General features: G+C 37.2%; 2 protein-coding genes and 1 pseudogene across 2 annotated transcripts; all 3 read left to right on the top strand.

The window, feature by feature from the left end:
* The first annotated feature begins 25,207 nt into the window (after window positions 1-25,207).
* On the top strand, window positions 25,208-28,789 carry LOC120123354 (aldehyde dehydrogenase family 2 member C4-like). The gene is made up of 9 exons (XM_039142270.1): window positions 25,208-25,335; window positions 25,457-25,599; window positions 27,013-27,396; window positions 27,473-27,562; window positions 27,663-27,836; window positions 27,935-28,072; window positions 28,173-28,310; window positions 28,385-28,446; window positions 28,512-28,789. The coding sequence occupies exons 1-9, from the start codon at window positions 25,233-25,235 to the stop codon at window positions 28,783-28,785; spliced, it is 1,506 nt and encodes a 501-aa protein (XP_038998201.1). The 5' UTR covers window positions 25,208-25,232; the 3' UTR covers window positions 28,786-28,789.
* Window positions 28,790-37,263: 8,474 nt separating this feature from the next.
* Window positions 37,264-47,542, top strand: LOC120123362 (annotated as a pseudogene).
* Window positions 47,543-64,209: 16,667 nt separating this feature from the next.
* Window positions 64,210-66,434, top strand: LOC120123240 (leucine-rich repeat extensin-like protein 4). The gene has a single exon (XM_039142160.1). It carries the CDS (start codon window positions 64,324-64,326, stop codon window positions 66,385-66,387), a length of 2,064 nt encoding a protein of 687 aa, XP_038998091.1. The 5' UTR covers window positions 64,210-64,323; the 3' UTR covers window positions 66,388-66,434.
* The last annotated feature ends 5,655 nt before the right edge of the window (window positions 66,435-72,089 follow it).

Genomic DNA, 72,089 nt, shown 5'->3' with positions numbered 1-72,089 from the left:
AAAAATACATGTATATCCCATTAGATGCATAGATAAAAATATATGCATCCGCATTAGATTTAAAGAATCCATAATGCAAGATAAAACCAGAAAGCTCAAGGTTCCAGGCTCGTGGTGTCTGCTTGAGACCATAGAGGGTCTCAAGCCTTACGTAGTCGACATACATGCGACGGATGCAGAGGATCTTTGTAACCTGGTGGTTGATCTAAATAAACCTCTTCATGTAACTTGCCATTAAGAAACATGTTATTAGCATCAAGCTGCTTAATAGGCCACACATGATGCAATGCAAGCGTCAAAATAATACGCACTGTCACCGGTTTCATAACCAGACTGAAGGTTTCAAAATAATCTCTGTCTGCCTCTTGAGAGTAGCCTTTGGCCACAAGACAGTCCTTGTATCTGTCGGTAGAGCCATCAGGGCGACGTTTCACACGAAACACCCATTTGTAGCCAACGTTAGATTGCGCAGAACGTGGAACCAGATCCCAAGTATGATTACGAAGAAAGGCTGAATACTCATTATCCATAGCAGTACGTCACAACTGGTCCTTTAATGTCTGAGTAATGGCCATGGGGTTGCTGTTGATGTCAGTTTTGCAGTTGAGTGAGGGACAAAGCATGGATTTGTCGCCTGCACCAGCTCCGACCAGCGATAGCACTGCAATTGATCAAGGGGTTGCTCATGTTCTTCTTCTTCTTGCTCTGGCACTTACCTATCTCATCCATTGATCATCTTATTTTATAAGTTTATTATTATTCATATATTTTGAGATTTGAATGATTCTATTTTTTTTTTATACTTTTTACACTTATATTCTGTTAGGGAAATTGCAGCATTTCCTCCGTCTCTGTATTGTAAATCTTCTATGCGCTATCAATAATTTCAGTTTAGATGACATTAATTTTAGGTTTCCTCTTCTTTTTTTAAATAAATTTATCAAAAACACATTCAAATATATATTTAAATATAATACTTTTTTAATTAATCACTCGTATTCGATTTATTGACTGATTAATTCAGATCGGATATTACAGAAGTGTGGACTACCTTCCCAACCTAATTTGCTTCATTCGTAAATGTCAGGGTTCAAACCTCTGATCTTGCTGAAGGTATCTAATGTTTTATCTCAGTAAACCAACTTGTTGTTAATTAAATATAACATTTTTTAATAAAATTCTTTAATCTTACTAAAAAATAAAACTGTCTAAAATTATAATAAAAATTAATAATTATCATAATAAATTAAATATGTAATTTAAATATTTTTCTATAGCATTGAAATGAAATAATAAATTTTAAATTTTAAATAACAAAAGGACCATATATGAAAAGAAATTGAAAAAAAATCAATCAAAAAATTAAAAAATAAATACGAACAAATTTATTAATATTGGTAAACAAACTACAAAGATTAAGTTATTGAAAGATTACTTAAAACCAAAAATTAAAATCAAACGTCGTGAGAAACTATTCACAAACGTAAAAATTATGTATCCAAATTTAATTTGAGTGTACTTCTATAGAAAAGAATCGATGATCAATATTGAGACCAATATGATAATCGGTTAAATAAAATATTTGATCTAATTTATAGGCGGTACAAATTCTAAAAAGGTTTTATAATGTCGATATAGACTATAGTATCATTATTATTACTTAATTTATTTTTCTTATATAGTTTTTCATTTTAATCAATGTTATTTTCATTCTCTTTTAATTATATTTTATTATTGAACTCCGATGAGTATCCAAATTTAATTTGAGTGTACTTCTATAGAAAAGAATCGATGATCATATGAGACCATAGATAATCGGTTAAATAAAATATTTGATCTAATTTATAGGCGGTACAAATTCTAAAAAGGTTTTATAATGTCGATATAGACTATAGTATCATTATTATTACTTAATTTATTTTTCTTATATAGTTTTTCATTTTAATCAATGTTATTTTCATTCTCTTTTAATTATATGTTTTATTATTGAACTCCGATGACAAAATCAGATACAATTATAATCAACTTTATTAGGATAAATGATTTTATATAATTAACGTAAAAATTACTTTTCTTAAATAAGTTTTTATCAACATTATTTTTAGTATTTTATTCATAATATTCCCTTAAATGTTCCGTTAATTACCGATTTTAAAAAATCATAAATTTTAAATATTTATATTAGACGTGCTCAAGATTTGTTTCTAAAAATAAAATTTAATGTTTTTATTACCAACGAATTCATTGACGATCTTCATCGAAAGAAGAGAAAAACAGTAGTATTAAAAGCTGATTTCAAGAATGCCTGAAGATTTTTGAACTTGATTCTAAGGGAAATAGGTTTTGACAAAAGATGGAGGAATTGGATGAAACTTTGCATTTCGTCAGCTTCCATCTCAATACTGAAAAACAATACTCCTACGAAAAGGTTCTAGATTAGGAGTCGGGTTGTCTACAATCACCGTTATTTTTTAATCTCGAGGGAGACGCGTTTAACAGGCTGATTGGGAAAGCGATTGGAATGGATCTAATCAAGGGTGTGAAGGTGGGTACTAACGATCTTCATATGTCTCACATTCAATTTGCGGATGATCTAATAATGTTCTTGGATAGTAACTTAGTGTCTCTAAAAAATGTTAAAAGGTTCTTAAAGTGTTTGAAGTTGCATCTAGTCTTAGCCTAAACTTTAGCAAGACGAAATTGTATGAGATTAATGTGTTCGATAGTTGTATCTCAACGTGGGTAGAAGCGATCAATTGCGGGTGGAAAAAATTTTCAACCATATATATAGGCCTGCCGCTTGTACAGACGAGAAATTCGTCTGAGCTTTGAAATCCTGTTATGGATAAATTTCTTAATCGTCTTGACAAGTGAAAATGAAAAATTATTATCATTTGGTGGTTGGGTATCTTTGATAAAATTTGTCCTCGCAAACTCCTTGGTATATTATCTCTCATGTTTCAGACGTCAGCGGTTGTGACCTCTAAGTTAAATGGTATCATCGTGAATTTTATATGGGTTCTAGCAGTGGTAAACCTATTCATTGGGTGAAGTGGGAGAGTGTTGAAAATTCAATATTAGCCTAAATAAGTTCATACCTAAATTAATTTGATGTCATTGCTTACATCAATTTAGTTTTGATGCCATTGCTTACATCAATTTAGTTAGGTGAAAATTAAGTATTTTTCTCATGTTTTAATTTCGGTGGTTTAGATTATTTAGTGCTTATTTTAATGAGTGGTTTAGATTGTTTCTTGTAACCTATAAATATCCTACTTGTATTTGAGTTTTATCATCTAACAATCAAAACTTAATTATAAGCATTTGAAAGCTTTCTTAAAAGTTCTTCCCTTTTACAATTTTGTGAGATTATTCTAAAGAGTTTTTCTTCTTCTCAATCAATTAGAGTTTTTACTCTATTTTGATTCTACAATTGGTATCAGAGCCACATTTTTAAGGTCTCTTGAAATTCTGAGTATGCTCTGTGGCTGTAGTTTTTAACTGATCTTCCACATCAGAAAATATTTCTTGAGTTATTGTCGGGGTTATTACAAAACCTTGTGGAGCTTCTTTGGGTTTAGAGTAATTTAGTACTCTGTACGTTTGTTACTCAAGCTTGTTCGGTGTAGTCAAAGCCTTGCCGTTAAGATGGGTGATCTTCAAGTAGTTGGAAGAATCAAGAAGCTCAACAACAAAAACTACAACACGTGGGCAACATGTATGGAGTCATACTTACAAGGTCAAGACCTTTGGGAGGTTGTCGATGGTGGTGAAGTTACACAACCGGCGACAGAAGATGCCAATGGAATCTTGCGAAAGTGGAAAATTAAAGCAGGCAAAGCAATGTTTGCTTTAAAGACCACAATTGAAGAAGAAATGTTGGAGCACATTTGGGATGCTAAAACACCAAAGGAAGCATGTGACACTTTTTTTACACTCTTTTCGAAGAGGAACGATACAAAATTGCAACTTCTCGAGAATAAACTTCTATCAATGGCGCAATGACATGGCGGTTGCCTAATACTTTCACAAGGTGAAGTCGATATGTCGCGAAATTTCAAAATTAGATCTGATAGCTGCTATTGGGGAAGCCAGGATAAAAAGAATAATTGTCCATGGTTTGAGACCCGAATATCGAGGGTTTGTTGCCGCTGTATAGGGATGGCCGACACAACCATCGCTTGTTGAGTTCGAAAATTTGCTTGCAGGTCAAAGAAGCCATGGCCAAGCAAATGGGTGGAGTCTCGCTGAAGGGTGAAGAGGAAGCGCTCTACACCAGCAAAAGCAGAGGCACTTTTCAGCGGTATACTGGCAGTGGATCTAAAAAGGATGGTGACAAGGTGAAAAATTACCAAGGAAATGGAGGCCCTCATTCAGGGGGAGCATCCAAGAATCGCAGTAATAGTAGAAAGTTTGATGGCAAGTGTTATAACTACGGGAAGATGGGTCACATGGCAAAAGACTGTTGGACCAAAGAAAAAGCCTGTTGAAAGTAATATTGCTACTTCTTGTTCGAAGGAGAATAGTGAAGATGGTTGGGATGCTGAAGCGTTATTTGCAACGGAGGAAGAAGAATTAGCTCTCACGGTAACAACACCAGAACGGATTGACTACAAGAATGATTGGATCGTAGATTCTGGCTGCTCAAATCATATGACGGGTGACAAACAGAAGTTGCAAAACCTGTCTGAGTACAATGGAGGTTGTGTGGTGGTGACAGCTGACAACTCAAGGTTACCGATAACTCACATCGGTAAGACAATAGTTACGCCTCGATATAATACTAACCAGGTGAAACTCCAAGATGTTTACCATGTCCCAGGAATGAAGAAAAATTTGATATCTGTGGCTCAACTAACATCATCAGGCCATTATGTCTTATTTGGTCCTCAAGACGTGAAGGTTTATCGTGACGTCAAAATCTCAGAAACACCAACAATAGTGGGACGACTTTTGGAATCAATTTACGTGATATCAGCAGAGTCTGCATATGTAGACAGGACAAGGAAAAATGAGACATCAGATCTATGGCACATGCGGTTAGGTCACGTTAGTTATTCCAAGCTAAGTGTGATGGTAACATGGTAACATTCATTGATGACTTCTCTAGGTATGTGTGGGTTTTCTTTATTAAAGAAAAATCTGATACTTTCTCAAAGTTTAAAGAGTTCAAAAACTCAGCTGAAGGAGAAGTGGGAAAGAAGATATGTTGCTTGCGCACAGACAACGGAGGAGAATATAGATCAAACGAGTACTCTCAATACCTAAGGGAATGCCGAATACGTCATCAGTACACTTGTGCCAACAAGCCACAACAGAATGGTATAGCGGAATGAAAAAACTGGTATCTTGCAGAAATTTGTCGAAGTATGCTACATGCAAAGAATGTACCTGGAAGGTTTTGGGCTGAAGCAATGAGGACTGCAGCCTTTGTGATCAACAGACTTCCTCAACCAAGGTTAGGATTTGTTTCACCCTTTGAGAAACTATGGAACATAAAACCTACAGTTAGCTACTTTCGAGTATTTGGCTGTGTATGTTATGTGTTTGTTCCTGATCATTTACGAGAAAATTTGACAAGAAAGTTGTTAGATGTATCATTGTGGGATATGATAGCCAGAGAAAGGCGTGGAAATGTTGTGATCCAATTAGTGGAAGATGCTACACGTCACGAAATGTGGTATTTGATGAAGCATTTTCTTGGTGGTCCTCAGAGAAGGAGGTGTTGCCAGATTCGAGAAATTTAGAGACAAGCTACAACAAAAGATGGGGGAGCATGCTGTTCAACTCCAAACAGGTTCAGATAAATCAGAAGATCCAAATGGCGATGATGTCGAACAAAGAGTGACTCAGAATCCTTGGCAAACTGGCATGTATCAACAACCAAACGAATAATGTGGGCCTAGTGAAACAGAAGAATCAATTCCACAATCTCAACTCCGAAGGTCAACAAGAATACGAAGGCCAAATCCCAAATATGCCAATGCAGCCATAATTGAAGAAGCAACAGAGCCTGAGACGTTCGAAGAAGCATCGAAGAGTTCTGAGTGGATGACAGCTATGAAAGAAGAGATCGATGCACTTCAGCAAAATCAAACTTGGGATATTGTACCAAAGATAAAAGATGTGAAACCCATATCTTGCAAATGGGTTTACAAGATAAAGCGCCATCTAGATGGGTCAATCGAGAGGTACAAAGCGCGATTGGTAGCTCGTGGTTTCTCTCAACAGTATGGACTAGACTATGATGAAACATTTAGTCCAGTGGCGAAACTTATAACCGTACGAGTCTTACTTGCACTTGCAGCCAACAAAGACTGGAACTTGTGGCAGATGGATGTGAAGAATGCTTTTCTTCATGGAGAACTAGATCGAGAGATCTACATGACCCAACCAATGGGTTTTTAGAGTCAATATCATCTTGAATATGTGTGTAAGCTGCGAAAAGCACTCTACGGATTGAAACAAGCACCTAGGGCGTGGTATGGTAAGATTGCTGAATTTCTAACGAAAAAATGGTTATTCAGTAACACCTGCATATTCTACCTTGTTTGTCAAAGCCAATGAAGGTAAGCTAGCTATCGTGCTAGTGTACGTGGATGACTTAAGCACTTCCTTAGTCTAGAGGTTGATCGCACACACGAAGGAATATTTCTATGTCAACAGAAATATGCTAAAGATTTGTTGAAGAGGTTTGGAATGCTCGAATGCAAGTCAACTTCAACGCCAATGGAACCAAATATCAAAATGTGTGCACATAAAGGAAAAGATTTGGAAGATGCAACAATGTATTGATAATTGGTAGGTAGTCTGATCTACTTAACCTTGACCCGACCTGACATTTCTTATGCAGTTGGTGTGATGAGTCGGTATATGCAAAATCCAAAGAAGCCTCATTTGGAAGCAGTTCGACGAATACTGAGATATGTGAAAAATACAATTGACTATGGTCTTTTGTACAAGAAAGGTGAAGACTGCAAGTTAGTTGGTTATTGTGATGCTGATTATGCAGGAGATCATGACACCAGGAGATCAACAACTGGATATGTGTTTAAGCTTGGCTCCGGAACAATTTCTTGGTGTAGCAAAAGACAACCAACGGTATCATTGTCAATCACTGAAGCTGAGTATCGAGCAGCATCAATGGTAGCTCAAGAGAGTACATGGTTGATACAGTTGATGAATAATCTACATCAACCAGTATATTATGCAATTTCGTTGTATTGTGACAACCAATCGGCAATTCGGCTGGCGGAGAATCCTGTTTTTCATGCAAGAACTAAACATGTGGAAGTACATTACCAGTTTGTTAAGGAAAAAGTTTTGCAAGAAGAGATTGAGATGAGGCAAATCAAGACAGATGAGCAAATTGCTGACTTGTTTACAAAAAGCTTGAGTGTTGGAAAGTTTAAACATTTCCGTCATCAGCATGGAGTGATTCAAAGAATGGAGGCTAACATTGAGGGGGAGTGTTGAAAATTCAATATTAGCCTAAATAAGTTCACACCTAAATTAATTTGATGTCATTGCTTACATCAATTTAGTTTTGATGTCATTGCTTACATCAATTTAGTTAGGTGAAAATTAAGTATTTTTCTCATGTTTTAATTTCAATAGTTTAGATTATTTAGTGCTTATTTTAATGAGTGGTTTAGATTGTTTCTTGTAACATATAAATACCCTACTTGTATTTGAGTTTTATCATCTAACAATCAAAGCTTAATTATAAGCATTTGAAAGCTTTCTTAAGAGTTCTTCCCTTTTGCAATTTTGTGAGATTATTCTAAAGAGTTTTTCTTCTTCTCAATCAATTAGAGTTTTTACTCTATTTTGATTCTACAGAGAGGGTTTGTAAATTAAGGCTTCAAGGTGGTTTGAGATAATTGATCTTCGATTAAGAAACAAATCTCTTCTTAATAAGTGGATATGGAGGTTCGGTTAGGAACCTAATAGTCTGTGGAGAAAAGTTGATGAGAAATATGATTACATTTCTGACTCTTTCCTTCCAAATCGGATGTCTACGAGTAAAACGACGTGAATGTGGAGGAATAGTTTACAGTCCTTGATTATAACAATGACATGTTTAGAAATGATCTTAGAGTCTCTTTAGGGGACCAGAACTCTAATGAATTTTAGAATGATTTTTGGATTAGTTTTTCTTCCTTAAGAGTGGCTTTTCAAAGAATTTATGGTGCAGCGGTTAAAATGTCGGGGATGGTAGTCGAATTCGACTCTAAGATTAATGTCAAGTGGAAATGAAATAGAGAGATCAAGAGAGTCATTTTCTCTTGGAAATTCAGTATTTGAGACTTTTTTATCTGTACATTAAACGAAGCGGTGCAAGGCTGCCTTGATACGGATAGATTGTGTAGGGTGGGTTTATCGAATGGTTTGTATACCCCTAGTAGTTTCTGTTATAATGCTATTTTTGTTAAGGTTGACAGCGATAATTTCTGGAAGTTAGTCTGGGTTAATTCAGCTCCCCAAAAGTCGAGATTTTCATTTGGAGGGCCGTTCTTCAAAGGTTATTGGTTCTTACGAAACTTGAAAATCGGGGGCATATCAAACTTGGGTCCCTGTACTTGTTGGTGAATCATTTATTTTATCATCGTGAGGTGGTGTGGAGAATTTGGCTAAAATAGTTCTCAAATTGGAAAAATATCTGACACGTAACACTTTTTGGTTTCGTATGGTCTATATGACTATGCAGGAATGATGTTATGTTAAAAAAGAGATGTAACGAAGAACAATTGTTTGAATCGACAATTTCGAGGATCGGATGCTGGTGTAATTTATCCTGGCCTGAATCCTGCCCATCGATCAGCGATTTTAGAAGATTTCCAAATGCCTTCATCACAGTTGAACGGTAATCAGTTTCTATCCATGTGTGGTGTTCTAATCGTCTGGTGCAGGGCTGCTGAGTAGTGTTTCTTGCTTGTTATGTCCCTGTGCATTGTGTGTGTTTCATTTGTTTTGCTTATTTGCAGGATATTCGTTCATGTTGGTAGAGATTTCCTTGCTGCAGAATGAGGTTTGTATGTTTGTTTAGGGCAGCTCTGTAGTTATATTGCACCTGGTGGTAAGTGGGAGGGCAGGGTGGGAGGGGGGTGTTGTGCTAGAGAGATTGAAAACTATTCTTGGCTCTGGTGCCCAGATCTCTTGTTTGTGGTCGTGATCGTCATTTCCTAAGTTGTGATCTTGGTCCCTAGCTGATGCAGGGGATCCGAGACAGATGTTGAGCTGTCAGATTGCACGTTGATGGCGCTGAGATACCATGAGTTGGCAGATCAGCGCAAAGGCGGGAATTGATTGTGACATGTTCCTCATTGGGGTCGTTTTGAGTATGTTTCAGTCTTTTGGCCATAACTTTGGCTACAGGTGTCAGAATCGCGCATAAGACCCCAATCCGAAAAGCTCTTTTCGACGCGCACGCTCTCCACACTCCATGTGGCCTTTTTTCAACCTCAAATTCTGCCATTTTCCCCTCCGAATCACTAGATTTAGTTATTTTTTACTATTTATGGTTATATTTCGATTGTTAATTAGGAAGTCAATTTAAATCCGATTTAGGCCGGATTTTTGGGAGATTGCTTATTTTATTTCGAATTTCAATTTAGAGTGATTTTCGGGATTTTGCTATTTTTGGCAAAATTCGAATAAAGACGATTTTTTTGCTATTACAGTCCGGCTTGTGGACTGCTTTTTGGCATTGTTTGATTTTATAATATTTTATTAAACCTTAGAGACTTTTTTTTCTCTAGTTTTTGGGTGAATTTTCTCTTGTGAATCGTCTGTCGGAACTAGCCTACAGGATAATCACTATTCTGTCTGGCGTCAGTTGGTATCAGAGCTTCAACATCTTCTTGGGAAATTTCACCAGTTTCAATGGCTGGAGGTCGTGGTCGTGGTCGTCGTGAGCAGGTTCCGAATGAGGAAGCCCAACGCCGTGATCGCAGCGTTCAGGATGTGATGATTGCGGATTTGCAGAGGCAAGTCGCAGAATTAACCCAGCGCCTGGCGGCGCAGGATTTCGAGGATCGTGAGGCCTCTGATCACGATACCAATTCCACTTTCGAAAACCCATATCACAATCGCGCAGGATTCCGGGGCGCAGGATTCCGGAGCACCGTGGTCGGGAGGAGCGTCATGGAGACCTCGGTTTTCGGGTCGATCTCCCTGAGTTTTCTGGTACATTACAGGCCGAGGGATTCGTGGATTGGATTAATGAAGTGGAGCGTATTTTTGAATATAAGGAAGTCCCCGATCGTGTGAAAGTGAAACTGATCGCCATCAAACTCAAGGGCAGAGCATCTGCGTGGTGGGAACAGTTACGACGTTCACGAGAAAGACAGGGCAAAGCCAAGATCACTGATTGGGAGAAGATGAAAAAGAAGATGAAGGGCCACTTCCTTCCCTTCGGCTACACGCAAACCTTATTTCAGCGACTTCATGCGTTGAGGCAGGGCGCGCGATCAGTCGATGATTACACGGAGGAGTTTTACCAATTGGTGGCCCGGAACGATTTATCTGAGACGGAGGAGCAGATGGTGGCGCGATATTTGGGGGGTTTACGCCAGCCCTTGCAAGATGTCCTCAGCCTTCATTTATTGTGGAGTGTTTCGGAAGCATACCAGCGTGCACTTGCTGTTGAAAAATAACAAAACAGGAGACCAGTGATTAGGAGCGATCACAACAGTCGACCAGTTCGCCCTCAAGAGTCCCGTCCTGCTCAGCAGCCACCGCAGGGTAATTCTAACCCTACTATTAGATGTTTTCGTTGTGGTGAACAAGGGCATAGGGCGACTGATTGCAGGAAGCCTGCTAGTCAAAAGGGCAAAAATTTGTTGATTGAGGAAAACGTGGAAGACGCGACTGAGGAGATTGGCGAACCCGTGTATGACGATGATGAGACTGATGATGTGCTGTATGGAGATGGTCATGAGACTCTGGTCGTTCGCAAGAGTCTACTTACCCCCAAGGGCGATTCAGGGGACGATTGGTTGAGAACCAATATTTTCCACACGACTTGCACAGTTGCAGATAAAGTCTGCAAAATGATCATTGACAGTGGCAGTTGTGAGAATGTAGTGTCCGAGGAGGTTGTCCAGAAATTGCAGTTGAAGACGGACCGTCATCCTAAGCCATACAAGTTGTCATGGCTAAATAAAGACAGTGAGGTAACAGTTGATAGGCGATGCCTCGTGTCTTTTTCAATTGGTAGAAAATATTTTGATAATGCCTGGTGTGATGTTGTGTCTATGGATGCGTGTCATATATTGTTGGGTCGACCTTGGCAGTATGATCGCAGTGTCATTCATGATGGACGGAAGAATACATATTCCCTTAGCATCAAGGGAAAAAAGATTGTGTTGGCACCCCGGCGGGAAGGACTTACTCCTACCCCAGTAACCCATAATACTAATCTGCTTTCTATGTCCAAGTTTTTAGATGAGATTGAGCATGGCGGCGTGGTCTATGCCTTGCTACCTTGCGAGAACAATACAGTAGACGTGGATACAGATTTACCAGTAGAGGTGCAGCGGCTGCTAGCAGAATTCTCTAACTTGATGCCAGAGGATCTTCCTCCTGGACAACCACCTATGAGGGATATTCAGCATCAAATTGACCTTGTTCCTGGGTCAAGTTTGCCAAATCGACCAGCATATCGCCTCAGTCCCAAGGAGGCCGAAGAGTTGCAGCGACAGGTGGAAGAGTTGTTGGAGAGGGGCTATATCCGAGAGAGTATGAGCCCATGTGCAGTCCCTGCTCTGTTAGTGCCAAAGAAAGATGGTTCTTGGCGTATGTGTGTTGACAGCCGAGCGATCAACAGAATTACAGTGAAGTATCGGTTTCCAATTCCCCGTCTAGATGATATGTTGGATCAGCTATCTGGTTCTAAGATCTTCTCAAAAATTGACCTTAAGAGCGGTTACCACCAAAGCAGAATAAGGCCTGGAGATGAGTGGAAGACGGCGTTTAAAACGCCACAAGGGTTGTATGAGTGGATGGTCATGCCTTTTGGGTTATCCAATGCGCCCAGTACATTCATGAGATTTATGCATCAGGTCTTGCGGCCTTTTATGGGGAAATTTGTTGTAGTTTACTTCGATGATATCCTCGTTTATAGTCCGACATGGACTTCACACTTCGATCACCTCCGTGCTGTTTTTGAGATGCTGAAAACGGAGTGCTTGTTTGTCAATCAAAAGAAGTGTTCTTTCTCCACTACTTCTGTGACTTTTCTTGGTTTTGTTGTGTCTACTGATGGTGTTCATGCAGATCAGTCAAAGATAGATGCAGTCTTGGAGTGGCCCAGACCAAGAACCTTACATGACATCCGAAGTTTCCATGGCTTGGCGTCTTTTTACCGTCGATTCATTAGAAATTTCAGTACTCTGATCGCCCCTATCACAGAGTGCCTCAAGGGGCGTGATTTCCAGTGGTCTGAGGAGGCAGAGGCCAGTTTTCAACTGGTCAAGCAGAAGATGACTGAGGCTCCAGTTTTGGCACTTCCAGATTTTGACAAAGTGTTCGAGGTAAATTGTGATGCATCTGGCGTTGGCATTGGTGGTGTTCTGAGTCAGGCAGGTCGTCCGGTTGCTTTTTTCAGTGAGAAGCTATCGGGATCAAAGAAAAATTATTCCACTTATGATCTGGAGTTCTATGCCATAGTTCAGTCCCTGAAGCATTGGCGTCACTACCCAGTACAGAAGGAGTTTATTCTGTTTACCGATCATGAGGCCTTGAAGTACATCAATGGCCAACACAAACTGAGTAGACGTCATGCCAAGTGGGTAGCATACTTGCAAGAATTCACTTTTATGCTGAGGCACCAAGTAGGGAGTTTGAACCGCGTCGCAGATGCCCTGAGCCGTCGTACCTTACTTCTCACCACCATGAGTACTAAAGTTGCAGGATTTGAGACGTTCACAGATATGTATGCAGCTGATCCTTCCTTTGGAAGGATATTTCAGGAGGTAACTGAGGGTCACCATCATGATTTTGTTTTGCATAATGCGTATCTGTTTCGTGGATTACAATTGTGCCTTCCAGATTGTTCATTGAGGCAGCAAATTATAAGTGAACTCCATAATGAGGGACACTTTGGCCGAGATAAGACATTGGCCCTTATCTCTTCTGAATTTTATTGGCCCAAGTTGACTAGTGATGTGGCCCATTATGTGGACCGTTGTTATGTGTGCCAGCGGTCTAAGGGAGTTCTCACCAATGCGGGATTGTACACTCCCTTACCTGTTCCTGAAGCTCCTTAGTTCGATGTCAGCATGGATTTTGTACTAGGCTTACCCCGCACCCAAAGGGCCTCTGATTCTATCTTTGTTGTGGTTGACAGGTTTTCCAAGATGGCTCATTTTGTAGCTTGCAGAAAGACTATGGATGCTGACCGGATTGCCCATCTCTATTTCAAGGAGATTGTGCGTTTACATGGTGTTCCTCGATCCATCACTTCAGATCGTGATACTAAGTTCATCAGTCATTTCTGGAAGAGCCTGTGGGGGAAACTGGGAACGCAGTTGAATTTCAGTAGCGCCTACCACCCCCAGACGGATGGCCAGACTGAGGTGGTGAACCGAAGTTTGGGAAACCTTTTAAGGTGTTTGGCAGGAACGAAGCCGAAGCAGTGGGATTTGGCATTGCCTCAGGCAGAATTTGCCTACAACAGATCAAAAAACAGAACCAGAGGCTTAAGCCCATTTGAGATTGTCTATGGTAAGAACCCATCCAGGGTGTTGGACTTAGCCCCTATTCCACGTATAGGACGTTTCAGTCCTAAAGCAGATGAGATGGCAAAGTATCTTCGGGGTATCCATGAGTAGGTGAAACAGACCATTCATGAGAGCAATACCAAGTACAAGACTCGGGTCGACAATCATCGTCGTCAGGTACTTTTTGATGTTGGTGATTTTGTTTGGGCTGTATTAACTCGTGGTCGTTTTCCTGTTGGTGAGTATAATAAGCTTAAGGATCGGAAGATTGGACCTTGTGAGGTCGTGCATAAGATCAATGATAATGCTTACAGGTTGCGACTTCCTAGTCACTTGAAGACTTCTGATGTCTTTAATGTGAAGCACCTGAGTCATTGTTTTGTGGATCCTGATGACACTACTCTGAACTCGAGGACGAGTTCTTTCCAACCCGGGGTGACTGATGTAGGGGGATCCGAGACAGATGATGCTAAGCTGTCAGATTGCACGTTGATGGCGCTGAGATACCATGAGTTGGCAGATCAGCGCAAAGGCGGGAATTGATTGTGACATGTTCCTCATTGGGGTCGTTTTGAGTATGTTTCAGTCTTTTGGCCATAACTTTGGCTACAGGTGTCAGAATCGCGCATAAGACCCCAATCCGGAAAGCTCTTTTCAACACGCACGCTCTCCACTCCATGTGGCCTTTTTTTTAACCTCAAATTCTGCCGTTTTCCCCTCCGAATCACTAGATTTAGTTATTTTTTACTATTTATGGTAATATTTCGATTGTTAATTAGGAAGTCAATTTAAATCCGATTTAGGCCGGATTTTTGGGAGATTGCTTATTTTATTTCGAATTTCAATTTAGTGTGATTTTCGGGATTTTACTATTTTTGGCAAAATTCGAATAAAGACGATTTTTTTGCTATAACAGTCCGGCTTGTGGACTGCTTTTTGGCATTGTTTGATTTTATAATATTTTATTAAACCCTAGAGACTTTTTTTTCTCTGGTTTTTGGGCGAATTTTCTCTTGTGAATCGTCTGTCGGAACTAGCCTACAGGATAATCACTATTCTGTCTGGCGTCAGTTGGTATCAGAGCTTCAACATCTTCTTGGGAAATTTCACCAGTTTCAATGGCTGGAGGTCGTGGTCGTGGTCGTCGTGAGCAGGTTCCGAATGAGGAAGTCCAACGCCGTGATCGCAGTGTTCAGGATGTGATGATTGCGGATTTGCAGAGCAAGTCGCAGAATTAACCCAGCGCCTGGCGGCGCAGGATTTCGAGGATCGTTAGGCCTCTGAACACGATACCAATTCCACTTTCGAAAACCCATATCACAATCGCGCAGGATTCCGGGTCGGGAGGAGCGTCATGGAGACCTCGGTTTTCGGGTCGATCTCCCTGAGTTTTCTGGTACATTACAGGCCGAGGGATTCGTGGATTGGATTAATGAAGTGGAGCGTATTTTTGAATATAAGGAAGTCCCCGATCGTGTGAAAGTGAAACTGATCGCCATCAAACTCAAGGGCAGAGCATCTGCGTGGTGGGAACAGTTACGATGTTCACGAGAAAGACAGAGCAAAGCCAAGATCACTGATTGGGAGAAGATGAAAAAGAAGATGAAGGGCCACTTCCTTCCCTTCGGCTACACGCAAACCTTATTTCAGCGACTTCATGCGTTGAGGCAGGGCGCGCGATCAGTCGATGATTACACGGAGGAGTTTTACCAATTGGTCGCCCGGAACGATTTATCTGAGACGGAGGAGCAGATGGTGGCGTGATATTTGGGGGGTTTACGCCAGCCCTTGCAAGATGTCCTCAGCCTTCATTCATTATGGAGTGTTTCGGAAGCATACCAGCGTGCACTTGCTGTTGAAAAATAGCAAAACAGGAGACCAGTGATCAGGAGCGATCACAACAGTCGACCAGTTCGCCCTCAAAGTCCCGTCCTGCTCAGCAGCCACCGCAGGTTAATTCTAACCCTACTATTAGATGTTTTCGTTGTGGTAAACAAGGGCATAGGGCGACTGATTGCAGGAAGCCTGCTATACAAAAGGGCAAAAATTTGTTGATTGAGGAAAACGTGGAAGACGCGGCTGAGGAGATTGGCGAACCCGTGTATGACGATGATGAGACTGATGATGTGCTGTATGGAGATGGTCATGAGACTCTGGTCATTCGCAAGAGTCTACTTACCCCCAAGGGCGATTCAGGGGACGATTGGTTGAGAACCAATATTTTCCACACGACTTGCACAGTTGCAGATAAAGTCTGCAAAATGATCATTGACAGTGGCAGTTGTGAGAATGTAGTGTCCGAGGAGGTTTTCCAGAAATTGCAGTTGAAGACGGACCGTCATCCTAAGCCATACAAGTTGTCATGGCTAAATAAAGACAGTGAGGTAACAGTTGATAGGCGATGCCTCGTGTCTTTTTCAATTGGTAGAAAATATTTTGATAATGCCTGGTGTGATGTTGTGTCTATGGATGCGTGTCATATATTGTTGGGTCGACCTTGGCAGTATGATCGCAGTGTCATTCATGATGGACGGAAGAATACATATTCCCTTAGCATCAAGGGAAAAAAGATTGTGTTGGCACCCCGGCGGGAATGACTTACTCCTACCCCAGTAACCCATAATACTAATCTGCTTTCTATGTCCAAGTTTTTAGATGAGATTGAGCATGGCGGCGTGGTCTATGCCTTGCTACCTTGCGAGAACAATGCAGTAGACGTGGATACAGATTTACCAGTAGAGGTGCAGCGGCTGCTAGCAGAATTCTCTAACTTGATGCCAGAGGATCTTCCTCCTGGACTACCACCTATGAGGGATATTCAGCATCAAATTGACCTTGTTCCTGGGTCAAGTTTGCCAAATCGACCAGCATATCGCCTCAGTCCCAAGGAGGCCGAAGAGTTGCAGCGACAGGTGGAAGAGTTGTTGGAGAGGGGCTATATCCGAGAGAGTATGAGCCCATGTGCAGTCCCTACTCTGTTAGTGCCAAAGAAAGATGGTTCTTGGCGTATGTGTGTTGACAGCCGAGCGATCAACAGAATTACAGTGAAGTACCGGTTTCCAATTCCCCGTCTAGATGATATGTTGGATCAGCTATCTGGTTCTAAGATCTTCTCAAAAATTGACCTTAAGAGCGGTTACCACCAAATCAGAATAAGGCCTGGAGATGAGTGGAAGACGGCGTTTAAAACGCCACAAGGGTTGTATGAGTGGATGGTCATGCCTTTTGGGTTATCCAATGCGCCCAGTACATTCATGAGATTTATGCATCAGGTCTTGCGGCCTTTTATGGGGAAATTTGTTGTAGTTTACTTCGATGATATCCTCATTTATAGTCCGACATGGACTTCACACTTTTGATCACCTCCGTGCTGTTTTTGAGATGCTGAAAACGGAGTGCTTGTTTGTCAATCAAAAGAAGTGTTCTTTCTCCACTACTTCTGTGACTTTTCTTGGTTTTGTTGTGTCTACTGATGGTGTTCATGCAGATCAGTCAAAGATAGATGCAGTCTTGGAGTGGCCCAGACCAAGAACCTTACATGACATCCGAAGTTTCCATGGCTTGGCGTCTTTTTACCGTCGATTCATTAGAAATTTCAGTACTCTGATCGCCCCTATCACAGAGTGCCTCAAGGGGCGTGATTTCCAGTGGTCTGAGGAGGCAGAGGCCAGTTTTCAACTGGTTCAAGCAGAAGATGACCGAGGCTCCAGTTTTGGCACTTCCAGATTTTGACAAAGTGTTCGAGGTAAATTGTGATACATCTGGCGTTGGCATTAGTGGTGTTCTGAGTCAGGCAGGTCGTCCGGTTGCTTTTTTCAGTGAGAAGCTATCGGGATCAAAGAAAAATTATTCCACTTATGATCTGGAGTTCTATGCCATAGTTCAGTCCCTGAAGCATTGGCGTCACTACCTAGTACAGAAGGAGTTTATTCTGTTTACCGATCATGAGGCCTTGAAGTACATCAATGGCCAACACAAGCTGAGTAGACGTCATGCCAAGTGGGTAGCATACTTGCAAGAATTCACTTTTACGCTGAGGCACCAAGCAGGGAGTTTGAACCGCGTCGCAGATGCCCTGAGCCGTCGTACCTTACTTCTCACCACCATGAGTACTAAAGTTGCAGGATTTGAGACGTTCACAGATATGTATGCAGCTGATCCTTCCTTTGGAATGATATTTCAGGAGGTAACTGAGGGTCACCGTCATGATTTTGTTTTGCATAATGGGTATCTGTTTCATGGATTACAATTGTGCATTCCAGATTGTTCATTGAGGCAGCAAATTATAAGTGAACTCCATAATGAGGGACACTTTGGCCGAGATAAGACATTAGCCCTTATCTCTTCTGAATTTTATTGGCCCATGTTGACTAGTGATGTGGCCCATTATGTGGACCGTTGTTATGTGTGCCAGCGGTCTAAGGGAGTTCTCACCAATGCGGGATTGTACACTCCCTTACCTGTTTCTGAAGCTCCTTGGTTCGATGTCAGCATGGATTTTGTACTAGGCTTACCCCGCACCCAAAGGGCCTCTAATTCTATCTTTGTTGTGGTTGACAGGTTTTCCAAGATGGCTCATTTTGTAGCTTGCAGAAAGACTATGGATGCTGACCGGATTGCCCATCTCTATTTCAAGGAGATTGTGCGTTTACATGGTGTTCCTCGATCCATCACTTCAGATCGTGATACTAAGTTCATCAGTCATTTCTGGAAGAGCCTGTGGGGGAAACTGGGAACGCAGTTGAATTTCAGTAGCGCCTACCACCCCCAGACGGATGGCCAGACTGAGGTGGTGAACCGAAGTTTGGGAAACCTTTTAAGGTGTTTGGCAGGAACGAAGCCGAAGCAGTGGGATTTGGCATTGCCTCAGGCAGAATTTGCCTACAACAGATCAAAAAACAGAACCACAGGTTTAAGCCCATTTGAGATTGTCTATGGTCAGAACCCATCCAGGGTGTTGGACTTAGCCCCTATTCCACGTATAGGACGTTTCAGTCCTAAAGCAGATGAGATGGCAAAGTATCTTCAGGGTATCCATGAGCAGGTGAAATAGACCATTCATGAGAGCAATACCAAGTACAAGACTCGGGTCTACAATCATCGTCGTCAGGTACTTTTTTATGTTGGTGATTTTGTTTGGGCTGTATTAACTCGTGATCGTTTTCCTGTTGGTGAGTATAATAAGCTTAAGGATCGGAAGATTGGACCTTGTGAGGTCGTGCAGAAGATCAATGATAATGCTTACAGGTTGCGACTTCCTAGTCACTTTAAGACTTCTGATGTCTTTAATGTGAAGCACCCGAGTCATTGTTTTGTGGATCCTGATGACACTACTCTGAACTCGAGGACGAGTTCTTTCCAACCCAGGGTGACTGATGCAGGGGGATCCGAGACAGATGATGCTGAGCTGTCAGATTGCACGTTGATGGCGCTGAGATACCATGAGTTGGCAGATCAGCGCAAAGGCGGGAATTGATTGTGACATGTTCCTCATTGGGGTCGTTTTGAGTATGTTTCAGTCTTTTGGCCATAACTTTGGCTACAGGTGTCAGAATCGCGCATAAGACCCTAATCCGGAAAGCTCTTTTCGACGCGCACGCTCTCCACACTCCATGTGGCCTTTTTTTCAACCTCAAATTCTGCCGTTTTCCCCTCCGAATCACTAGATTTAGTTATTTTTTACTATTTATGGTAATATTTCGATTGTTAATTAGGAAGTCAATTTAAATCCGATTTAGGCCGGATTTTTGGGAGATTGCTTATTTTATTTCGAATTTCAATTTAGAGTGATTTTCGGGATTTTACTATTTTTGGCAAAATTCGAATAAAGACGATTTTTTTGCTATAACAGTCCGGCTTGTGGACTGTTTTTTGGCATTGTTTGATTTTATAATATTTTATTAAACCCTAGAGACTATTTTTTCTCTGGTTTTTGGGCGAATTTTCTCTTGTGAATCGTCTGTCGGAACTAGCCTATAGGATAATCACTATTCTGTCTGGCGTCACTAGCGGATTTAAATTGGTGTTATGCCTGATCTACTTCTGAAAGTATAATGCTATGTTTTGTTTTGACATTCGATTATATTTTCCTTCACTTAAGTCTAGAGAAATTTTTTAACGAGCTCCCTATTATTTCTTATGTTTTGTAAGTTAAAATATAAAATAAAAACAGAAGTTGGACAGACACCACCGCCGGCGACTCTCGTATATGGTGGTCATTCAATCCTAAATTTTATGGGTTGCTTCACTTTGACACCACGAGTCTAAATTTGACATTCATTTTGTCGAAAATTTTTTCGAAGTCTATGAATTGGAGATGAAAGTAAGGAAGCCAAAATATTTTAGTCGAGATTCACAAGTTTTAGGACATTTTTCAGTGAAATACCACCAAATTCAGACTCAAGGGGTCGAGATAAATCGATCCATGAAATTTGTGACCGAACGACCACCATCTATGACAGTCGAAGGTGGCCGGTGGTGGCTTCCTGCCACCTTCTATTATTTTTAATTACTTTATATTTAATAATAATAAAATAATTCGAAAGTTCAATAAATAAACTAAAATAATTAAAAGTACGGTGAGTAAATTATTTGAAAGAATATAGTTCTAAGAAATAGTGTAATTTACCCTTAAAAATTAAAGTTTTAATTGAACTGCATCAATGCCCGGAGGGGGTGTAGCTCCTAATCCCACATTTTTAAAAAAAATATTTATATAATTTAAATATTTATAAGATAAATTATAAATTTATTTATTTATTTTCAAAAAATTTACTCCGTTCACATAGATTGTACATATTGATTTTTTTTTTAAAAAAAATTCAACTTTGATTAGACCTGATAAATTTAATTCGAACCTGATTATCTGAACTGAGATCCGAAATAGGCTTGAACATGATAATCTAAATTTGACCAGAAATTTGAAAAAATTGACATTGATCCGAATTTTAACCAAACCAAAAGTAATCCGAACCGAAAGTAACCCGAACTGAAAATAATCTGAACCGAAAGTATCTTAAATTTAATTTATCAAAACCCGATCCGAACCAAGCATTGACCTAATTTTAACCCGATACTCGAGTTAAAGTGTATGAATATTTTATTTTTATTTTTATTATTATCTATTTTTTAATAACGTGTTAAATAATAAAATAGTAAGATAAATTTACACATGACAAACTTGACTTGAACCCTGATTATCTAAATCAATTTACCCGACCCAATACTCGATATTAACCCAAATATGATGATCAAATTTGATTCGAAAAAAGTATCATACCCGATCCAAAATCTAGGGGACCCAATAAGGACACATATCCAATTTGATCTGAATTGAAAACAACCCGAACCGAAATAACCCGAACCGAAACAATCCGAACTAAATTTAAACCCAAACTGAAAATAAACCTGAACCGAAATTAACATGATCTCAAATTAATCCGAATCGAAAGCAATCTGAACCGAAAATCTATATTTACTTGATTAGACTTATAGCCGAATTAAGCCTAAATGATAAGATTAACAAACAATAAGACATATTTTTACAAGTATATATCAATAATTCTATATATACTTGATTAGACTCATAACAACTTCGATCTAAATTGACTTGATCCAAAGGTTGACCCGACCTGAAATCTAACCGATTTGGTATTAGCCTAACCCTCAATCGATCTGATATTGATCTGAACCGAAAAAACCGATTCATTAGTAAACCCGAAAATTGACCTGACCCGCTACCTGATCCGACCCAATTCTTTTAATTTTCGAAATAAAAAATTGTTTTCGAAATAAAAAAATTGTTTTGATTTTAAAATTGTTGTTTTTGATTTAATTATGTTGTTTTTGAAAACTTCAGATTAATTTTCAAACATCGTTTTCAAACATAGTTTTCAAAATTGCCCATTAGGATTCGGTTTAGAGAACCTTGATATTGCGGACTCTTATTGAGTTTTGGGATTGATTATATTGCATACATATGTTTTTAAAATTGCAGGTATCTATTCTATTTCGATTTATTGAACCATGTCTAATCCTAAACACCCTAAGTCATCATTAAGTCGTTCGAGTCAAAACCGACCTCCTATTCCTTCTCCACCACAAAATCCAAATCCAAACGAACCCGAATTGACCATTCTCAATTCTTGCTTTAACCAACCTGGTCATCGTAGAGAAGAACTCTATCATAGGTTCGTTAATTCATTCTAATCATACAAAATTCGGGAAGAACGTATTCCATCCATTCAAGCAATGATGGATATGAACTTCCGATATCTTCCTATCATTCGTTCTTGGAAGTTTAATAAATTGTTTCAAATTCAGCCCATCGTTTATCACCAATTAGTCTGCATCTTCTACTCTAATACGGTCTGTTTCCAAAATGAGCGTCAAACCGCAACCGTAGGAATTCGATCCTATCTCTTAGGTGAATTCATTTTTATTGACTCTGACACATTCGCTACCCATTTTGGACTAGATAACTAGGGTCTAGATAATGAAAAAGATATTGTGACTACACCCTATATATCTAAGGATAGTGTAAGTACCCTAAGAACTCATCACGAACGATTCCTTCACTTGATGATCTCTTGGTGGTTTAGACCATCCGGAGGTAGGTACTCCTCTCTTAGGGTCATAGATTTATGGTGGATACATTGTATCTAACATAACAAGAAAATAAATTTGTCACATATTATTTTTGGTGAATTAGTAGATACCGTAAATGTAGTCCCATCCAAAAAAATCGAAACTTTAGTTTACGGTTGTTTCCTTAGTAAAATGTTTATCAAACTCGGGCTTAAGGTTTCGCTTGATATTCTCATCCTTCTCCAGAACCAAATCAATCTTACATCCTTAAAGAAATCGAGATGGAAAAAGGAAGGTGATCGATGGGTTTGAACCACTGAGAAAACACCGGGAGCTAGTTCTTCACGCGCTCCACCGGCACCGACAGCGACGATGATCCAGAACTTCAAGAGCTATTTCAAGATAACGACGATCATGTACCCGAAGACGAGCCGGTACAACAAGAGGAACAAATGCCTCCATACTTTCGATCGTTTGTGGAGTCATTTGTTATAAGGTTTGCATCCATATAGTCTCATTTAACCGCTATGGGGGCTCAACAATTGGAATTTCAACAGGAGATGCGCGAATGTTTAGATGCACTCACACTCGAGATGTGAACACATTATCCTCCTCCTCCCGATCCTCCTTTGGATGATTAGACCTTGCCTTGCTTTTGTTTTCTTGGATCGAAGTTATGACTCATTGTTAAAACATTTTGAATGTTTTTGTATTGTTTTATTTTGTTATGAATGTTTTTTGATGTTTAAACTTGATTGCTTATATTTATATATTTGGTTTGGTTGAATTTATATTGGTTTAATAATTTTTGCATCATTTACATTTTAGATAAATATGACCAATTTACCATTACACATTGTTTATGAATATTGGATTATGGAACTAATGGCTAACATTTCTCTTGATTGTGATCTTAGCAGCTTAAGCTATATTTAAATTTAAAATCAATTGGCTAAATTTTTCAAACCTTGTTGAAATTGTTTTTATAGAACCTTTTTGATTTAACAAAAAGGGGGAGTAATTTTCAAAAATGATTTTTAAAATGATTTTCAAAGAAAATCTTAAAATTTCTTAAATGTTTTGTTATATCAAAAAGGGGGAGATTGTTGAAAACATTTTGATGTTTCGATATAACAATTTAAGTATAAATGAATTTTAAGATTTTATAATTATTTTTAAAGTATATTCGATTAAATTATTCGAATTTAAAAAATATTACTCCAAGTTTTTCAAAGATCAATTTCAATCCTTACTAAAGTGTAAAATTGTGTTTTAAACTTAAATTATTTTTGAAACAATTTTACAAAGTATTTCGAACCAAAATCGAGCCAAAAATTAAATTTTCAAAGGGATGTACCGATGCACTATTTGATGCATCGATGCACACCCTATTTTGAATGCATTTTGTGTACCGATGCACAACCATGCATCGATGCACTCTTGAATATATTGAAACATCGAATGCATTTTGTGTACCGATGCACAGACCATGCATCGATGCACTCCTGGCTATTTTGAAACATCGAATATAATTAGTGTACGGATGCACCCCAGGTGTACGGATGCACTAGGTCTTATAACGGTTGAAATATTTGAATTTTATACACAGTGTACAAATGCACCTTGAGTATGCATCGATGCACACACGCTCCCAACTGTTTTATTAAATGATAATTACACAATAACGACTCTATTGACTTCACCAATGATTCCCAACATTCAGAAGTGATCCAAGGTATATTTAAACAAGCTTAGGAGCCATTGATCAACAAAAATTAAGAAGAGAAGCTAGAGAATCAAAGAGAAAACCTTGAACTTATCGTTTGAGCATTTTCAAGCCTATTTTCATTCAATATTCATTTTGCTTTCAAGAACACCATTTGTGCTTAATTGTATTCATTTTTTAGTGTTCTTTCTTTGTTCTAGAATTGTGCAAACATCTTGCTTTGTGAGGTTTTTCTATAAGTTTGCGAAATTTGTAATCTTCTCTTTGGGAGAGAGTGTTCTCAAGAATTTGGGGTATAATTCTTGAGGGAGTTGTAAGGCTACTCTTTGTTCTCAAAAGAAAGAACAAATTAGTGAATTTGTTTGAAAATCCATAGTGTGGATAGCTAAGGTAGTGAACATAGACTTTGGTTGAGAAAGTCGAACCACTCTAAATCGCTGTGCAAATATTTTATATTTTCTGCAAAAGCTTCCACCAAATTTTTATTGCCAATTCACCCCCTCTTGGCTATTTCATCGATCGATTAACTCAACAGGTTTAGTATCTTGTATTTCATGTAAGAGATCTAATTTCAATTCGTGTCATATCAGTATTATCGTTAATGGCTTTGAGGGGGAAAATAAAGTTTAAATACTAAAATGAATTAAAAATGATAGTGTAAGTACTAAACGTATATTTTATCCTTTTAATAATTACTTAATAAGGATAATATAATTAATGATTTGTTTCGATACGTCACTTTAGTGATGTGTTACGGTGTGCGACGTAAACTCATCCTTATACAATGTTTATTTTTTTAAAATTCTGAAAATTTAATATGATATCTTAATCAAAAGATATCATTTTGAAAATGTACATTATTTAAGTTTTTTGAAATATTTATGTAAATAGGCCGAGCAGACAAAATATTCTATGGCCCACGTTATGAATTGTATAAGCATAACACAATAATCACGATTTCCTCAAAACCAGACAAAATACACCATGTACGGTGGCATCCCTGTCTGTATAGTATAATTTATACACTACGAAATAATTATTAAAATATGATATTGCATAATATAATATATTAATATTTTCATAAATATTATATTGAAATATCGTAACAACACAAACAATATAAAGGAAGAGCGAGGTTAGCGCATCGGCATAACATCACATAAAAAGGATTTGTTCCGCTTCTCTGAATCTTAGAAATGGACAACGGAAGTTCGAACGGCGCTGACTCTTTCGCTCAGATTCCACCAATAAAATTCTCCAAGCTCTTTATCAACGGCAAGTTCGTGGATTCCGTTTCAGGTACCTTTTGTTTCCCCCCTTCCTTTCCTTGAAAAAGTAACTGGATCTACTTGCTTTGTTTTAGGCATTTCTCGTTTTTATTGGGATTAAACATCATCTTTGAATGATTTGGTTGCAACAGGGAAAACGTTCGAGGTAGTTGATCCAAGAAGCGGGGAGGCGATAGCAAGAGTTTCAGAAGGAGATAAAGAGGACGTTGATTTGGCTGTGAAGGCGGCTCGTCAAGCTTTCGACCATGGCCCTTGGCCTCGTATGTCCGGCGCTGTAAGTTTTACTAAATTACTTTCTCTTCTTCTAAATCCTTTGGCCACGCGTTTCAAATCATTCGATTCAAAATCAAATCATTTTCTCATCCAACAAGTTAGCTTTAAAATAATTTATCTGTCGATATGCGAAAATCCCTTTACGATTTCACTAGCCTCAGTAGTTAATGGTTATTAGTCATGAGCCCATGAGGTCGGCGTTTCTAGTCGTTCCTTTTGAATAAAAAACGATGGTCCAACAGTTACGCCGATACTCAAGGTATTTTCAACTTCCTTTGTGTGGTGTGTCTTACAGATTCGGCGCGGGAAAACAACTAAACAAATATATAACTAATAAGGTAAATTAAATGTTTAGTCACCTAACTAATCTCATAGTTATTTTTTTATCGTTCATTGTTTGTTTTTTAAAATTATATATAAAAATACGTTTTGATTCCGTTTCGGTCATCGATAGTGGACAAAATTATTAATGTTATAGCTTTTTATTTTTTTCGATAATGACATGGTATTACAACATCATAATTAATTTTTAAATAACGAATAGTTAAAATGAAATCAAAACGTAATTTTAGATGACCAAAATAAAATTGTGAGAATAATTAGACGACTGTATATATAATTTATCCTCACTAATCTATTAGATTTATATAACTATAATATATAACTAAATATATAATTTTAGATATATTTTAAGTATTTATAGTTTAAAAAATTAATAATTTCAATGATAATTTTTTATTATACTTCAATTATTTATATTTATGATCACTTGTTTTCTTATGGAGTCCACGTGCTATAACTGCTCTTAAATAAAGGAAAACAGAAGTCCTCCCATTATAACAAATACATTAATATAATATGTGGTTGGAGTTGTTGGTGATTAAAATCTTGAGCTTTATTTTCATATCTTTATATGACATTTTCTGAATTAATTATTTGGATTCGGTGTTGGTTTTATTTTCTTTTCCTTTAATTATTCCCATGGTTGGAAAATATGGTATACCTAATGACGAATTTTCTAAATCATTTATTCTTTCCTTTTTGTCGCGCATTTATTCTTTTAGATATAAAAATTCGTTTAATTATAGCTGCAATTTTTACTTGTGGCATGCAATATCGTCAAAATAGTGCATTAAATTACGTGCATGGTTGTTAATATAGGAAGCAGGGGCAGGCAGATGGCTAAATAGCAATAGCAATAGTCAATTGTTAATGATTTAATTTAAGCCTATTTTGATCCTCCAAATCCAGTACCAATTCCCTGACTTGGGAAGATTAACTGTAATACGCATTGAAAGATTCAAAATACATGCATGCATATACAAATCCATAAGCCAAAATAATTCCATTTGCTTGCTACTTGATTACTTGTCATATTCTTGTTTTGAATTCCTCCCTTGAAATTGGATATCAGGAACGTGGAAGTATAATGATGAAGTTTGCAGATCTAATTGAAGAAAATATAGAAGAATTAGCTGCACTGGATACCATTAATGGGGGCAAGCTATTTAGTCATTGCAAGGTCATAGATATCCCAGTTGCAGCAAAGATTCTTCGTTACTATGCAGGTGCAGCCGATAAAATTCATGGAACAGTGTTAAAATTGTCAAAGGGACTTCAAGGCTACACTCTGAGGGAACCCATCGGGGTAGTAGGAAGTATAATTCCCTGGAATTTCCCCACTCTCATGTTCTTCACGAAAGCTGCCCCGGCATTAGCCGCCGGCTGCACCGTGGTAATCAAGCCTGCCGAGCAAACTCCGCTTTCAGCCCTTTATTATGCTCATCTCGCTAGCCTGGTAAATTTTAAGCTACGGATCATTTTTTTGAAATGATTAAACAGGTACTCTTTTAACATGGCCTTGTTGATCTCAGGCTGGCATCCCTGACGGAGTGCTGAATGTTATAAATGGATTTGGAGACACTGCTGGAGCTGCCATTAGCTCTCATATGGAGGTTGATAAGGTGCGAATTTAATTTCATAGTATATAAGACCACGTGAGGAATTCACATGAATGAAGAAATATATATATATATGCGTGTGTGTGTGTTTTTCTTCTTTTAGGTGAGTTTTACAGGGTCTACTGAAGTTGGACGTAAGATAATGACAGCAGCAGCAGCAAGCAATCTGAAACCAGTGTCACTGGAGTTGGGAGGCAAATCGCCTCTAATAATATTTGAAGATGCCGACATCGACGAGGCTGTAGATATTGCTTTCAATGGCTTGTTTTACAACAAAGTAAGATGGCCTTTCGCTTTCATTATCGATCTGTCACCTTCGGGTTAAGTTTGACAATCCAACAACTTTAGATATGCCCCCATCTTGTTAATTTGCAGGGAGAAATTTGTGTGGCGGGCTCTCGTGTTTATGTTCAAGAAGGAATTTATGAAAAAGTTGAGAAGAAACTGGTAGAGAAAGCAAATGCGTGGATCATTGGGGACCCTTTTGACCCTCTAGTTAATCAAGGACCCCAAGTAAGATTAATTACAAGTCATAGAATTATATATATATATATTATATGTATGTATGTAGGCCCCAAGTAAGATTAATTGAATGTTTGGCCTAATGGCATAGACCAGTAAGAAGCAATTCGAGAAAATTCTGTCGTACATCGAGCACGGAAAACGAGAGGGAGCTAAGTTGTTAACAGGGGGGAAGCATATCGGCAACAAGGGTTTCTACATTGAGCCTACGATATTTAGCGGTGTTAAGGTGAACCCTTAACAAAAACTACGATTCTTTTCGAACCTAATTTGCTTTAATAATTTTCCCAAAATGCCATGCAGGAAGACATGACCATAGCGAAAGAAGAAATCTTTGGTCCCGTGATGTCATTGATGAAATTCAAGTAAATATCTCTCTTGTTTCTTCTTCTTCTTCATGCATATACTTGTTAATTTAACAATTTTGCAGAACAATGGAAGAAGCAATAAAGAGGGCAAACGACACAATGTATGGGTTGGCAGCAGGGGTGATAACCAATAACTTGAACGTGGCGAACACGGTATCGAGATCGATCCGAGCGGGTATTATATGGATAAATTGTTTCACCAGATTTGATCTGGATTGCTCTTATGGTGGGTACAAGATGAGCGGCTTTGGCAAGGACTTTGGTCTCGATGGACTCTATCAGTATCTCCAGATCAAGTCTGTCGTTACTCCCATTCAGGATTCTCCCTGGCACTAATTGTTTAAAACCACAGATGGTTCAATAATAATTTAATCTTGTTTGTGACATTCTGCTTTGATTTTCATTATAATATTTGTCTACTCTTCATGATGATGCACTTCATTTAGCTTTTGAATTATTTAATTTACTTTTAGTTGTTGGGTGCAGTGGTAATGAATCAGAGAGATTTTAAAAAGGTTTTAATTTCAGATACAAAGAGATAAAGTCATTCGTAGTAAATATGAGAGGTAATAGAATGTTTTGATTAAGATGATATTTATAGTTTAAAGATTAAAATAAAATTTAAAATCGGTGGGCACTATAAGCATTTGTTTTCTTTTTCTTTTTCTTTTTCACTTAAACACGAAAATCTTATACAATAATTTTACCACTTATAAAAGCTCTGAATAGTTTTAATTATTAAATTCAAGTACATCTAACATGATCCACTAGAAGATGCATTTGCACAAGATCAAATCTTACCCACTCTCATAAGTCACCAAAGGACTAGCAGTTGGGTATCATGGTGATCTTTTCCCTCTTCGTGAACAATATATCAAAGAAAATGCATTGGAAAGGCTTGTGGCAAACCTTTGGGTACCATAGTGGTGTTGTAGATGCTTTTGTTGCGAGTAAGTTGAGCAAAGGGGGCAAAAGATTTGGTTTCGTGAGGTTTTCAAAGAATGTATACGCAGAAAGAGCTAAAGAAAGATTCAATGACTTCTTCTTATATGGGTATAAAATCTCAGTCGAGTTTGCTAGATTTAATGGAAGAACAAAGTAGTGGAGGAAAGCGCGACCGTCGTCAAATCACGCAATTGAAAAGACTGAGTATATCAACACGAACTCAATCACGAAAACCAAGCTTCAAAATCCGAGGATTATCTTGGGTAAAAATATTTTTGAAGAGGTGAGTCAACTAGTAGCAATTTCAGAAAAATCAAAAAGAATTACGGGACATGTTTCTGAGGAGGATCTAAAGATTCTTAAGAGAAGTCTGGTAGGGACTACCTCCATAGTGTGCACTGTAAGAAGTATCACGGACAAACTTCAGAAATGGGGATTAGAGGATGTCGAAGTTAAAAGGATGGGAGGCAAAACATTCTTAATTTCGATTGAAGATGAGTTGTTTCTGCCGTTCGAGGATATAGATTGGTCTTATCTAAAGGATATGTTTGTGGATGTAAAGCTCTGGTCATAATCCTTAAATCAGCCAGAGAGAGCTGCGTGGCTGGAAGTTTCAGGGCTACCGCTTCATTGTTGGAATCTAGGACTCTAAAAAAGGTGGCATAAATTTAGGGTTCCTTTGAAGCCTTGGGAGAAAATGCTTTTCGTATGATAGACTGTAAGAAGGTCACAGTTTTGGCGACAATGACTCAATAAAAAAATCAATGAATTGATTGAGGTTGTGTTATGGATTGAGAGAAGTAGAAAAGGATTCGAGAAGAAGAATTTAGAAGAAAGAGATAATGTAGAGAAGAAAAGTCATTCATTCATTGCATAAGGAAATTTTTGCTCCCCAGGCAGGTAATTATTTAGTTACATTGCCGTACAGTAAATCTAAGGATGCCAACTATCCATCCTAGATAACAAACTAAATAATATAATGATTATTTCTTTCTTCTCTTCTACAGGTATTGGGCCGTCGGCTCCAGCTTCCTTTGGATCTACTTGGCCTGCTCAAACTGATCAGGTAAGTTCTCCACATGACCCTCACGTGATTCAATTCCCAAATCCCTTTTTTCAATCTCTAACCCTTGTTCCTCATTTCCCAATTGCTCCTCGTTTTCTCATCCTTCTTCTTCTCCGACCATAACAATACCCACCCCTCGAGACGAGCCTTGTCCCCAAGGATCAAACATAGGAAACTATCATTTGAGAGTCGAATAATCCTCCCAAGTATCATTCGCTTCATCGAGATTCTCCCATCGAACCAAAAGTTGAGTCACGAGTTTGCCCTTTCGATTTACTATACATATGTGCATAATCTTCAGAGGTTTGATTTTTAACCGCCCTTCTTCATCTACTGCAGGAGGATCTGTGATAGCAGTGGATGAATCGCCGATGAATTTCTTCAAGAGGCTCACATGGAATACTGGATGCAATCGTGAGGATTCTGGTAAGTCCAATCGATAAGCTACTACTCTTACTTTTTCCAGAATTTTGGATGGCCATAAAACTTTGCTGCTAACTTCAAGTTTTTTTGCAGGGCAAGTGAAGTCTGCCTGTATGGCTGTAATTTCAGGTACACCATATCACCAATTTCAAAAACCCTTTATGTTCATTTTTTATAAGTCTGTTGTTTCATTCGATTACTAGCCATCTCTAATTGTTGTTTAACCAACTATCGAATAGCCACTCTGTTGTTCATGATCTCCGTTACTGACTGTACTATAGACTTGTAGGCCAAACCATAATAAGTGGTTTGTATCCATATAACGCCTGAAAATGTGTTATTTTAGAGCAGTGTGGTAAGTGGTATTATACCACCATTCTGCATGGGGTAACCATTTTGCCCACTGCGTAGGTTGAAAGAAACAAATGCCTCTCAAATAGTACTCCAAACATTGATTTACTCTTTCTGTTTGGTCATATGTTTCTGGATGGTAAGTAGTGCTGAAAAGGGTTTTAGTACCCAACTGTTTCATCAATTCCTTCCAAAAAACACTAGTGAAAGTTTTGTCTCTGTCTGAAATGGCCATTTTTGGCTGGCCATGTAGCTTATAAACATTATCTATGTATAGTTTAGCTACCTCAGCTGCAGAATAAGGATGAGATAATGGCATAAAATGATTGTATTTGGTAAACTTATCCACTATTACCATAATGCAGTTTTTCCTGAGAGAAGTGGGTAAACCCTCATTGAAATCCATAGTAATGATTTCCCAAGCTTGATTAGGAATAGACAGGGGCTGTAGAAAACCAGGCTTTGCTATATGTTCCACTTTAATTTGTTGGCAAGTTTCATAACACCTCACATAAGTAGCAACCATAGCTTTAAGATTTGGCCAATAAAATTTTGACCTAATTCTATAATATGTAGCTTGTGCTCCTGAATGTCCACTTTGAGGAGAGTCATACAAGGTTTGAATAATCTTCAATCTAAGGCTTCTAGTAGCCCCAATATAGACTCTACCAATGTATCTAAGAACAGCCTTAGAATACTTCCATTTAATGTCAGTAGTAGGATTGATAGTTATAATTGAAATCCAATTCTGAGCTAGGGAATCTCCCTGATAGCTTTCTTATACCTCTTGAACCCAAGTAGGTATCAAAACTGTCACCCCTAAATTAAAACATTGAGGTTGGTCCTCTCATTTTCTAGATAAGGCATCATCAACTACATTTGATTTCCCCTTTATGTACTGTATAGTATAGTCCAGTCCCAGCAAATTTGTCAACCCCTTCTTCTGATAGTGGTAGTCAATTTCTGTTCCAAAAGAAACTTTAAGGGTTTATGGCCAGTCTTAATAATAAAAGGTCTACTCTCCAAATAATGTCTCTATTTTGAAACAGCTAATAAAATAACAAAATATTCTCGTTCATAAATGGACAGTGCTGAGTGTCTAGGGCTTAGAGCTTTACCCAAATAAGCAATAGGTCGACCATCTTGTTAAAGGACAGACCCTATACCACCAGAACTAGCATCTGTTTCTAGATAAAAAAAAGTCTTAGAAAAGTCTGGTAATGCTTAGACTGGAGCAGAACACATAGCTTTTTTAAGATCTTCAAAAGCATTACAAGCTGCAGAAGTCCACTGGAACCTATCTTTCTTTAACAGTTGTGTCAAAGGTCTGCTAATAATTCCATAGTGTCTGATAAACCTCCTGTTGTGCCCTATTTGACCTAGAAACCCACGTAGAGATTTAAGGGTTTTAGGTCTAGGCCAAGTCTGTATGGCTTCCACCTTGCTGGGGTTAGTAGACACCCCTGCAGACGAAATGATATGGCCTAAATACTCCTCCTGAGTCTGTCCAAAAAAACATTTGGACAATTTTGCAAATAATTTGTATACTTACAAAACTTCTAAAACCATATGCAAATGCTTAATATGATCTTGCATACTACTGTTGTACACCAAAATGTCATCAAAGAAGACTAAAACAAATTTTCTAAGGAAAGAATTAAATAATTCATTCATAAGAGCCTGAAATGCAGCAGGAGCATTAGTAAGGCCAAAAGGTATCACCTTAAATTCATAATGGCCTTGATGTGTTCTAAAGGATGTCTTGTAAATGTCTTCTGGTCTGATTCTAATATACCAATATCCTGATCTCAAATCAATTTCTGAAAAATAAACTACCCCATGCAACTCATCCAATAAATCTTCCACTATAGGAATAGGGAATTTATCCTTGATGGTCATGTTGTTTAACTGTCTGTAATCCACACAAAATCTCCAAGTGCCATCATTCTTTTTAATAAGAAGGCAGGGAGATGCAAAAGGGCTCCTGCTAGGCTATATAACAGAAGAAGAAAGCATACTTGCAATCTGTTTTTCTACCTCAGCTTTCTGATTGTGAGGAAACCTGTAAGGCCTTAGATTAACAGGTGTTGAGCTAGGCTTAAGTAGAATAGCATGGTCATGAGTTCTATGAGGAGGTAGTCCTTCAGGTTCAGCAAAAACTATGTTGTATTTCTCCAATAAATGTTGGAGTTCAGTAGGAATAGGATGAGAATTTCCTGTCATGGTCAATAGGACAATGTGACCCATAATATCTGAATCCCATGAGTCATTTTAAGTAGTGTAGCCCCTGAAATCTGTTGTAGTTCTGTTGAGGGTTGTTTCCTTGAATACAAATCTACTCTCCTTGATGGTCAAAACTTAATGTCATATTATTGAAATCCATTAATATTGGACTAAATAAATTTATCCAATTAACTCCTAAGACCATGTCACTTCCACCCAATTTAAGCAATCTGAAATCATGTATAAAAGTGTGTCCCTACATTTGCCATTCTACTTTGTTGCATCTACCAGAACTGGATAGTTGTTGTCCATTAGCCATAGTGATGACCAAAAGGTAAGGAGTAGTAATTTGTATGCCAGTATCAGCCCATTTTGGGGTCAAAAAACTGTTTGCACTACAACTATCAATTAGGATATTCAATGGTCTACCTTGAATAGTTCCTTGAATTCTCAATGTAGTGTGGCCAATGGAGCCAGTAATAGCATTCATAGAAATTTCTAGGTTTTCTTATTCTTGTTATGGAGATTGATTTGAGTCAGTGGGGAAAACTTCCAATGGAGAAGTATTAGTTTCTTCAGTAATCATGTTCAACTGTCTGTTTTTACACTGATGACCTAGAAGAAATTTCTCACCACACTTAAAACAGTGGTTATTTTGCCTTCTATAATCCATAAGGTTCTGTTTTGGGTTTGGTATTGATGTAGGCTTTGTAGGTGCTGACAGTGAAGTTGTCTTAGAAATAGTTATGGGGTTTGGGTAGGGTATTAAAAGAAAGACTCAATCTTCTATTCTCAAACTCAACAGATAATTCATAAAGCTTAGCTTGTTTGCATGCTTCAGACAAGTTTTTAGGATCTAGAGCTTTGACCCTATATTCGATGTCTTCTCTAATTCCACTGATGAAAAGTGATACAAAAAATCCTCATTTAATGTAGGATTCTGCAATAGCGTGTGAGGTTCTAACTCCTCAAATCTCTCTTGATAATCCTCAACAGAACCCTTCTGAGTCAACTTAGTGAATTCTTATACTATATCAGAAAAAGATTTGTCACTGAATCTGTGACAAAGATCAGCTTCAAACTCCTTCCATGTTACATAGTGTTTCTGCATAATATAACCATCAAACCAAATTTATGCCTTGCCTGTTAAATACATAGTGGCTACCACTACTCTCTGCTCAACAGGAACACTATAGAGAAAAATATTTACGACATTTCTGAAGCCACCCTTTAGGATTGACCCCTTCAAAAAATGGCAATTCAATTTTGGGTATATTCCACATAGCCCCTGAACTGTTAAAGGAACCCCATGGGCCTCTTCTTTCTACTTCAGAACCCAACATAATAGGTCTAGATTCACTGTTTTCACCCATTTGATTCTCATTTTTAGAAATATTCTTAAGGGCTAGACAAGCATCGGGTTTAGCTTTTAAAATTCCAGATTCATCAGTTTTATAAGTAAATCTGGACTTATCCTTCACTACAGTAACCAAAACAGGATTCTTTTCACCATTTTTAGAAGTATTAGGAGTTTGTACCTGTTCACCAGCATAATTTTCTTGCTCACCATTTCTGCTTGTTAAAATCTTTAACAGTTCCTCAACATAACTTTGATTAGTATACATCCTTGATTCTAATACAGTGACTCAATTTTCTTGAGTTTCCCACCATTTAGGTTGATTAGTTTCTTCTTGGCCTTGTTTCACCAATGCAGCTAAATCTTCAATCTATTTTTGCAGCGCAGAGAAATCAACTTCAGCCATATTCTGGTTCTTCTTTGGCATACCCACTGAAACTTGCCAAGAATTGAGGCTCTGGATACCAATTTGTTATGGATTGAGAGAAGTAGAAAAGGATTCGAGAAGAAGAATTTAGAAGAAAGAGAGAATGTAAAGAAGAAAAATCATTCATTCATTGCATAAGAAAATTTTTGCTCCCCAGACAGGTAATTATTTAGTTACATTGTCATACAGTAAATCTAAGGATGCCATCTGTCCATCCTAGATAACAAACTAAATAATATAATGGTTCTTTTCTTTCTTCTCTTCTACAGATATTGGGCCGTCGGGTTTGGGCTACTCCAGCTTCCTTTGGATCTTCTTAGCCTACTCCAACTGATCAGGTAAGTTCTCCACATGACCCTCATGTGATTCAATTCCCAAATCCCTTTCTTCAATCCCTAACCCTCGTTCTTCATTTCCCAATTGCTCCTCGTTTCCTCGTCCTTCTTCTTCTCCGACCATAACAGGTTGAAGTGGGTAGCCTTGTGTATTTAGTTCATGTCATGGAGAGCGGATTCACAGACTCGTCGATGATTCTCGATAAACCTGAAGAAAGGGCAAAAAATGGAGGTGTAGCAGATAAGGTAGAAGTGGAAAGCCAATCGGAATTCTCATCTGAGTCCACTCAAAAGAGATCACCGAAATCCACAAAGAAGAGTAATCGATCGGATCGGGATGAAGCATTGAATGTTGCATTTTTTTGGAAAGGAGCAATATGATAACAGTGTGAATGCTTGTTCAGTTAATGGTAGTCCGTTGGAGTTGTCAGAACTTATGGGAAGCATGCTCGATGAAAGCAAAAGAATTGCTAAAGATCTAGAGTGGAAGCATGCGGTTGATCCTATGGTAGTCAGTATCAGGTTTCATAAAAGAGAAGTCCATCCGACTGAGGAGAAGGGGGTGATTCCAGTATTCGAATGCTGTGGCCACTGGCCAGAAGTCCTTCCAGGAAGCCTTGAATAGGTTAGAGAATGTCATTGAGGATTCTGGCTTTTTGACCGAGGAGGCAGACCACGTGTATCATCTAGCAAGGGATGATGCTTGTGCTATGGGAATCATAACAGGATTTAAAAGTGGACCCCAAGTCTCAAACCCCATTTCGTTGAAGGCCAAAAAGAAAGCATCGTGGGCTGATAGTGTTGACGTAAGAACAACAATCAGGAGGTCTGTGGATACCAAAAAATTGAAGTGTCGAGTGAGCTCAAAATTTGTGGGGACTCAGACGAGGATGACTTAGATCTTTGTTTCCAGAATTGCCAGCGCTAAAACAACATAATAAAAGGAAAAAGTATAGATCGATGCTAAAATTACATGATAAAATGCTGACACATTTTGAAAGAAAGAAAAAAAGAGATAGGGCGATAAAAAAAAGAAGAAGAAGGACCCTGAATCTTCAGGACTAGGATATAGCGAATAGGTGGACGGTGCTCGAACTGGGGAAAAGTCTAGGAATTCAAATAGTTGGTGATGAGGACGAGGTAGTGGGAGAACTTGCCTTGTTGGAAGAGTTTTAACCAATTTAGTGAGGGAGGGGTGGTCGCAAAGAAATACTACGAAAAATTGTGATGTGAGAATTCACTGCGTCGTTTTTTGAAAGAATTTGGTTGCTGGTGGGGAGTTTTCGTGGCCTGAGTTGTTTGTCGTAGAAGAGCTGTTTGAGTTTTGTTTTTTTGTTTTTTTACAGGTATGTTGATAAGCTTGTGATTAATTGTGATAGCATCGGCCTTGTGGAGCAATTGGCAGTCTCGAATTGAGATGGTTGTAATCGGAAAATTCTTTGCTTTGAAAGATCTTTTCTTCTCTTCAATGTTTCGTGCTTTAATCTAGATTAAAGAATCAAAGGACGACGTGTGTTTAGCATTAGCTGGTTGCGGGACAACCCGAAATCCTGCTTGAAGAATGGTTTTAAAGGCATGGCGTCCTTCTTGGAGATAAAAATGGATTAGCATTAGTTGGTTGGTGTTTAGCATCAAAGGATATCGTTGATGGTTTAGCATTACTTGTTATTCTAGAGTCGTAAAGGCGATGTGTAATCTGGGAACTGATTTTGTTAAATTCTCAGTAGCAGGGGGTGCAGTAGTAGAGGGGGCAGGTTGTGGGGGCGTACTATACGAGAAGGATGAAGCGTTGCGAGTAATTTTTTCTGGGCCAATTGAGGGTGGTAACATGGAGATTGCATTACTTTATGCGATCAAAACCGCCCTGGAATTGTTCTTAGAAACCAGGGGATGAGGTTTGGTTCGTTAATTTTTGAGTTGCCTTCTGATTGGGTTTTGAAGTGGTTAGTGGATAAGTTCTCAAGGCCATGGAACTGCTGGCAGGACTTAATAGCAATTGATAAGTTAGCGTGTTCTTTTGGAGGTGTGTTGTTCATGTTATCCGATCGGACGAATTCTACTTTGGCTTTTCATCTTGCAAAGGAAGGTTTGTATCGCAACTATTTGTTCAAGGCTTGGTGGTGATGTCCGAGTGCTTTGGATGGATTGTCTGGTATGCTGTTGAGTAACGTGAACTACATTGTGCAGTTTTTCTTGGAGTTTGTCACGAATTGGGTGATTATTCTGGTTTTTGCTTGAGTTTTGTTGCAGCTGTTTTTTAAGAAGGCTTGTTTGTTTTAATGTTTTTGTTATAGCAAAGTTTGTATTTTCATTTGATTTTTGGGAATTCGTTAGGTGTCGCGTGACCATTCGGTGAGTCGTCGGTCTTGTTGTGTTCTGGCTGCCTGCATAGTATCCTGCTCTTAGTATTAGAATGTTAGCTTTCAAATAGTCTGATGTTGTTTAACAAGGCTCGATAGATTACTATAATTTAAATAAAATAATCTTATGGAGAAAAAAAATAAAAATCGGTCATATTAAGAATTCTAGCAATTGAACACCCTACGAGATTACATCAGATAAAATAATCAATAAAAAGTTATCATCTAAACACATTTTTAAATGAATATTATTCTTATAAAATATATATATTTTCTTTCTCAAATTTGTAATATTAAACAAATTATAAGTTGTGGGAAAAAACTATTTAAAAATTTATTATATTTACTAATAATGTTCTAATTTATTCTTCCAACCATAGTAGTATTATATCAAAAAATTATTCAATAATCCTTTAGAAAATAATTAATCTACTTCTTCCATTATTAATCTAAAATATTTTTAATTAATTGGGTTGTGTAGTGCGGGCATTGTTATCCAAACTTATTAGGTCATATCTATAAATATACATTATTATTTTGTGAGTCAACGAAACTGAACAAATTAGGGAGATATTAGTGGTAGAAGTCTTCAAATATTCCCCTTAACCATATAGTTTTACTTAATACTATTAATTAATAATGCATTTAATTGACCTCTAGTTTACAAACAATCTGCCTACCTTCCTTCCAACTTTTTTGGAGGAAATAATATATTTCTTCGCATTCATGTTAGATTAACGTTAATTAATCTATTTCCTCACTAATTAACCACAGGATTGATCTTTAAACTCAAATGTAAAAGAAAAACAATAAGATGATCATTGCATGCATGATACAAAAATTTATTCTTGAATTTTGTTTTTTTTTTATGAAAGGGCAACATAATAGCCGCCCATCAAGCGACAAGAAGAAAGAAATGGCAAAATCGAAGAGGAAAAAGCCGGGAGACTCTTGTATGTTGAGCACCGAGGTAGGGGTTTTTCCTTGCCGTGATACGGCGGCTGATGGATCCCACGGGTCAATTCATTTCACCCCAAGAAGACTATTTTGACTCTTCACTCCAACAATCCCTAAAGTCTTTAAAGGGTTTCATCTTCAACCCCCATCAAGAATAGCGCACCATTGATCCCTGCATTTATCTCTCCCCTTTCCTCGACGTTATTCAAAGCGATGGCATTTCGGCAGCTGCCACGGGTGTCGCTTTTCAGGCTGTTTTGAAGGTTCTTACACTTGGAATATTCGACGAGAAAACCCCAGGGGCCAAAGATGCTATAAACATCGTCATCACGAGGATCACCAGCTGCCGCCTGGAGCAAACAGACCCTATTTCGGAGGACGCTATGATGATGAAGATTTTACAGGTTTTAACCGCGACGATGCGACACAGAGCTTCGGTTCTGCTCACAGATCAGGTCGTTTGTACAATCGTCAACACTTCTTTCCAGGTGGTTCAACAATCTGTAGCCAGAGGAGATTTGCTTCAACGTACGGCGAGGTATACGATGCATGAGTTGATACAGATCATCTATTCTCGATTGCCCAACGTCGATGTTACCGAAGGGGAGAGTTCAGAATCCGATAACGACGATGTCGACGAGAATTCGGGTTATGGATGTTGGAAAAATATACTGTTGCAAAACGAGGCGATAACACTTACTGGAAAATATTAAATAAAAATAATCAATCAAATGATAATTGTGCCATGGTAATCCACTGCCTTAGAAGTAAATTCGGCCTGATGTGTGTAATCGCTACAATTGACGAACAGCCCCCTGAGGTTAGCACAGCGTGCTATCCAAGAATTCGTACACCCGAAAATTGAAGTGAACTTGAATGGTACTGCTCTTCTCTCAATTTAAACAAACACTCTAAAGAGGAATAGTGTTTTAAAGCAAATGTTTGATTTGGATATCTCATAATGAATGAAATTGCCCACTATTTATAGGCTAAATAGTGAGGACAAAATTGTCATTTCCAAAGCACAATTTAATTCTATTAAACATAGAATTAAATGCCTTTAAAAGATAGTTACAAATTGAGCATTAACAACATCCTCCACTAATGTGAAAGAATTCTTTCGTAAAGATGACAGCAATGAAGTTAAAACACGAGAAGAGCAACAGCGAGATCAGTTGCTTAAGCACTAGTGAATGTATCTTGAACTAGTACATAGTGATGATGGGCAATCCTTTTCTTAGATAAGTGAAACTAGTCTTGAACTTTCTAGATAAGGGTAAACAAATAACACACAACAAACCCCTTCATCCAACAAAGTCCTCGATGTGTTCACAAAGAGTATATACAAAAGCGTATATATGTTTAGCCCTCTTTCCTTAGGATTTTAATAAGTGTACTAGAAAAATGACCCAATATTTTTCATAGAAGGTAGCTAATTCTTCTCACTTACGTAGGTTATTTCATCAGGTCTATCTCAACATAAAACACTCAAACTAAGCTATGAAATAATTAAGAGCTTTTACAACAACTCAACCTCACAATAAGTAAGGTGAATTTCTTTAAGTTCATTTTTAAATGAACCACCCAAACTCTGGGATAAGAAATCATTAAGAATGAATATTCAACCTCATTATTCGGTGAATTCAATATGTCATTCTCACTAGGAACTCCCAAACTCTTGGGTTTGAATTCATTAAGAGTTTAATAAAACTCATCCTCTCAAGCGGTAAGTTCATCTAGTCCTTCGCGATTAGAACTACCTACTCAACTCTGGGTTATGAACTTATTAAGAATAAATATTCAACAAAAAATCGGTAAATTCATCAAGTCTTTCTCACTAAGACCACCCAAAGTCTGGGCTATGAATTTATTAAGAGCAATGAAGCTCATCTTGTGCATGTACATTATTTGTCAAAGGGATAAGTGGGTAGAAATGTACACTATGAGTCTTTCCATGGCTTCGTTTGACCACATTGAACTTAGATAACTAATTTGGGTATCCACTATGAATTCCTCAACTAATGAATTTTAGACCCATCCCCTCGACGAATCAAGAACCAGTTTTCGACTTAACCCTTTTAGAAGCGGATCAATTAGGTTCCCCTCTAAATTTAATCATAATTTAAGACACCCCATATTTCTAACATTTTAATATATAAATATATCCATAAGTGTCTTAGATAATGTGTAAAAAATTTCTCTTGCTCATTTACTCATTCATACTTGAGTAAAGTTTGTTATTAGTTTTAACCATAAAACTATACTTTAACAAACTCAAATTTTGTTCACACATTATTTTATTCTCAAATGATCATGAATTCCTTATATCTCATTTAGTCCTCCACGACCTTTTCTCATTCGAAAGGAATTTCGATTTTTTCCTAACTCTTCATAAGAAGTGTTTAAGAAATTATGAATATCATGACAAAGTTTATTGGGAGTTTTCAACTTTTCCTAACAACAGGAAAAATGATCTCAAGTTTAAAACAAGAGATTTCAGCACAAATTCTGAAATAGATCGTCTCTTTTCTTCCCTCTACTTAGGAAAATCACTCAAAGAGATTTAATAGCTACAACACACTTTTAGTAGCAATAGAGTCTATCATATTCTCATTCATGATATTCAACATATTAGCCTTAAAGAGACCATCACATATTTTATTTACTAAGACTAAATTTGGTATTCCACTCAACCAAATTAATCTCTACTCTTTTAACTTCTGAACTAAATTTTAAGAGTTTTTAACTTCGTCATAGTATTTTATAAAATTGGAATAGTGAGCATAATAATGAACAGTGCACCATGTAGGTTTCAATGAAAGAGAGGTGGTGCACTAGACACGCTTAAGTACCAGGTCTTCATAAAACCAATCCTAGACATGCACTTTCATACTTATCACACTACTTTTCAATAAATCATTTATATATTTCTTTTTCTTTAATTAAGATCTCTTTAAAGAATTATGCTTGGTACTACTCACAATAGTATTTTATTAAGCATACATATTTTAGGCTCGCACTACTACCTTATCCTTAGTAGTACTACCTTAGTCTTTACTAGTGGTTTATCTCATTTCGTAGTATTTACACTAAGTTTTAAAGACTAATTCAAAGGCACATATATACTAATTCATGCATCATTCTAAGCATAAATTAATAAGTAACAAGTCTAAATGGTGTGACCTCGCAGGTAGAATCATAATTTCCAAGTAGACTTGTTCATCTTCACCATGCATGCAACTTCAACCTTTGCATTAGAACCCCAAAATCTATCATGACAAACACTTCATCTGACCATCATCTCTTTTGAATCTTTCGAATTTAACAACTATTCGGTTAGAAGAATCTTCTCGTTCAACATCATCATCTTCATGATTCTCCAAAATTGCAACCATTCTGTTATCTTTATAAATTTCTCAAAAGAAATTATTAGTACGACAAGAGAGTTGACATTTATTTTCAATTTACTATTCATAAATGGAATAGTCTTACCCCACATGAAAATAAATAGTTACTCATCTCCGCATATTAACCAATCATACATGCATTATCTCACACAAAAATGTTAATCAACATTATAATCATGTCACTTCTTGATTATAGCATATGAGTTTTAAAATTGATCATTTACTAAGCACCAACATTTATAAAGCTATTTAATGAATCATTCAACCTCCTATTGAAACTTAAAAACCATTTAAATATAATGGTTATAATTAACATTCATGCTTAAGATTAAAAATCATGAAACTGCAACACTAAATGGTTAAACATAAGTTTCATGTAAAAATTAATGCAAAGCTTTATTGCATTTAAAATGATTAACCTTAATGCATATAACAAATGGGCATTTCAATAACAATTCAAAATTTATTATAAAAAATAATAATTAACCAATTTCAATATTCTCGTGAACCAAGACCCAAACGAGAACGAGTGAAACCACCATCGGCTAATACTTCAATCTGTATATTACTTTGTAAATAAACACCATTAATGCTATAATTTGCACAATTAATGGCCAATTAAAACTATTCAACGTTTCAATTCAAACTTATTTACAAAGTAATATAAATCCAATATTTAAAGCTATTATAATTGCATAGAATTGTTTCAACCCAAACGAATTAGTAAATAAAGATGTTACCTTTAACTCATATAACAACACCCTTTATCATGGTCCTTTAATAGAACAATGTAATGAGTTACAAAAATCATATTAGTGAAACCGTTATAACATATTAATAAATATATAAATTTTCATTATACTAACGGTGGTTATAACTCATATCATTATAGCATTTAGAAATGATGATTGCTAAAATATTATAACATTTAAAACATCTTTTTTCCAAAATACCTATTTTGTTATAATAAATGTTTTAAACGTTTAAACAACCATGAATTCTAAATATCATTTCTGCTTGAATTCTATTCAATGGCCATAAAAAAATGCTATTAACTTAAGCACCATAACCATAATCAATTCTGGTATCTTAAACAACCAAAAAACCTTAATGAAATTTTTAAAAAGGTTTGGAATGGTTCCAACAAATCCTCCAGCATTGATTCTGCGATTTCATATTGAAAATTTTTAATTTGTAAAAATCATGCGATTTAACTTAATCTCACCAGTATTGCTACTGAATTTGCTAGTTCAAAGCCCACATCTGCTTTGAATTTCAACTATGTTCGATCATAGCAGTAATATGAATTTGCTTCTAAATTGTTGGAAAAATATATTGCTGCAAAACGTTGTTTTAGTACTGACTGAAAAATATTAAATAAAATAATCAATCAGAATGATAACCATGTCGTGGTAATCCACTGACTTAGAAGCAAATTCGCCTAATGTGTATAATTGCTACAATAGGCGAACAGTCCCTTGAGGTTAGCACGACTCTCCAAGAATTCATACACTCGAAAACTGGAGTGAACTTGGATGGTATTACTCTTCTCTCAAATCAAACGAACACTCTAAAGAGGAAGAGTGTTTCAAAGCAAATGTTTGTTCGGATGTCTCTAAATGAATGAAATTACCCACTATTTATATGCTAAATAGTGAGGACAAAATTATCATTTCGAAAGCACAATTTAATTCTATTAAACATAGAATTAAATGCCTTTAAAAAACAGTTATAAATTTAGCATTACCAACAATGGAACACGTTGCGCCGTTGATATCTTTCAATTCTTATGTTCTCTGTTGAATAAGGTCGAAGTTGTGGAGAGTACCGAAGGAGCGACTTGCCATACAGCCGATGAAGACGTACAGCTTTTCGCATTGGTTCTGATTAATTGTGCTATAGAATTGAGCGGTGATGAAATCGGAAGACACCCAAAGCTTTTGAGGATGGTTCAAGATGATTTGTTTCACCATTTGATCCATTACGGGACTTGTTCAAGCCCACTGGTTCTTTCCATGATTTGCAGTACCGTCTTGAATATCTATCACTTTCTTCGCAGGTTTCAATGTTATTTTCTTTTTGTTCAGGTTATCCTAAGCAAAATGCAAATGGAATCAAATTAATGGTTTGTTTTTGCCTTTATTTTTTTTTTTTTTTTTGCAGGTTCATACGCCTTCAACTAGAGGCATTCTTCTCGTTCGTGTTGTTGAAAATTGCAGCTCCAGGAGGATCTTTACAACTCCAGGAGGTGGCATTTGAAGCAATCGTAAAAAAATTCAGGCAACCGACGTTTGTAATCGAAGCTTACGTAAACTACGACTGCGACCCCATTTGCTGGAACATCTTCGAGGACGTCGGAAAATTGCTGTGCAAGCAGGCATTTCCGGGGAGTGGTCCAATCGAAGGACTGATTATAATGATTCAAACCATTTCGACAAACATTGACAAAGACGATGATTTAACCCCTTCAGATCCATACCCTGTTGAAATTACACAATATAGACCCTCCTGGGTGGAACAACCAAAAGATAATTTGGAAACTTGGGTGGAGTATATACGAATAAGGAAAGCCCAAAAGGGGAAGATTTTGATCGCCGGTAGCCATTTTAATCGAGATGAGAAGAAAAGGTTGGAGTACTTGAAACATTGTAAATTGATCAGTGATCCCCCAAATCCCAAAGCTTATGCTTACTTCTTCCGCTACACTCCTCTACTGGACAAGAGCGTGATCGGAGATTACCTTGGGGATCCCGACGAATTTAACCTTCAAGTTCTTAAGGAATTCACACTAACTTTTGAATTCAATTGCATGATTCTTGATTCTGCTTTTAGAACTTATCTTGAAACTTTCAGGTCGCACGGAGAATCCCAGAAGATTCAACGTATCCTGGAAGCTTTCTCCGAGAGATTTTTCGATCAACAATCATCCGAGATTTTTGTGGCTAAGGATTCAGTGTTCATACTTTGTTATTCTCTCATTATGTTGAATACGGATCAACATAACCCCCAAGTGAAGAAGAAGATGACAGAGGAAGAGTTTATAAGGAACAATAGTGCAATCAATGGAGGGCAAGATCTCCCTAGAGAGTACCTCTCCGAGCTTTTTCACTCCATTTCCAACAATGCAATCACACTCTTTGATCAGGCTGGTCCCGTCGATATGAACCCCAGCAGATGGATAGAGTTGATGAACCGAACCAAACTAACGCAAACCTATATCCTTTGTGATTTCGATCGTCGACTGGGAAGAGATATGTTCGTTAGCGTTGCTGGCCCGACAATTGCAGCCCTTTCGGCATTCTTCGAACATGGCGACGAAGATGAAATGCTCCACGAATGCATCGAAGGTCTCATCTCTATGGCTAGGATAGTTTAGTACGGACTGGTAGACACCCTTGATAAGCTCTTCGCCTTGTTCTGCAAATTCACGACACTCATGAACCCTTATGCATCTGCAGAAGAGACCTTGTTTGCATTCAGTAACGATATGAAACCGAGAATGGCTACACTCTCGGTGTTCACCATAGCAAACCACTTCGAAAAGTCACTTAAAGGCGGCTTGAGGAACATCGTGGACTGCTTGTTGAAACTCAAAAGGCTTAGGCTACTTCCTCAATCAGTCATCGAATTCGACATCACTTTCTCTTCGTCGTCCGACTCCCTCGACGGTTTGAAATCGGAGTCCGGTGTAATATTACCCAGTCATGATACTAAATTCGCCAAACGCGAAACAACATCCGGAGTTGTCACTCGTTTCTCTCATTTTCTAGATTGCATGGAAGAGTCTATATCTCTGGGAATGAGCGAGTTCGAACAGAATATGAAGATTATAAAACAGTGTCAAATCGAGAGTATATTCGGCAACAGTTCCCACTTACCCCCTGAGGCATTGTTGAATCTTGCACGTTCTCTGATATTTGCAGCAGCTGGTAAAGGCCAAAAGTTCAGTACACCAATTGAAGAAGAAGAAACAATCGGATTTTGTTGGGATTTGATCATTGCCATTTCTTTAGCCAACATTAACAGGCTCCCTGCGTTTTGGGCTTCTTACCAAGATTATTTGCTTGTTGTTGCTCAATTCCCTTTATTTTCACCAATCCCATTTGCAGAGAAAGCCATTATGGGACTTTTCAAAGTCTGCCTCAAGCTCCTAGCTTCATACCAAGCAGATAAAACACCAGAGGAACTCATTTTCAAGTCTATAAATTTGATGTGGAAGTTAGATAAAGAGATTCTCGACACATGTTGCGAGTTCATAATACAATCGGTTAGCAAGATTATTATAGAATACCCAGCAAATATGCAGACTCAACTGGGATGGAAATCGGTTCTTCACTTGCTATCAGCCACCGGTCGACACCCTGAAACCTACGACCAAGCAGTGGAAGCTTTGATCATGTTGATGTCCGATGCCTGCCATATCTCAAAGATAAATTACGCTTACTGCATCGATTGTGCATTTGGTTCCGTAGCCCTTAAAAACATTCCCCTCGAGAAGAACTTGAAGATCCTCGATCTAGTGGCGGAATCGGTGAAGTTGTTGATCCATTGGTACACAACAGCATCGTCATGGGATCAACCGAGTAATTACAGTATTTCAAGCACTTCGTCAAGTGACGATAACCCGAAAAGCATAGAATCTGTCAACTTCATAATGAATCTATTCGTCAAGCTAGGCGAAGCCATAAGGAAAACCAGCTTAGCTCGCCGAGAAGAGATAAGGAACCACGCAATATTATCTCTTGGTAGAGGCTTTAAACTAGCGGAATATCTTGAACTATCTTCAACAAGGTGTATAAACTGCTCTAACCTCGTGATTTTCACGATGGTGGACGATCAACACGTGAAGATGATCGAATATTCTCGACGTGAAAACGCGGAGAGGGAAACGAGGAGCATGGAAGGGACTCTGAAACTTTCGATGGAGCTTTTGACAGATGTTTATTTACAGTATCTGCATCAGATTGTTGGGAATCCAGGGTTTAGGACGTTCTGGTTGGGGGTTTTGAGAAGGATGGATACATGCATGAAAGCTGACATGGGGGAATACGGGGAGACCAGATTGAAGGAAGTGGTGCCCGAGTTGCTGAGAAAAATGATAAATAAGATGCAAGAGATTGGTATTTTAGTACGTAAGGAAGATGACGATCTATGGGATATTACCTACATTCAGATACAGTGGATTGCTCCTGCACTCAAAGATGAGCTTTTTCCTGATGAAACCTGAACAGACTCGAATACTAGTGAGATTAAAGCTTAGTTTCAAGGTCTAATCATGTAGAGATTACCAACATGTAGCCTTTCTCAATGGCTTCTTTGTTCACTTATATATATATATTCAAACTAACTGACGATATTTAATTTTTTAAAATAACCATTTAAGAGTATATAAATTCATTTTATAATTCTACATTAAATCCAAAAATTTAACAATTAAATTTTATGTTAAACGTTAAGTATTTACAAATTTCTCTCCATTTGGTAATTTTCTATTAGAAAAAAGTAATGTCATCGAAACATTTTAGGAGCTACTCGGTTCAGGCTTTGATTTGAGCCACCGTAGCAGGCCAACAAGAGATTTGAGCCTCTCTACGATCTCTCTAGTTCCATTTGGGCTGCTACGCTATTGGGTATATATTTCTATTCTTATTTTCTATATTATCTTTATTAGTAATGACACATTAAATTTATATTTGTAATTTTTCAAAATTGAGACTTTAAAAGATACTAATTTTAAGTATTTTGGGGTTGAAATTAACCTAATCCACGTGCAATTGACTAAAGAAGTTTATTTTATTTCAATTTTAAACACAAGCCAATAAAATTGTCTTTTTAAAAAGAGTGTCTATAAAATATTGTTTGAAAAGATGATTTTACAATTTTTCGGTTGTATCTGTGACGATTTTATTTAAAGAAATATGTTTTTAAAACATAAAAATAAATTCGCACATTGCAACCGATGGATAAAAAGAAATAAATGGATACTGTATTAGGGTTGGTGGATGATTGAGCTAGTGACTCCTGGCTAATCTAAATGATACTGATATTTGGTGGATGTTCTCCTAGTTGTGGACAGTGGAGCCACAACCGGATTCCGATCAATGTCAACGAATCATACATGAATGAAATTTCATGTTGGACTTAAAACAAATAAATCTTTAACTCGCATCCCAGATGGGACCTAACTCCACTGCATCAGCAGCTAGCTTATTATCCTGCTGCACTATATTTACATCTTACAGATTGAGGTTTGACTAAAACCATTTGATACCGTAATACAAATTACAAGATATGATATAGAAGGTACTGTATTTGTTTATATCAGAGAAGGCAAGCGGAGATTATATCCAAGTATCGAGTTTTATGTTGATAATAATGATAGATTAAAGACTTGAAAACTTTAAGACGCTGAAAATAACAGTTCTAGTTAGCACCGTAAAAACGGTTACGTCCATTGATACTGGATCCTCCTTTTTTCGTGATATTAAGAGATTGGAGCCCACATCTCCCCACCATCCGAACAGGGTTTCGGTGAGATAATTTTTGATGCATGCATGCATTGCGTTGATCAAAGTTTGTTATTTTTGTTTTAGTTGTAACTAATTGACAGTTAGTTAGTTATATTAAAATTGTATAGATTCCACTCAAAATAATATATGAGGTATTATTCATTTTAGCAAAATTTTAACATGGTATCAATTTACAAGCCTTTGTCATTTGGGTTCTTTGCGTGGCCCATTTTTCACTGAGCGTTGTGGCCCGGTGTCTTGCTGCAGTGATTCAATTCTCCATCATTTCTTCCCAAATCGATTTTCCTAGGGTTCATGGCTCTCACGATCGATTCCAATCACCCCCTTTTTCTGCATCCTTCGGATACGCCTGGCGTTCAATTGGCATCGCATCAACCCACTGGCTTCGAAAACTACAGTGTGTGGAGCAGATCCATGCGTATTGCCCTTCTGGCCAAGAATAAGCTTGGCTTTGTGGATGAAAGATGTCGAAGGGAGGATTATGAAGAACTGTTGCAACCTCAGTGGGAACGATGCAATGCGCTTGTTCTCTCGTGGATTTTGAATTCTGTAAGTCAAGATCTCTCGGCCGGTATTGTATTTGCTTCAAACGTAGAGGATGTTTGGAAAGACCTCAAGGAAAAATTTGACAAAATTGATGGTTCTAGGGTTTTTTTCTTTCATCGGTCGATTGCCACTCTTGTTCAAGGCGATTCCTCAGTTTCAGTCTACTTTACTCACCTCAAACTCTTATGGGATGAGTATGATGCTCTTGTCCCTTTTTCTTCCTGTGATTGTGAGGCTGCACAACAGAATTCAATTCATATGGCTCAACAACGCCTCTTCCAATTTCTGATGGGCCTCAATGAAACCTACTATGCGATTCGAAGGCAAATTCTCATTATGAAGCCTCTTCCTACTGTTAATCAAGCGTACTCCATGATTATTCAGGAGGAATCTTATCGAATTCAATTGACTGGTGCACCTATTGAAGCTTTGTAATGTTCTCGAATGTTTCTAAAGGGAGTGATCGAAGGAGATTCACTAGAACCTGTGAGTATTGTAAAGTCAAAGGCCACAGTCGCGATCGATGTTATCGCCTTATCAGTTTTCCACCAGATTTCAAGTTCAATAGAAAGAAGGCTCCTCAAGCTACCATGGTAGTTAATTCTGTGCACACTGATGGAGATACTGAAACTGGATCGGTGGTTTCCTCTCCTGTCTCGATGTGTCTGCCTTTACTTCTAAGCAGTACATCAAATCCTAAGCTTGTTGAATAAGAGCTCAACTTTAGATTCCAGTGTGAATCTTGCAGGTACTGTTGCTTGTAGTTTACCTGCTTCCAATGACTTGTGCATTCGTTGGATTATTGATACTGGTGCGATGATCACATTTTTCTGTTTTTAAGGGCTTGCAATTTCCTGTTTCATGCTCTTCCCCTCGTTATGTTCATCTGCCTAATGGTCAAACTGAACTAGTATCCCATATAGGTTCTCATAGGTTAATCTCTGATTTAGTTCTCTCTAGTGTCTTGTTTATTCATAGGTTTTCTCACAATTTGATTTTTGTCTCTCGGCTTGCCAAAGATTATGCTTGTATCATTTCCTTTTATCCTGACATTTGTATCTTGTAGGATCTTTACACTAGCATGATCAAGGGGTTTGGTAGAAGGTTTAATGGACTTTATATTTTTGAGTCTACTAAAGAGCTACTAGTTTGTTATCTAATTCTTTGGTTAGTTCTGGGCATGTTTCTTCTGCTTGTTTTATACCTATTGTTTTTGTTTCTAATAAAACTGGTCTTTGGCATGCTAGATTTGGATATGATTCTGCTTCTTATATGAGCAAATTATCTCCTTATGTTTCTGATAAGCTTGATTTAAATGTTGTTCATACTTGTAATATTTGCCCTTTAGCAAAACAAACCAGACTGTCATTTCCCCTTAGTCTTACTAGATCCTCAAAACCTTTTGAACTAATTCATATAGATTTATGGGGTCCTTAAAGGATTTCCACTCATAGTGGCCATAAATATTTTTTTATTGTTATTGATGATTGCACACGTATGACTTGGGTTTATCTCTTGAGAGTTAAAAATGATGATGTCTTGTTCCTCAGACAGTTTATTTCATTCATTTCTACTCAGTTTTGTTCTGTCACTAAGATTGTTAGAAGTGATAATGGTACAGAATTTTTCAATTCTCACTATACCCTTTTTTCTCTTCTCTTGGTGTTTTACACCAAAGTTCATGTGTTCAGACTACACAACAAAATGGAATTGCAGAAAGAAAACATAGGCATCTTTTAGAAGTAGCTCGGGCTTTACGTTTTCAATCAAAAGTACCTATAAGATTTTAGAGTGAATGTGTGTTAACAGCCTGTTTCATTATAAACAGCTTCCTTTTTCTATTTTACAATGGAAAAATCCTTATGAAATGCTTTATCACAAACCCCTGACTTGTCTATTCTTAGAGTTTTTGGTTGTTTATGTTATGCCACTAATCCTAAGCCAACTGATAAATTTACACCTAGAGCCTTACCTTCTGTTCTAATGGGATATTCTAATACTCAAAAAGGTTATCTCTTGTTTGATCTCACTTCTAAGAAGTTCTTTGTCAATAGGGATGTTGTTTTTCATGAACAGGTGTTTCCCTTTCATTTTCCTGTTCAGACAGATTCTTTCTTTCCTTCCACTCATTCTATTCCTGATTCTGAGTTTTTAGTTCTTTCATTTGGTCAACAAACTAATCATATTGTTCCACCTGATTCCTCTTCTACATCTGAACCTGGGCAATCATCAAAATAGTCAGAACTTCCTATAGATCCGGTAGCTCCAGTCTTGGTTAGAAAGTCTGCTAGAGTTCCTAAACAACCCCAATGGTTGAATGATTTTATTTGCAATTCTGTTTCCACTTTTACTTATCACATTTCAGATTCTATTTCCTATTCTCATCTACCTATTGTTACACAATCATTCATTTCCTCTATTTCACATCCTATTGAACCTAAATCCTATCATGAGGCCATTCAACATCCATAATGGGTACAAGCTATGAAGGATGAAATTATTACCCTTGAAACAAATAAAACTTGGTCAATTGTCACTTTGCCTATGGGAAAAGTTCCTATTGGTTGTAAATGGTTTTATAGAGTTAAATACAATGATGCTGGTACTATAGAAAGATTTAAAGATCGATTGGTGGCCAAGGGTTATAGTCAAAGAGATGATGTAGATTATGTGGATACCTTCTCACCAGTGGTCAAATTGGTCACTGTTCGTTTTCTTCTTACCATAGCTTCTATTTATGATTGGCCTCTGTTTCAGCTTGATGTGTATAATGCCTTCTTACAAGGTGACTTGTCTGAGGAGGTATATATGGAACTTTATCCTGGTTTTTGCAATCAAGGGGATAATAAGGTGTGTAGACTGCAAAAATCCCTTTATGGCTTGAAACAAGCATCCAGACAGTGGAATTTGAAGTTAACTGAGGCTCTTTTAGGGACTGGTTATGAACAAAGTAAATTTGATTACTCTTCGTTCATAATGAAAAAGGATAAGAGATTGTAGTTTTGTTGATCTATGTTGATGATTTGCTGATCACTGGGAATGATAATTGTTTGATTGGTGATTTAAAAGGTCTTTTGAACAAGAAGTTTAGGATGAAATAACTTGGTGAGTTGAAGTATTTTTTGGGTCTTGAGATTATGAGATCAAAAGAAGAGATCTTAATTAATCAACACAAGTATGCCCTTGAATTGATTGAGGAAAAGGGAGTAAATGGTTCAAAACCAACAAAGACTCCCCTTGAACAAAATGCTAGGCTTACCACAACAGAGTATGATGAGTTATGCACAAAAGGGAGTAATGGAGTTGATGAGTTGTTAGCAGACAAGAGTGTTTATCAAAGGCTCATTGGAAGACTTATTTACCTTACACATACCAGACCTTATATATCATTTGTTGTGTATCACTTAAGTCAGTTTATGCAACAGCCCAAAGAATCTCATTTGTAATCAGCATTGAGGATAGTGAGGTATATCAAACGAATCCTGGTAAAGGGATTCTGATGGATTCAAACAGCAGCTGTGAACTTAAAGCATTTTGTGACTCAGACTGGGTTGCATGTCTTAGTTCAAGAATGTATGTTTATGGTTTCTACATTAAGCTTGGAAATTCATTGATTTCATAGAAGTCTAAGAAACAAATATTGTGGCCAGATCATCTGCTGAAGTAGAGTACATAAGCATGGTTGTTACTTCAGCAGAACTGGCTTGGTTGAATGGTTTAGCCAATGAGCTCGGGTTAGAAAAAAAGTGTCCAATCAAGTTGTCTTATGATAACAAGGCTGCTCTTCAGATTGCAACAAATCCAGTATATCATGAGAGCACAAAGCATATAGAAATTGACTGTCACTTTGTAAGGGAGAAAATACAAGAATGACTCATCAAGACAGAATATGTGCCCTCTTCAGAGCAATTAGCAGCCATATTTACTAAGGCTCTAGAGTACAACAACATGAGTATCTTGTATCCAAGTTGGGGGTAAAGGATGTCTTCTACCCACCAACTTGAGGGGAGTGTTAGAAGTCAAAGTTTGTTATTTCTGTTTTTGTTGTAACTAATTGACAGCTAGTTAGTTAGATTAAAAATTGTATATATATTTGTATAGATTCCATTCAAAATAATATATGAGGTATTATTTATTTTAGCAAAATTTTAACATCTAATGATATTTTCGCTGTAGGGACTTCATTTCTTTAATTGGTTCATGGTATCAAAATCAACTCAACTACTGGTTATGTTTTCCGTCGATACAGACCAAACAGATGGAGATGGTGATGGGATTGGGGACTTGACGGATTAAGTTGTTGTTCAAGGGACCACTTGAAACTATAGTCATTGGTTAATCAATTCTTTCCAATCCTATTTGCTCACTTAATGAACCTCATTTCTTTTATTAAAGAAAAAGAGATGATTATAACTTATACTTTTTTATTAAGAAAGTAATTCAAACAACAAGTACAGATATATTTATTTAATTTTCCTTTTTTTAATCAATAACTTATTTAAATTTCTTAATAAAAAATCTTATTATAAAAATAATCCTTTAATTATTTTATTTACTGTGTATATTTATTTCGATAACAAGTAACAACAAGATGTAAAAAAGACTGAATAAATCCTTAATTAAAGCATATTTTGGCTCCGAATTGCGTGCATAATCTCAACCTTTTTTTTATTATTATTAATTAAGACTACCCCTTCCTTTTTTTTCTTTTTTCTTTTTCCTATATTGACTTTACACTATTGTTTATTTGTTTTCGATTTGATTTTAAATTGTTTCCGTCTCTCATCGTAATAACACATTTCTCAAGTCAAAGTATTCTTTCTTATTTTAAGGAGATTAATTGGGTTTTTTTTAGAGAAAAGAAATATTAATTTTGTTTCTAAACGTACGTCCTTTACGTTACCTGCCATGAGCTAAGGGAAAACAAAATAGTCATCGATCCCGCTTGGGCTTTAATCAAAGTTGAATTACTGTTAATTCCACCTCACCAGTTTATATTAATCACATTCATAGTTAAACTCGATTTTTTTTATATTGTTGATGGGTAATTTAGGGTTAAAAATCAAATTTTGCTCAAGTAAAACCTTAATCAATTTATTATCGTTTTACTTAACTAAAACATTAATCAATCTCCTTTTTGAGGCGTATTTACCCAAAAATCACCCTGATATTTTTTATTTACCTATCAGACACCTTTCAAAAAATTTTACCGATCTAACATCTTTTGAAGAAAGATACGGATGATGATCCGCACCTTTCTGCAATTTTGACACGCGCCAGAGAGGCACGGATCACCATCCGCGCCTTTCATTATTGGTTATGAATTTCTCAACCTTTAAACTTTCTCCTCGGCTATAAATAAGACCCTCTCAATCGTAAACATCACCCCCATCAATTCCTCCTATATTTGCTTCACCAGTTCGTTCGATCTTTCATTGTAAGGTAATTTTTTAATATATAATATTTATTTTATATATGATTATTTGAAAAAAAAATTGTACTAATTATTTTCTATTATTTTTTGTGGTTGTAAAATTTGAAAGCGGGATCATACGTCGAGACATTTTTGCCCATACGGTAATAATATAAAAGTATATTATTTAAATTAGTATAAATATTTTTAAATATTTTATTGTGTTATATTTTAATTCATATATTATTTATTTAATTAAGCGTATTTCAACTATTATTTTTGTAGATATAAGACTCTTTATCTTTCAAACTCTCATAATGACGCGAATTTCAGCTATTGTTTATTATGATGGAGAAATTCGGGAAGATGAAACATGTGTTGCGTTCACATCAAATCATTCTGCTAAAATATCCTTCCAAGAGAAACATAACTCTTGAGGAGCTGATAACGAAGATTTCAAGGAATGTTCATGTTGGAAGTACTAGAAGATTGTCCTCGCTTCAGTATAGATTTCCAACATCGGTGTTTCCCTTAACTTATACAGTGTTCGAACTATCGAATGATGATGATGTTGCAATGATGGTTGATTCTCAAAATCATTATTCAGACGTCGATATGGAGATATATGTAAAGTTTGTTGAGGTGTGTGTTGTTCGTGGTATGTCACTATGCTCTCACTATGGGCTGGCACAACAATCTAATCAAGTTGACGGCCCAACTACAGTAATGTGTAATGATTTTAACGCCATAATGGGAAATATGTATCATGGTGCCATTCCATCAAGTTCAATGGGGAGACATTCATCAGCAGCTCCTTACGATCTGTACCGAGGTGGGTCCACAAACAATGCGTATGACAACATCGTGTCCAGTTCAAGGGGAAGACATTCATCTGCCAATTTCTTTGACCTAAATATAGAGATGCCCTCGACGCAGCAATCTGTTCAGTTTCTATTTGACACGATGACTTCAAGCTCTAGGGGAAGTATTTTACTGCGAGCTTCTTCGATCTCAATGTCGAAATGTCTTCAAGTTCAAGGGGAATGCATGCAAGTACCAAGTTGTTCGACCTAAATATGAACAGCGTGGAGGAACCCTCATATTCACCATAAGAACCGCTTCGTGAGCCAGATGCGGATGATGCTGAGACTGGACTATTTGTTTATCCAGAATCACAACAGTTCAACATAGACTCTGATAATAATGATGATGTCGATGAAGTTCCCACAAATGTGGTACACACTGAACCTCCAGCACACATGTACGAAGCTGACTATGGTGCAATGTACGGGTCAGAACTTACGGATATGCCAAATGTCGGTGACTATAGATTTAACTCATCAGTCATTAATGGTGAGTTATATTTAGGAATGAATTTTTCATGCAAAGAAGAAGCGGTGATGGAAATTAAAAATTACAATATTCCTAATTTTGTTCAGTCTAGAGTCGACCGCTCTATGACCGAAAAGTATGTCTACCACTGTGTCTAACGTGATAACTGATGCAATTGGATGGTTTGCGTATCGAAGACGAAGAGGAAAAACAATATATGAGAACTAACGATATACAACGTTCCTCACACATGTTGTGTTGGAGGGATCAACCAGGATCATCCCAACTTGGACTCCAAAATGATCTGTAAAGCCATCATGCCCATGGTAAAAGTAAGCTCTCATATAGCTATTGTTGTGTTGATTTCAACTATACAATTGCAGTATGTGTATTCCGTCTCATACAGAAAAGCATAGAAGGCAAAGCATAATGCGATTAAAAAACTTCACGGCGAATGGGATGCATCTTACAATGAACTACCAAGTTGGTTTAGGGTGGTGCACAGGTTGAATCCTGTGATAGTTATGGGCTTTGAAACTTGCCTTGCATACCATAATGATCAAGTTCTTTGCGATCAATGCCAATTCTACCGGCTTTTTTGGACTTATCCACAGTGCATTAATGCTGTGAAATAATGCAAGCCCGTGGTCCAAATCGACAGGACATTCTTGTATGGAAAATATAAACAAATTTTACTATTGACAATCGTCCAAGATGGTAATCACAATATTCTTCCAGTTGCTTTTGTCCTTGTTGAAGGAGAATATACAGATTCTTGGTCTTTTTTCCTCCAAAACTTACGCTCACATGTTATCACGAGGGGAAAAACTGTGTCATTTCATATTGCGGAGCTGGATCAAAGCAACAATGGATTCTTTGGGTCCAATGTGGTAACCACCCTATGTCCAACATAGGTATTGTATCCGACACATTGCTGCAAACTATCATAGAAGGTTCAAGAAGAATGATGAACACCAATTACTTGTGCACATTGGTATGTGAAAATGTTATTATTTTTTTCTTTCAATTATTTTTATTTTTGTTTAAACAAAGTTAGTAAGTTCTACATTTGATGCTCATGTTACGAACTACTACCTCAAACATTTGAGTCCATGCTTCAAGAGTAACGGGGGAAGAACGAAGAATGATACGATTACATCAGCCTCATTAATAAAGAAATCTGGACAAATGCATATGATGGTAGATATCGATATGGACACATGACAACTAACTTGGCTGAGGCTATCAATTCGATCTTAAAGGGGGCACGTCATTTACCTGTAACGGCTTTGGTAAAAATGACATATTTTCATTTGAGAGCGCTTTTTGTGAAGCTCGGGGGGACAAACTCAAACATGGATGCAAAGCGGTCATGTCTATCACCCTAGATTAATTACAAATCTACAAAAAATTTGATTATCAAATGGAATGTATGTAACAAGCTTCTCTAGAACGCATGAATTGTTTTGTGTCACAGAGATCTCGCGACCTCTTCAAGGGATTCAAGCTAACTCGTTAAAAGTTAATCTACGAGACAAATGGTGCGACTGTGGGTTTTTTCAAGCTCTGAAGTATCCGTGCTCTCTTGTCATAGTAGCTTGCTCGCATACCCATCAAGACTATAATCATTTTTTGAATCTCGTATACCTACTATTAGAAGTGTTTAAGGTATATAAATTTGAGTTCCCCCCATAGGTAATGACAAAGACCCTAATGAGGTTCAGAATTAGCTTCAGATTGTACCAGATCTATCTTTATTGAGGGATCGTGGAAGTCCAAAATCTACTCGAATTCATTGTGATATGGATATTCGAGAAACATCTAGAAAAAAATAAAAGATATGGGCATTGTAGAAACCCAGGACAAAGTAGAAAAAATGTCCATCTCTTTTGTCATCAAGTAACCGTTGACGTTGTGCTTGATGTACTTATTGTTTATGAAAAAAATATTTTTTGTAATTTAATTTACATTTAATTTAAGTTAATGTCATTTGATTATCACCGAATAATTAAACAAGAATACGATACAAGACAAGGGATTAAAATTCAGTAAATAATAAACTCATTCGCTTCAATTAAGTAATTAACAAAATTAACAAGAAAAATGATTAAAAAACACTAAATGATAAAATTATTCTCTTGAATTAAGTAATAAACGAAATTAACAAAATAAATTAAGTATTAAACGTAAATAATTAAAAAATTACAATTATTTGTCCAAAAAATTAAATACAAATATAATAAAATGTATGAATCTATCGATGTTTGAGTCTTAAATGTGTTCCGCAAAGCGGTGGTTGTCTGTCTCGAGGGGCATTTCTTCGTATAACTTGTTCTGACTCCTCACTCTCATCATCATCATCATCACCACCACCACCATCATCATCATCACCATCATCGTCATCGTCATCAGGAGCATATACATTTTATTGATGAGTAACGATGACGATGTAGCACCTCTATAGAATAAGAACCCTGGAGGTGTATGACTGACTATCCCACATCTCATAGAAAACTAGGAAAATTGAGAAAAGATCGACATCGATGAGTGAGAAAAACTATACAAGAAGTGTCTGTGCGGTGGCCATCGGTGGTGATGCTGGACCGCCAAATAACTAGCATATAAACCCTAAGTTGGATATGCAAACATATAACCATAATATTCTCCAGGATAGGTCATATAACTCTGCGACGGTGGTGGCATTTGGTATGAGAACGACAGTGGCGACATCTGATATGGCTACAGAGCCATATAAAACGACTGTAGGGTATACATCGGTATAGAAGGTGGCTGTTGTGAAGGTTCCGGTGCTGCAGCTGAGGACGAAATTGAAGCACCTGCTCTCTATCTACGAGTCGAGGGACGATGAGCTTGTGACGATGGACGTCTCTGTCGACGTCGATGAATGCTCTATCCTCATGCTTCCTCGAAAAGCATGGATAATTTCTCGTTCTTGTTGAACCACTCGTAATAACCATTTGCAACCGTCAAATGGTCCACATAAATGGGTTCTCTACGGGGAATGTGCCCATGTCGATCTTCCCATATCATGACCCACTCATAATGCTTCAGCAGTCAGTCCATATCTTTTTTGCCGCGTCGATCGGTGCTATGCAACTCGTCGAGATTTTGAGGTACTTCTGGAATTGATAATATAAAACTAAATTGCCGGAGCACGCGATTAGTGGGGTGCCACTCGACAATCGCATAACAGATCAGAGAGACCACCGCAATCCAAACATCTAATGGGCTCCTTAAGTCACGTGGGATACAAATCCTCATATCATCAGTACAATAAGGAGCCCATTTAAACTAAAACAAATATATATAATTCTTATCAAAATAATAATCTAATTATATAACGATAATTAAAAATAGATTGTGTTATTTAAATACATACCTCTGTGTCAGCCTTCTGATCAATGAGTAGCCGAATTGATTCTAATTCATCAGGTAAATCCCGATGATCTTTCCTTGCAGTAGACCCCCTATTCAATGAAATAATTTTTATTATATACTAGATAAAATGATTAATATACGAAATCAATATTGTAATTACCTCAATAATAGCAGGAAGACGAACAGGTTCTCTACAACCAGACATAAAAAAGGGCATACGATGCCACGCCCAAGACTGTAGCAGAAAGAGACATCCTCCAATAGCATTTTTCCTATAGTCAGTAGCTCAACACATTTACCTATACAAGAATGCCAAAATTACCGAGCCCCAACTCAGTGTGTCAGCCAGATGAAAATCGACGAGATGCCGCAATCACATACAGTGAACTTGGTTACGCAATTTGTCCAGCATCAGTAGCCCTCATATCAGCTGTAGTATGCATGCCCGTGCATACATTTTACCTGCTCCTCCGAGGCATCACTATTCAAATGCTTGAAATTTGCATCCAACCAATTTAACGAAATTCGATCACCGTTAAAATTTGGCGGGATACCTCCAAGATACTCATGGCACAATAAATTTCAGTTACCGTACGCCACCCCTGAAGGACATCTCCATCTACCGAAAGCCCTAAGTTCATGGAAACATCCTCCAGCTTGATCGTACACTATTCGCATGGAAGATGGAATGTTTGTGTCTCTGGTCTCTACCGCTCGACCAATGCAGAAATCAGGTTGGATTCTACGTTACAATGCCCTTCGTATCTAGCTACGTAACCGAATCCAGCCTCGACAAAATACGACCAGACACGGGTTGATATTTCTAACTTAAGATTGCAGATAAATGGATCTAATATACGATATATCTCATAATTTAATAAATATTATAGAAATTAATATATAAACTAATAATAAAAAATAATAAATAAATTATTACCAATAATTAAAATTAAAATAGAATTTAAAAATATTACAGTATCAGCAAAATGGCTCGAGATATGATTTTCACTAAACGAAGCAAACCACCTTCTATTTTATAACTGCAAAAAAATTAATATAATACAATTTAATAAAATACTAAAATATTAATTTATTATAATATAGTATAATATATTATCTTCTAAATAGAATTTGACTGTGTTTGAACTTTAAGAGGGTTTGGGTTTTGATATGGTTTAGGAGGATTTGAGAGGATTTTGTGTGTTTTAAAGAATAAAAGAGGGAGTATTTATAGGGTTTGGGATGAGTTTGGTCGGATGAGTATCATTAATTGGAGGAGTGTGAACGGTTAAAATAAAGTGAAAGGCGCGGATAGTGATCTACGCCTTTCTGGCGCGTGTCATAATTGTAGAAAAACGCAAATCATCATATGTGTTTTTCTGCAAAGGGTACTAGATCGATAAAAAAATTTAAAAGGGTGTATGATAGGTAAGTATAAAACGTAGGGTGATTTTTGGGTAAATACGCCCTTTTTTTTTACTTGTTTTGTTAAATTTATCATGCGGCTAAATATTAATTAAAAGTATAAAATATATACAGTTGGGACCCATCTAAACCACTACTCATAGGCGTTCTTGTCAAATATTAATACGATAACTATATGGTACAAATATAGTTATGCAAGCATAATTGGAATAAAGAAAAGTTGAATATATACATTATTTTAATATATTGAAGTTTATATAAATACAAAGATAAAATAAAATATGGGAAAATAAGAGACGACATGAGAAAGTAGCCTTCACTTGACACTTGTCGTTTATGAGAAGAGTAGCTAGCATTGCCGGCTGGCATTTGTAACGGTTCAGTTGTGATTAGGGGGTCCACGCGGGGTTTTGTGACCTGTACCAGCCCTTAATTTTGCCCCTTAAGTCATTATTATTCTCCTAAATAGGCTTGATAATGATATTCCTGGGAAGAAATTAGAATCGGCTATTCTACATAATAATAATTTGAATTTTACTTCAGAAGGATAACGATGGAGAACTTGTGCTTTTGCTTCTAGTCATCCAGAACTTGACTTTTTTTTCGGTGATTATTTAATAAGAATCAAATAACTATAATTCAATATTGGCATACAATTGATGAATTGCAAATACAATGCATTAATATATGTTTATTATTTAATGTATCATTAAGTTTTGAATATTTATTTTCAATTTGGCTGTGGTTGAAGCAGCCGCAATGAAATAAGATTACGATGGAGTTAGATTATTAAGAAATGAGTAATACCATAATAAAATTTATTGTTGGGATTATAAAATTTAGTTTGATAATTTAGAAATGCTTACCGATGTTTTATTTTATAAATAAAAAGCATCACGTAGCAAGTATAAGAAATTTGATATTTATAAAAATAAAAATCATCAACTTTTTTTTCTTTCTTTTTTAAACATTTAGGACTGAAATTTGGTCATAGATTGGCTCAAAACTATAAAAAAAATATGTGTATATATATTACGAAAAGAATTTCATTCATTTTATAACCAGCCGTGGTTTAGATGATTTACCATGCTCGACATACAGCGGCGGGTGCCAAATGTGGTTGGCTTTGGTGTGAGGTAATCCCAAACGCGTGCAATCCAAAAATATTGTACTGGAAAAAAGTAAAAAGTGAAAGCGATGATGCGGTAAAGGACGCGGTGCAACTCCATAGAGGGAACGCGGGGATAGAGGGCCCTTATTCTCTATCTTTTTCGACGCCTCCCTGCAAAACGTGACGCGTGGGACCCGTAAAAGGGGGCCGAACGCTCTATGTCGTTTTCTTTTGGGTTGAGCCACTTGATGGTAAAATGCATTTGGACCACACAGAAAGGGTAGTCATGCAAGTTCAATGCTTTATGAATGAGCTTTGAAGGGGATAGGTAACATGCATGGATCTATCCATCGAGTTCTAGACACATCATAGACCATTGTGAATAAAAAAAATACGATTAGAGAATTAATCATCACTATCCATTGTTGATATCTTAATTTGTTAAAAATATAAATTTTTTCAAGGGGTGCTTTATTTCTTGTAATAAATTCCAGAGGCACCAGTCCTCCCTAATTGGAAACTTCTGACATTGGCCCTAAATTTTGAAAAATTAAGTTAAATAGTGATAAAATTTTATTGTGTCCTTTAAAATTGATAAGATTTTGGTTTAATCTCTTAATTTATATAAATTACAAGTTAAAGTGATTATACTTTAATCTTTCAAAACTGTATTATAGTATGTTTCTTAAAAAATTAAAAAACACTTCATAAAACATATTCCAAAAATATAAAGGGCATGTCTATAAAAAAACCACATTCTCAACTATCATGTATAATGAATAACCTCTTGAAATATTACACATTCAAAATAGTTTAAAATTAGTCACTTTTATCATCTTTAACATCTACCTCTCATTTTCCATTTCTTTATCTATTGTATCTTACGATTCACTATTCTATATTAACTAAAGTAAAATGGGTATCTCATCTCTTATCATCTTTAACGTCTTCCTCACTTTTTCCCGATAACTGAATGAAATTGTTACAAAACTAAAAGCAAGCGAGATGGTCAATGTATATGTCACGTAATTTGCTTATTTTTAATGAATTTAATTTATTAAACTCCTTTGATAATTTGTTGATATCATATATTTATGAGTGAAAATTAAATTAAATTATATAACAGTTGGTAGATGAAAATGTTTCACTTGACCTTTTCTTTTTAAACAAATAATATTATGGAGTTGTGGAGATTATAATCAAAATCCAAGTAGAAACTAAAGTGGCAGATTGCTTTAGGTCACGACATACTGTTGAAACGAAGCTGTTGTTTGGATCACGGGAAGTAAACCTGGCATCATCTCTCCCTATTCGAGGCTAAAAAGACTCCTCGCCGACGAATAGTAATCACAATATTAAACAAGTTTTCTAAAAATAAATAAGGTTTAAACCTCTTAGTTTCCTTTATCAAATTAAAATATTTAGAATAGAAATAATAAAACAAAATCAACCTCTAAATGGTGAAGTAGTAAATTAGATAGAAGAGCGTATAAATTAGAAAATTTAGAATAGGAATAAATGTAAACGAAGAAAACAGGGTAGCGAGGTAATTGGATAGAGCGTGACTGATAGTTAATTTAGTGCAAGAGTCTTATGATTTGACAACATAAAGAAACGAAACACCACCACCAGCAAAGCTTAAAAACTTGGATTAAATATCCACTGTCACCTCTATGCCGTTCATTGCCCGCCACAAAAATTATGAACCAATAACTCGTGATATCAACCCGGATCTTTTGTGTGTGTGTGGGGCCAACCTTGGCCGGAATATTGCTCCTCCACCGACTACCTTTTAACAACTATTACATTATTATGTTGTCAACAATTATTGATAGTTATACATAATTAGCGTTTTGGATTAACATTTTGCCTATTATTGTATGGGTTTGTTCTTTTTAGCGTTAGCTTTATAGTATGGGCATCAATGAATTCTAAAGTCAGCCTTCCAAATGAGTTACAATTTGTCTTCATTTTATTATTAAAAAGGGGGCTGAAAGTGAGAGGTTCTGGTGGACTTTGAGCTGTGATTTAGCTGTCCTTTGGTGAATCATTTATTTCTTTTATCTCTCTTGCACGCACACGCTTCTCCAAAATACCCTATTAAAAGTTCACCTCATTGGTGTGTCTCTCTCTCCCCTCAAACCCAAAATCCCTGTTTCTTTCTTGCTTAGATATCAGAGTGCACCCACGTTTGGAACCCAGACTTTGCTAGAAGCAATAGAGAAGAGAATAAAGTGGCATTCGTAGAAGCAGATGTCTCATGTGAGATGAAGAAGAACAAGAATAACATCAAGCTCCATTTTTCTCGTCTCTCACTTTTCATCCTCATTGTTGGGTTCTGCTCATGCGAGCAGCAGAATCCCATTTCGAGCTATGGAGGTCTCAGTGACAAAGAAGTGTTGTACATCAGGCAGCGCCAGCTTCTGTATTACAGAGATGAGTTGGGTGACAGAGGGGAAAATGTCACTGTCGACCCGTCTCTTGTTTTTGAAAACCCCAGGCTCAGAGATTCTTACATAGCTTTACAAGCTTGGAAGCAAGCTATTCTCTCCGACCCTTCTAATTTCACCGGTGATTGGGTTGGATCTGGTGTTTGTGATTACACGGGGGTGTTCTGTGCTCCTGCTCCTGATAACAAGACAATCAGGACCGTCGCCGGCATTGATCTGAACCATGGTGATATTGCCGGGTACTTGCCGGAGGAACTTGGGTTACTCACTGATCTTGCATTGTTCCACATCAACTCCAATCGCTTTTGTGGCACCGTTCCGCATAAGTTTATCAGACTGAAGTTACTGTTCGAGCTGGATCTTAGCAATAATAGGTTTGCTGGTAAGTTCCCCCAAGTGATTCTCAAGCTGCCTTCACTCAAGTTCTTGGATCTGAGGTTCAACGAGTTCGAAGGAACCGTACCCAAAGAACTGTTCGACAAGGACTTGGATGCCATTTTCATCAACCACAACCGCTTCAGGTTCAACCTTCCAGACAACTTGGGCAACTCCCCTGTTTCAGTTATTGTGTTGGCCAACAACAGGTTCCATGGATGTGTGCCGTCCAGCCTTGGTAACATGACTGGTCTCGAGGAAATCATTCTCATGAACAATGGGTTGAGATCTTGTTTGCCTGAGGAAATTGGTGCGCTTAAAAACCTTACTGTTTTCGATGTTAGTTTTAATGAGTTGATGGGTCCTTTGCCAGAGAAAATTGGGCAACTGGTGAGCCTCGAGCAGCTTAATGTGGCTCATAATAGGCTATCGGGGAAAATTCCGGCCAGTATTTGTCAGTTACCGAAGCTGCAAAACTTCACATTCTCGTACAATTTCTTCACTGGAGAGCCGCCGGTTTGCTTGAACTTGCGAGCTTTTGACGACAGAAGAAATTGTTTGCCTGCCAGACCTTTGCAAAGAAGCGCAGCTCAATGTAAGTCTTTCTTGTCTAGGCCAGTGGACTGCAGTTCGTTTAGATGTGCTCCTTTTGTTCCTTCCTTGCCACCCCCTCCCCCTCCCCCGCCTTCTCCCCCAGTCGTTTTGCCACTACCACCTCCACCACCACCGGTTTACTCTCCACCTCCACCATCACCGCCACCTCCAGTTTACTCGCCTCCCCCACCACCACCCCCACCTGTTTACTCGCCTCCTCCACCACCACCACCTCCACCTCCACCTGTTAACTCTCCACCGCCTCCACCACCGTCACCTCCCCCGCCCTCACCTCCACCACCTTCACCCCCACCCCCTACTTATCCATCACCACCGCCACCTTCACCCCCACCACCTACGCCTGTTTATTGTGTGAGGTCCCCGCCTCCTCCGCCACCAAATTCACCGCCTCCACCACCTCCATTATTTTCCCCGCCGCCACCAATTCCTTACTACTATAGCTCCCCTCCACCACCAATTCCTTACTACTATAGCTCCCCTCCACCACCACCGCCTCCACATTCACCTCTAGCACCTATTTATTCATATTTATCGCCGCCACCACCACCTGTTTATTCCCCACCCCCTGTGGTTCACACCCCACCACCACCTTCACCTACACCATGTATAGAACCGCCTCCTCCCCCACCCCCTCCACCACCATGTGTAGAGTACTCACCGCCACCACCATCGCCACCTCCCCCAATACATTACAAGCCACCCCTGTCTCCTTCACCACCGCCACCCGTTGTAAAGTATTCCTCACCACCACCACCAGTTCATTACTATTCACCTCCACCACCGCCAGTTATTTATGAAAGCCCGCCACCTCCAGCTCCTGTGTATGAGGGGCCATTGCCACCGGTAATTGGTGTATCATATGCTTCACCTCCTCCACCACCTTTCTATTGATTCTTTTGAGAATTTCTCCCCTCTAACCTTCTACACAAACCACAAAAATAATGTTCACAAATTTGTATTTGGCTATCATCAAGATTTCTTTTTCTTCTCTTTTGCACTTCATTACGACCAAAACAACTCTTGTTTCGCCTTGGGAGCAATTCTCATCGCTCGCCGAAGGAATTCGTCCAAAAAAGTCTACCATTTCGGAAAACCATAGAGTTGACCTCTTCAATGTTATTGAAGGTGGTGGAAAGATGAGAATCCTATATTTAGTTGAAATTGTTATGGATATTTGGAGTTTGTGGAATAAAACTGGCAGAGAAAAAGAGATTAGGTTGCAGAGAATGTTGTATGTATAGAGATGAACCATAGTTTTCCAGCTTTACAAATGCAGCAGTCGCTGCTGCTAGTTTGTGGGGTTTTTTTACTGTTTTCCTATCATACTTTTGTTTAAATTTTTTTATAGTCCCGTGAACACTTGTATTTGATTATTTTATAGAATTCAGTTATTGCTCTCATGTTCACCCTTAATCTCCATTGTGATTATTTTGTGTTTTGGCTGATCAATTTTCATGGCATTCTGCTGAACAAGTTCGTTCCTTGATTCTGGGTTTAAGATCAGATACTTTTGAAACAATACTTGATATCTGAAAGTTGAACAAAGTCACTCACCATTGTCATCTTTCAACACTGTTAAACTACCAATATCCAGCTGTTAAGCATTATCAAGAAAGTTTCGGTTGCCCGTATAGTTCCAGCTATTGGGAAAGAAGAGGGGATTTGTGTTGGATTGATTTTTTCATCCAACTCCGGAAATTTCGATCGAGGCGGCAAAAGTGCTAACTGAGATCTTTTGTGAACTTGAAATGGACCATTCAAGTCACCCCACCGAACAAGAACAACTACTTTAATTGGTGATCGATTCGACTTTTATCATTAGATTAATGTTGGTTGGGATTTAGTCCCATGTGCAACCCCAAATGGTGGGTTCCCTTTGAAATCTCGAGTTTCAAACCAGATATCTTCACGCTCAACCTTTTTCTTTTTTACCCTTCTTTTGGAATATGGAATTTGAAATGTTCAACTCCCTCTATCTGCCAAAATTGGCGGTGCCTAGTGCTGTTTGACTGTTCTCATTTCACACTAAAATTTATATTTTCTGCTCTGGATTTTACTTTCATGGTCTACCATTCCAAATTGTAGCACAAAATCTATCAAGTGACCCTACATTTCCAAGTCATTACTAATTTACTAAAAGAAAGCGTTTTGTTTCCCTTCTTATCAAAGGCTCTTTCGAGAATTTGAAGAAAACAACACCGCTAAACTCCTGTCTGGATCTGACAGGAACTGGGAGCATGTGAAATGTGTGAATCACCATAACTGTTTCCTTTCCTTTTTCTTCACCCCCACTTTTGGTGTTGGCCCATTATTTCCCTAATTAAAAGTTAAAGAAAACACAACTTTCCACTCCATTGATCGAACCCAGAATTTTGCTTTATGTATTCAACCACTACAACAATCCCAATAGTTAAAAAGGAAAGATGCCCACTTTTGCGACCTTCCCGCTGTTTGATCTCCAATGTACACACTATCCTGGACAAAGTAAATCAAGCTTTTAATTGTATGATTGTACTACTCCATTACTTGTTTCCCTTATCTTCCTCAACTTGACAACTTGTATTATTGACACGCGTCGTTATGATGTCAAAATAAAATAGTCTTAATCTCAATGAAAGAAACAAATATAAGAGTAGAATAGTGAGAGTAAGGGTCGATCCACAATGACTAGGAGTCTGATAATCTTCTTGCTTGTGACCTTGCTTGGGACGTGACTTGTGAAGAGAATCTAAGGGGGATTTTGGAGAATTGAAACGTAGTGAAAAGAAAAATAAAAAGATTGAAAAAATGAATAGAAAGAAATTGCAAAGAAAACAAGATCTTAATTTTGTGCCTTCTCGTGATGGTTTAGCTCATTCTTCGATCTTATTCTTGTGCCTACAAGTTGAGGGACTCAACCCCTTAATATCAGCTATGGTCCAACCAATAGCTTCTTTATGCGCACACAATATCGTTACAAGATCATCTTCCTCTTCCTTGGTTAATTTATTCGACACAATCACTGGTAAAGTATTGTTATTGCCAAAAATGCGTACTTCAAGTGATTCGGTAATTTCTTTAATTCAATCTAAGGAGACTGCAAAATAGAAGGTAAAAGTTTAGATTTCGAAGGTGTAGTAATTTCATCAGAACAAATAGAATTAATGAAATTTTTTTGTTCAAACTCCTTAAATTCACCATCAAAATCGTCCAATTCCATACAAAACTTATCGACAAAGTTAGTCTCAATAAATTCATCAATCACAAGCTCAATCACATCAATAAAATTAATATTTTGAATATTTTCATGATGTCGCATCACTTTATAAACATTAAATTTAATGATCTCACAGTCAAATTCCATTGTGAGAATACCGCTCCTCATGACGATTTTTGTATTGGTGGTGCTAAGGAAAGGTCACCCAAAGAGGATCTCAGATGAAGTATTTGAACGGTCGTTTTTCATGTCGACGACATAGAAATCGACCAGAAAGATTAGCTCGTCTACCTTTACTAAGACATTCTCCAAGAGTCCTTTTGGGTAGATAATTGAGGGATCCTCTAATTGAATGGTAACTCTTGTGTCCTTCAATTTTTCAGCTGAAAGAGCATTGTAAACGAATAATGACATCACGTTTATTGAGGCTCCCAATTTGCACATCGCCCTCTTAATACCCATTTTGCAAGGTACGGAGAACATGCCTTGGTCCTTCAATTTCGGTGGAAGCATCGGGTCAAAACTGTAGAAACATGCTCTTCAAGGTTTACTTTCTCATACCCGGTAAGTCTTCTTTTAGTAGTACAAAGCTGTTTAAGGAAACGAGCATACCTTGGGACATTCTGGATTACTTCTAAGAGTGAGATGTTGATCTCAACTTTTTCGGAAGACATCTAGGATCTCTTTCTCCTCAGCTTGCTTGTCTTTCTTCATAAATCTCGATGGGAAAAGAGGTGGTACGATATATGGGGATGGTGCATATTAGGGTATCAGATTCTTCTTCTTTTGAATTGTGGCGTCATCCTCTTTTTTCTCGTGGGAGTTGACGTCACTTGCCTCATCGTTCTCCAAGTTAATTGCTTCTTCATATTTTTCTAGGATTTGGCGTCAATCTTCTCTCATATTGGTTGCTCGATAATTGTTCCGCTTCTGAAAATGGTGGAGCTTACATTCTTCCATGGGTTCGCTTCGGTCTGAGAGGGAAACTTGTCGTGTGATTCTAAGTGGCCCACAGTTTATGCCAATTGACTGATTTATTTGTCAATTTCTTGCAAGTGTGACTCCATGCAATTATGAAATTTTTCTTGGGATTGTGTCAATCGCTCCACAGGGGTCTCAAGTGAAGTATTCGACGATTGATAATGTTGTGGTGGCCTCGGTTGGTAAGCTTGATTCGACCTCTACTTTTACACATGTAACATCCTCAATACCGGGTTAGTGACCAAATTGAAATATTTTAGAATTTGGTGATTAAAGTAGAATAATTGAATAGTTCAATGATTTATCTGGAAATATTTCCTAAAAGTTGTTAGTAATTATTAAAGGAATTAAAGGGAAAAATGGTCATTTGACAAGGAAAATTTTTATATTCCTTTTATAAGATAAAGGAACCACGTGGGAAAGGAGAGAATTCTCCAGAGTTTTCTTTCTTTCTTCTTCTTCCTCCTCCCGTATCTCCAAGCTCAAAGGTGAGTTTCTTTGCTTGTTGATTAATTATTGATTTTAAGGTTGGGTTATGATCAATAGATGATAATTAAGCTTAAGGAAAGCTTAATTTGTTCTAAAACAACAAGATGAAAGATATAGAAGATATTAAAGAAAATGAGTTTTTAGATGAATTTATGGAAAAGAGTTAATAAGTGAAATTTGAGAAGCAATTTGACTTGTCATCACTAAGAATAAGAGATTTATGAAGTTAGAAAGGATTAATAACAAAGTTGAAAGTTTAGTAAGATTCTTAATTTTAAGAATCATGATGAGATATGGAAGATAGAGATGGTTTATATGAATACAAGTTGGTTTAAGTAATGGTAGTTGAGTATAATGACATGATAGTGGCTTAAAATAGAATAATTGAAGGAAGAGTTAAGGATTTTCGGGTGTAAAATACAAATTATGGGCAAAGTGTATCGATGCACATTCAATGTGTATCGATGCACTTTCAAATAAATGAACATTGAATGCAATTAGTGCATCGATGCATAAGGAGTGCATCGATGCATCATCTTAAGAATAAAACATCGAAGGTGAATTGTTACCGGTGCACAGGTAGTGCATCAAAGCACACGTTAAGGAATGCATCGATACACTGTAGAGTGCATCGATGCATACCTTTATTAAAAGATGAAAATAACTTTCTTTTAGCCTAAGAAATGATAGATTAGAATACATCAATTGGATACTGATATGTATCAATGTATGATTATATAGATATCGAGCACGAACAAGTTCCAGAACGATTATCAAGTTAAGATTCGATCGAAAGAGAGGAAAATCATAAAAGGGGATTAGAACTTAGTAATGCCAAGGTGAGTGCATACAAGTTAGTTTATGATGTTTAATGGAAATAAGACTTGCGAAGAGTCTATTTCTTATATTAGAATGCATGAATTTATGATCATATGCATATGTTTGATTTGGGTATATGTGATATATATTATAGTATGTATTAAATGATTTGTGTGAATACATGTAGTGTGATAAGTTATAGGAATTAATGTGAATGATCTATATGATTACATGGGAATGTGAAATAGGTTATATGATAGGTGATCATACATGCTACATAGTAAATGTGATCAAATATAAGAATCGATATAATAGATTTATATGACTACATGAGAAGGGTGATGAGTTAAATAATATTATACTATAGAGTAATATGAGAATAATATATTAGTGAAGGGAATTGAGTATAAATGATGATGCCAAACTATAAGATAAGTATTATAGAGAAGAAGTATACTTAAAGAGAATTATGGTATAGGAGTTATGTAAAATTTAACTAAATAAATAGATTAACTTATTATACAAATAATATTAGATATGTGATATAAATTATATGTTATGGTATAAATAATTATGAGAATAAATGGAAAAATGAGACAAGATAAGTATTTACTCATAGGATAATATGAGATTATAAGAATATATAGTATAACTTTATGAGGAAGAATCGGGTGTTATATGATTTAGGTATGTAAATGATCTATGTGTAAGTAAATTACGTAATTATGTGACTATGTGTGAAATGGAGTACACTAGGTAATTATAAGGTATGTGAATAAAAGTATATAAGATAAGCCACATGACTATGAATTAGGTGAAATTAAATGGTGAGAATGATATGACAGAAAGTTATAAGAGAATATGTTATGAGAATATATAAGAACAAGTATAAGCTATGTGATATGTGAGTATTATGAAGATGTTCTACGTGCAAGTGATCTACGTGTAATGAACTACTTGACTATGTGTGATCTTATAAAAATGTAATAATAAGACATGTGACAAGAGATGTGTGATTACATGAAAGTATGATATAAGCTATGTGAAAGGGATCTATATGCCTATTTGATACGAATGTGTGAATATGTGACAAACATAAATATTAATG

Source organism: Hibiscus syriacus, unplaced genomic scaffold (assembly GCF_006381635.1).
Source record: "Hibiscus syriacus cultivar Baekdansim isolate YM2019G1 unplaced genomic scaffold, ASM638163v2 tig00110392_pilon, whole genome shotgun sequence".
NCBI lineage: Eukaryota > Viridiplantae > Streptophyta > Magnoliopsida > Malvales > Malvaceae > Hibiscus > Hibiscus syriacus.
Note: the sequence above shows the minus strand (reverse complement) of the source record. Positions and strands in the feature narration are given on the sequence as shown.

What these genes read in the sequence shown, in the direction of transcription:
- LOC120123240 (XM_039142160.1), top strand. Translation starts at nt 64,324, where the DNA reads ATGAAGAAGAACAAGAATAACATCAAGCTCCATTTTTCTCGTCTCTCA.
- LOC120123354 (XM_039142270.1), top strand. Translation starts at nt 25,233, where the DNA reads ATGGACAACGGAAGTTCGAACGGCGCTGACTCTTTCGCTCAGATTCCA. An exon ending in GGCCTCGTATGTCCGGCGCT is followed by an intron (nt 25,600 to 27,012) that starts GTAAGTTTTACT and finishes ATTGGATATCAG; the next exon opens with GAACGTGGAAGTATAATGAT. An exon ending in TAGTTAATCAAGGACCCCAA is followed by an intron (nt 28,073 to 28,172) that starts GTAAGATTAATT and finishes CTAATGGCATAG; the next exon opens with ACCAGTAAGAAGCAATTCGA.